At 41.2% G+C, this 72,089-nt stretch overlaps 1 protein-coding gene across 1 annotated transcript; it reads right to left on the bottom strand.

Annotated features, from left to right (window-relative positions):
- Positions 1–27,558: 27,558 nt before the first annotated feature.
- Positions 27,559–67,554, bottom strand: GPAM (glycerol-3-phosphate acyltransferase, mitochondrial). The gene is made up of 21 exons (XM_077823165.1): positions 67,454–67,554; positions 64,273–64,401; positions 62,212–62,334; positions 58,996–59,069; positions 55,930–56,043; positions 54,420–54,563; positions 53,697–53,793; positions 49,425–49,561; positions 48,409–48,508; positions 45,680–45,892; positions 45,158–45,271; positions 43,559–43,644; positions 42,314–42,429; positions 41,326–41,396; positions 39,448–39,712; positions 38,667–38,809; positions 37,063–37,140; positions 31,830–31,970; positions 30,649–30,838; positions 30,451–30,509; positions 27,559–28,536 (listed from the first exon to the last, which is right to left on the bottom strand). Exons 2-21 carry the CDS (start codon positions 64,396–64,398, stop codon positions 28,420–28,422), a joined length of 2,508 nt encoding a protein of 835 aa, XP_077679291.1. The 5' UTR covers positions 64,399–64,401; positions 67,454–67,554; the 3' UTR covers positions 27,559–28,419.
- Between the last annotated feature and the right edge of the window lie 4,535 nt (positions 67,555–72,089).

Below are 72,089 nucleotides of genomic sequence, written 5' to 3'. Positions count from 1 at the left end.
GAGAAGTGAGATACAGCTATAGCTAATAATTGTTACTGCACATGGAATAAAACCCTGGAAACCAACTGGGAAAGGCTGAACAGAATAGAATGAGCAATATTAAGTAACTGGGTGACGTACCATGATTTATTTCCCTTGCATGAGCAGTGTAGTTCCTGTAACTTATATCATTGATAAAAATTTGTGTATGTTGGAAATGAATTCTCTGTGCTTAGCTATTAACAGTGTCCACAACATTAAAAATCTGGTGTATATAAATACAAAAACTTTTGCCTGTACTGTACCTTTAAATTTCTAAGTAGACTGTCTTTGTAGCTGTCATTTTGTGAGACACCATAGATGCAGCAAAAAGACACACACTAGACACTCTCACGGAGACTTACATAGGGCAGGCCAGCTGGAAGAGTGATCAATCATGAGCACGGACTTCATGGGTGGCGCGTGACTCCTCCATTTGGGGAGGCTGGGCATGCCCCGACCATGGGCCTGCCCTGAGGCCCGCCCCATGGTCAGCCTCCTCTTCCCAAATCCCAACCCTCTCTTGGCCCTCCCCACCCATCACTCGCACCTCTTCCCCTGATGCCCCCCCCCCCATCATGCATGTGCCCACTGGCCGACCACTCCCGCGTGCCTCTTCACCCCCTTCTCGCCCGCCCCAGCCCCCCTGCCTGCCCACCCACCTTCCCGCCGCCCGTCCAGCTGCTCACCACTTGTCCACGCCTCTTCGCAGACTCCTCCTAGGCCCCCAGGCGGGTGAAGCAGGGATTGGAAGAGGCAAAGGGAGAGTGGGGCCTTAGGGGAAAGAGGATGAGCAGGAGTGGGGCCTCAGGGAGGAGGGTGAGCAGGACCACAGCCGGGGTGCCTTTTCAGCTGCCACGCACTCCAAAGGCAGCGGGCGGGTTGTTTGGGGAGGTTTAGCCTCCCATGGCCTCTTATACATGCTGCCCAAGATTTAAAATAGGAAACAAAAAGACACATTTAAGAGATGAAGAAGAGGAGTAAAGAATTTGTGCTTCTCTCCCTGTTTACTGTATGCAACTGACAGCATGTGGGGCATGGTCAGGGGGAGCAGAGTGGGCCAGGGCCAACAGGGGATCAAAAGCAGAGGGCATCAGACAAGCTGAGCAGGAAACCACTAGAAAACACTCTCTTCCAGAACCTGGAACTGATCTCAACATTCCTCCCCTCGGCAAATAGCGGGCAAGTCCAGTGGCAAGGTGTGTATCTCACCGCAGTGGCTGGCCAACATGACAGAGACCTCCGTCGCTGGTGACACCTCAGGCTCTCCTGTTCTCTTTCTGTGGTACACAACGGTTCAGAGTCCTGAGCACTGAAAAGTGCATAAGCTAGCTGGCTGTGATTTGGTCCAATGAAATCCATTTGGAAGTGAGTTGTCTGTTAGCTTTAGTTACTCCTATAGTGGGGCTCAGAGAGGGTCAGTGCTTTTACCCTGTGTCACTGGCAGAGATGGGCATGGCAGGGAATTGAATAAGCGAGATGTGCCCAGATGATCCTCGCAAGTGACCCCGCTCGATGCTGCAAGAGAAAATGAAAAACCCCCAAGGTCCCTGCCAATCGGTCCTGAGGGAGACTTCCTTCCCTCCCCCAGATCTGGTTATCACTTTGAGCATGTGAGCAAGATTCCCCAGCTAAGAATCTAGGAGCAGAGAATAAGCTATAGCACCTCCAAGCATAACTCCATTACATCTGGCATCCAGCCTCCAGGTGTGGACAATGTCTGGATTGCTTTTATCCAGAGGAAGCTGGATAAAACCAGAATATATCTAGCAATTATGCATCAGAAGGAAAAAAGTCATTCCTGACCTCTGGAGGCAACCGTCTGAAGCCGTGAAGCATGAGATTTGATTATAGTTATTGCGTTAGCATGGGGAGGGCAATGCAATGCTTCCTGTTGTCTCCATGGCCTAGAAGGGAGGGATGTGGTAGTCATCTTTCCCTGGTGCTAAAGCCAATGTTGCAGGGACAGGGCTGGGGTCAGTATAAATCATGGGGATAGTGCCTTGAACATACTCTGTCCTTACACAACACAAATACATCCCATTCCTGCCCCCAAAGAACTCACAGACAGAAGACGACAAGAGAAGCAGGCTGAAAAATTCCATCTGATCTTCTCTCCATTGTGCAAAAGCTCAACACTCCCTGCACTGTCCCTGTGGGGGCTGCTGAGTTTGGCAAATGGGCTCCCGTCATTCTCTCTGTCTTCCCCTTCTCTCTGTGTGAATACATAATGGCAAGGTGGTGCCACACCCAATGGGCTATCCCAGCATGGCTATCACCATGGTAGCAGCTTTTAAAATGGCTCCTGCTCAAGGACATTACTACATTTCACCTGATCTCTCACCCTAAGCCAATGGTTTCATCTTTTCAGCAGTCTCTCTCTCTCTCTCATCAGAACAGAGTGCTTTTATTCCCTTTACACCCAGTGCCCTGTTCTTCTCTTTGAGGGAACTTCTTAGTATCACAGGCAGTGGGGCCAGAAAGAGTCACTTGGGCCAGGAATTTATTCTTTACAGAAAAGCTTTGGGCCAAGACACAGTTACTGAAAAGGGGAAAGTGGCTCCTGAACCAAGGGGTGGTAGAACAAGGTCTCCTTCACCCCCTCACCTTCATCTTTGTCTCATTTTCTAGGTTTAGCTCCCTCAGACTTCCCTATGTCTCTTTTTTTTCCTCCAGCTTTCTAACCTCACTCTCAAGAGACCAGCTGGTCATCAACACTCCTGGGCCTTAACTCCCCTGAATTTAACAGTAGTTTTGAATCTGAACTGGATCTGCTACCAGATTTCCCCACAGACTCCAACTTAATAAAGAGCTGAACCAAAGCCCCAGAGCCACCCGCTTTTCCATTTGGGGAGTCAACAATCTGAATCCAGATCTGAATTCTGCACCTTGGCCTTATATGATAATGACCCATCAGATCAGAGGGGTCTTCAAGTCTCTTCTTTTCTTTTCCCCCCAGACAGAAAGGAAGTGAGTCCAGAAGAGCTGGAGAATGGACAGTCCCCTCCATTAACCACTTCTAAGTCCACTCAGAAGACTCTCCCTGCACTTACATTGTGGATCATTTGCTTCCCTAGTGGTCCCCACTGACCTGCTCTATCACGGTCTATCAACAGTGATACAGCAGGGGAAGCAGGGGCTGCTGGCTGCCCCCCTCCATGGCTCTGAGTGACACTCTGACCCTGAGGGGCATCTAGTGACTGGCCCTGAAAGAACATCCAAGTCAGATGATGGCATCAGAATTTTGCCACCACCCCATTGAAAAACCCAATCCTCTCTACACTGTTGTCCAATAAGGTGTTTCGCCTGACTTCACAATTCAAGTTCCAGCCCCTCTCCCTGCTTGTACCCAGCTCTAACCACCATTAGGCTCATTCATTCACCTTAGTTCTACCAGTTTCTTTACAGGGAATTTACTTTCTTCCCTGTAAACACAGGCCTTTCATTCCAGGTCCTCTATCCCTCCAGCTCCCTGGCTCAGAAAGTGTTGCCAAGCTCTTCTTCAAGAATCCATTGGGAGCAGGGTAGAAGTATAGGATTTTGAAAGCATTTCCACCTCACTTTTGGGAGGCAATCCACTGCCCCTAGAGAAGTATACACACAGCAAGAGAATATACACACAAGATATAGGGAGACAGAGTCCTGCACAATGTATGTGTCTTAAAGGTCCCATTCTACTTTTTGTAAGGCTAAGGGAGTAAATCCTGGTGCCATTCCAACCCAAGTATCGTCTGACCACTTAAATTCCTTCCCTTAAGTTTCAATTCGATGCTGTACTCTCATTCACTGAGCTAGAGTTGTTTAGTCCCGCTGTGCGGTGTTAAACAGCATCTGGTTCCACACCAGTGATGGAATTGATGTGAAGTGAAGTGCTAAACAGCGTCTGATTCCACACCAGTGAAGTGATTCTATATTGGCCTAATTCACAGGAACCTTGTGAGATTTTAATTAATATTTATACAGCATTTTAAGATTCTCAGTTCAAATGGATGCTGTTATAAAGCCTCCACAACAGAAATGCAAAATCTTAAGGGTCAATGATGTTTCAAGTGAGTCCAGGACCCATGTCCTTCCCTTATTTTTTCCACAATAATTCTGCCACCTGTGGGGTATAGGACAGTAACCAATGGCTTCATACTACTAGCACCATACACATTAGTACGGAGTGGGGAAATGCCAACTAAGGACTACAGGGGACACCTCTGACTCTTACAAACAGTGGATTTTTTAAGGAATCTGAATGACACCTACATAATAAACTGCATGGAATTTAATTGCGCACACCCTCCCTCCCCCCCACCCCCCCCCCACACACATCTCTTCTAACAGCACTGGATGCTAGCAAGGTGGGCAAGCGCTGCTCAGCTGATGTGGATGAGGCCTGTGCTTCTGAAGCCTGGAGAACTGATCCTGGGAAGTCCCAAATGGCCATGTTATGCATCACAGCAACAATAACAAAGACCTTTAGTGGTCACAGATTTGTTACAATTGGGAAATAAAAGCTATATTTAAAAGAACAGTATTTTACACAGTGGGGAAACATGGGAACTAGCATGTGTATATTTTTCAAGTCTCATCTACAACACAGAAAGAAAACACAGAAAAAGAGTGTGTGGGTGTGGTGTCCATTCATCCATGCTGGGAAAAAGAAGAAATCCTTCAGAGGGTAGATCTGATTAATGTGCAATGATCTAGTAGCATATGATATAATTCAGCAAACAGCCAGAGGCAAACACTGAGCACAGAAGCATGGCATTGCTTTATCATCATACCTCCATCATGTTCCGTAAAGACAAGGTTTTTCAAGTGTGATGCAGAGCTTCCCACAGCAGCCAGCTCCCTGTTGCATGGCTATAATGAATCTTCTACCCACCACGTGGAGTCAAGGGTCTGGAGAAGCTGCTTGTAAAACAATATTCTACCTCGCTATTTTTTACAGTTATTTTCTAAGTGCATTTGGGAAATGATAAGAAAGCTGGTCCCATTCGATAGTAAGTGCCACTTCAAGTATTCCTACAGTCTCAATGTACCCGAGCCAGTCCCAAACAAGTTTCAGAGTGGTAGCCGGGTTAGTCTGTATCAACAAAAACAACGGGTTTTAGCCCACGAAAGCTTATACCCAAATAAATTTGTTAGTCTCTAAAGTCCCAAACAAGGCTCAGCACAGGCTGCTCCACACTGAGCTGTCAGAGTGCCTCAAAGGATCACTGGGAGAGAACTCATCATTCTCAAGGGTCATTCAGTACTGGGTCGCTCTCCTGGGATGACCAATAACAGTGCCATTAGGACTAATGCTTTTGAGAACTCCTATTTACTTCAGCAAGCTTTGGATCAGGCCCTTGGTGATGTGGACACCTGTCCAAATAAGAACAGGCTGCTAAGCTTTCAGGGAGCCAGTGACCTAGCCCGCACTCCTGCAAACACAGATACACACCCTTAGCTTTACTCCTGTAGCAGCCCCAATGAAATGGGGACCCTAGAAGTTAAAGGCTCCGTAATTCATTGTCAGAACCCTGAGCCATCCAGTCCCTCAGAGCTGAGAAATTTGGGCTATTATATTGCAGCACATAGCCCAATAGGACCTAAAAGGAAAATCTGTTTGTAAAACAGACTTTTCTCCCTCCTGCTGTCTATGGAGAGCTAAAGTTATGTCAGAGGTCACAATGACTTGTTTTTAGTCTAACTCTCACTCGTATTGATTTGAAATAACCACCCGCAGCTCAATATTGAAACCAGCAAGAGACAGCCTCAAAGGAAGAAGTGTCCATGTGACAGCTTGTGCATCCAGATCAGATCAGAATCCTGGCAGAAAGACAAGCAGCTCGAACCCAGGCAGGTAGAGAAGACAAAAGGGCACGTGTGCTGCTCTAACATTAACTGGTTCAGTGCTGCCTTGCTGAAGGCTACACCTTAAAGTCATTTGGGATATGAAATTAGTACAGCAGCTGGCTGCCCACCGACTAGATGGCATCCCTCATAGGGAGCACATTGAACCTGCGGCTGCCAACTGATAACCTTAAAATCTGCTCTTCCTGTGTGCAATGTCTCTGCAGATGTAATCAACTCAGCTTCGTAAAATGCCAGCTCCCGCATTGAATGGGAGGGGCCTGGTGGCAGGACGCTGTCGGTTAACAACTCTGTACTCAGATGAGCTTCATGTCTTGGTCTGCCAGATCCCAGGTATAGTGATGATTAGGACATGCTGCAAGGCTCTTCTGGGTCTTTGCCTGTTTCTTGGGGATGGGATAGGCCAGGGAGGAGAGTGAATAGCATGTTGGAATGGAAAGGTTGATTTTGATGCCTTGGGAGTTCATTTAGATCTAGTTTGTTTTCTATGCATTTATGGATGACTTTAGAGGAGCCAGTGCTCCAGTAGACACTTACTAAACATTTACATAAACAAATTGGCTACTTGCACTAGGGAAAACATACACACCTGATGCTTCCCCTGACATCCCTACTGAAATGCCAATGTTTCAGCTGAATGCTGGTGCTAAAAAGATATTCCAGCATCTACAGAGAATGACTGCAAGGTTAATTTTTTCAGTCTTCCACTTCCCCACTCCTTTGGTACCTCCCCCTTTCTCAAAAATATTTTACTTGGAGTTTGGAGGATCATTAACATAATTCCTTAGGAAGTGGCCTAACACCCCTGCCACAGATTCTCTGCTCTTGTTTCCAGAAGAAGGGGAAAAGATTAGGAGCCTGCTCCAAAGCCCACTGAAGTCACCTGCCACCACAGGGAATCCACAGCCCTGAGCTGGGCACCCAGGTTCCTGCTACAATGCATGGGGAGAGTTAGACGTCTAAGGAAGGGATCCTCAGAAGTCAGCCAGCAGAATGCGAAGCAGCCCAAGCTAGCCAGCAGTGAAATGCCAAGAAGAGCAGCGAGAGGGGTAGGGAGAAGAAAGGGGTTTAGGCACCTAGGTGGCTGACCTGAGGTGCCTGGCTGATAGGCACTTCCCTTCGTTCAGGATCCTCAATCACAAATCCTTCCTGGAGATCGGTACCTAAGAGCTGACCTAACTTAGGCAGCCTGCACCCTAGGAAACGAAAGCATCTCTGTCTCCTGCTCCTGCCCGGTAGCTCTCTAACACATGCCTCCATTTCCTTGTGCCTCCAGCTGTCTTTTGTACGGATGCTGTGCTGCTCCCTACCCCCACCATCATCAGCTATCAGTAACCTGGATCTGGTCTGGTAATTCTGCTGCAGGGTTTGACAAGTGTCAGGCATTAGGGGTGCTCAGAGCATGGACTGGGACTGGGCCCCACTGATGATATCGGCATTCCACCGCCTATTTTGAGAATCCCCCTTCGGTTTGAGTGAGGGCTCCAATCTGCTGGTTAATCGTGGAATGGCATCAAAGTTAAGGCAGCTTTTTGACTGCCATGGGTAGAAACTTAAACAACTCAAGAGGTTAGGCAGCAGCTGAGTGGTGGTTTTGAAAATGGCACTGGTACCTAACTGGTGGACTCAGTGGCCTAAAGTGGTGGGGATAAGTACCTAGGTCTCAGCTCCCCATCTGTAAAATGGGGATAATAGCACAGAGGTGTTGAGGATAAATAAATTAAAGGATGTGAGACACTCAGATACTCCAGTGACAAATAGATGCAGCTCCAAGGGGTTTATGCTGGAGAAGCAAAGTAATGAATCAGGCCCCATGGCCAATAGGAGCTGTAGGAAGGGGCATAGGCTGTGGCTGCAGGGATGTGCTGGCCGCCGCTTCCCACAGCTCCCATTGGCTGGGAACGGTGAACCGCGACCACTGGGAGCTGCGGGGGGCCATGCCTGTGGGCGGTCAACATAAACAAAATGTCTTGCGGACCACCAGTGGATTACCTTAATGGACCACGTGCAAAAGGTTGCCGACCTCTGACTTAAGCCCTATTCTGAGAACTTAAGTGGTGCATAGGCCATAGCTACCTATCGGAGTGTTTTAGTCTGCCATTCATCATGGTAGTATCTGAGTTCCTTCCATGTACAATCAATGGCAACTGCAAAGTCCCCAGACTTCTTGAGTCTCTGAGACTTCTCCCTTTCTGGGATCAAAATTCTTTGGGGGGCAGGGTTTGCGTTGGTCATGAGTCAGGTGTAGAAGGGGGTTGTCAGCATCGCAAATATCTTTCTTACGGGGGAAAGGCTTTGCCTGCCCTCTGCATAGGAGTGAATTTAACTACGGATGCCTAATTTTAGGTATCAACATTTGGAAGCATTAGCCTTACTCGGTCTTCAACTTGGCTAGCCACTCTAAGCTGCGTCCAACAATACCTATCAGTCTTATAGGGAGTAGAAGTGCTGGGAAACTTACCTGCTGTTTGAAAGGGGATCCAAGTTGCTTGAATGAAAGGAATTATGCATGTTTAAAGAATCATTCTACTGGGAATAGCCTTTTTTTTTCCCCATGGAGATTCAACAGAAGAAACAGGCTGTGGCTGTTTAGAAAACAAGGAAGTAAAGTGTAAAGCGGTCACACATTATCACAGCAAAGAGATACTGTTGCTTGCAAAATTATTATTAGGATGCTGTTTAATGAAATAGTAGAATCTGGCCACACAGTCCAGCCATCTGCTCTTCCAGCACTTCATTAGAAAAACTCCAGTTACCTCCCAAACCTCTGCTTGTCAGAGCAGGAGCCTTTCTGCAGAGGATGCATTGTCTCGTCCACTCATTCATGCCTTTCTGGTTTCCGGGATGGATTACTTTAAGCCTTTACTATCAGCCATGCCTGGTTACCTGCTAAACTGGGTGCAGGTGGCATTCAGCATTGCCATCAGCCTTGTTAACAGGACTTGATTTACAGCTCATAATTTCCAAGTCTTGTTTTACAGCCTCTGCCTTGGCTGCTGCTCACAGGGAGGGAGGGAGAATTGGTTTCCAGAGTTCTTGCTGATTGGCACAGAGAGAGCTAGCCTTGGTTTTGTTTACAGCGCTGACCTTTGAACACCACAGGCCAAGCTTCTCAATCATCTAAGCGTGGCTACTGCCTAGCAGCTGGCACCCATGCTTTTGCTAGTTATTCTCCCAAGTCCTGAAATACTGTAGCATGCCAGTGCCCACAAGAGCAACAGAATCAGCAGCTGTGGTGTTAATGCAGTGCCCACACAGTAGCTGAGAGCAACGGTTTGAGGTAGAGTTGAGCCCACCGAATTTTAATCCAGGTCATTCAGGTTCAGACCTGATTTTTCTTTTAGCATTAAGGCTGATGCAAATGTAACCTGTTCCCCTCCAGTGGCTAGCGCATGTAGAAAGCTTTACAAGTCTACTGCTGATTGCGGCCTTTAACTCAGGCAGTAGAGGCTCATGCTCATTAAATCCAAGATGCTGGTAGTGACAGCCTCACCTTAAGTGACTTGCCCAAGGGTCGCGGTGGAAGGCCGTTGCGCAGCTGGGAATTGAACACATATTTCCTATGCCTTAACCACAAGAGCATTCTCATATATCCTGCCACCGCTGCATAATACTACAGAGCAAGAAAAATCCATAAGGTCCCTGACAGTGGAGATTTATTAGCCATGTTCTTCTGAACTACGAGAAAGCCTTTTCAAGTTTCTTAGGTTTAACAGCTACTTGTAGAAGACTGGAAGAAAGCTTGGTAGAGGGCAGAGAAACTGAATTCCCCCCCCCCCCCCGCCCTATTCTTTATCCAGCTCCCTGTTTTTGTGAGACTAGTGTTTTCTTGTAGAGACTTAAAGCACAAGACCACGAAAGCAGCTTTGGAAATCAAATGGTCTTTGTTTTATAATTTGATCTAATGCAAATAAAAATGATGTTTGTATCCTGCCACTGTTTATACTCTGGACTTCTTTCAAACTGCTCTCCTAGCAACTTTGCCAACAACAAGACACAAGTTTTCTCCTTCCCAGCAAAATACTGACTACTCCTTATCGCAGTAACTCCCACAGTGCACTAGATACTTTTCAAATGAGGATGAAGACAGAGTCCTTGCCCCAAATGTGTACAGCCTAAAGCCCTGATCCTCCAATGAACCCCACATGGGCAACCTCCTGTCCTTGCACAGAACCCCACTGAAGCCGGTGCCATGGAAGTCTATGACATAGAATAGATTTTAAGTCAGCCAATTTCACTGTAGTTGTGAGCATGTACCAGGGCCTGCCCACGCAGAGATCATTGCAGGCCAGGCCCCGGGATGAGGTTGGAACTCTTGCAGCATGATATATCTCTAATCATCTTGAACTTTTTCAGTACCACAAAAGGTTCCAGGGAACTCCCTTTCACTAATTTTTGCCCAATCACTGCATGGACACATTAGCTAAGGCTGTTGTGCCTTCTATAAGCAGGCAGCCCATTCAGCCACCGTTGGAAATATCGCTGTCCAAGTGCTATTCTCTTTCTCCACTCCTCTGAATCTCTTCAGTAAGTGGCAGTGGGTAGTCAATGAAGCACTTGTCATGCTGAGTCATTCAGTTCTACTTGCCTTTGGTTAATCATTTTATTCGTTTCACAGGAAGAATCTTTCTTTCCCCCTCACTCTGGGTTGGGATTTGAAGCACCTTTGTTGTAAATACAAATAGCCGGTTGGGTTTAATGCCACCGTTTGGTTTGCAGCACGCAGAGCTCTGTCTGTATTGCTGGAGAAAAGCTGGGGCAGCACATTCCCTAAAAGTAGGGCCAGTTGCACCACCATGGGGCTGAATGGAGTTGAGAAGGCTCTGATTCCCTGACACCCAAAGGGCTGTTGACATTGAGAATACTGGAAACAAGAGGGGGGAAACCTGAGATATCAAAAGGGAATGTTTGTTGCAACAGGAATAGAACTGCAGGAATAATTCTAGGAGGAATTAGCTGTTACAAAGTTAATTTGAGTGCATTATTATTGTGGTCACCCCGTCCCAGGGTATTAGAGAGACAAAGTGGGTGAGGTAATGTCTTTTTTATTAGACCAACTTCTGTTAGTGAGAGACACAAGCTTTGAGCTTACACAGAGCTCCTCTCAATTGAAAAAGGTGCCCTCTAGTGGCTAACTTAATAGCCCTAAATTTCCCCCAGAGGAAAATTAGCTTAGTGCAAAGTGGCTTTATACTTCAGATGCAGACGAAGTTCAAATCCTTTTACGGTTATTCTTGTATTAAAACTATTATTTCTCTTCCACAATCAATGTAATTGTCAAATCACTGATTGCCCATTATTTATTGAAAAGGAACAAAAATTCTGATCCCACACAATTTACAGTAGGGGAAAAAGCCCTATTTGGTCATAAATATGCATGTGGTCAGGTTAGACAAGACAATCACCAAGAGGGCTAATGTGGTTCCTTCCCAGCTCAGTAATCATATCTGGGTTTATGGACCCTGGAAGCAGAAGCTAAGGTTTCATGCGCTCTCTGTCAAGGCTTTTCTAATACAAGTTGTATAGTCATAGGTAAATAGAGTTAACCCACTTCTCACTTGGGGAATATGGAGATTAGTTTAATCACTTTCTTATCTTTTTTTTACCGCTACACCGCTGTCTGTAATATACAGGGACCAGCTCTGAAAGATTCTGACCTATATCACCTCTATATCCCACCTCCTGAATCTGGGGCCAGCTTGAGACTGGTTGAGGCCCCAAAAGTAAAGCTGCTCTAAGTTATGCCTGGCTGCCTGTCTATTACCAGAACTCAGCAGCCCCTGTCTATTACCAGAACTCAGCAGCACTCTGGCTATTCCCACTTCCCACACCTACTGACTGCAAAGAGAGATAAGATAGAGCCCTTGATGCTGATTCTACTGCACCGGAGGATTCCCCACCTCAAGGGGATCTCATTGCTGATCTCAGTCTGCTATGCACGCTTGCATTAGTAAGTGTCAGAAGAAACAGCACAGTGGGATGCTCCAGGCTGCCTGAAGAATATAGTTCACATTTGGAGAGTTCCTTCACAATGAGAGGGCTAGCACGAGGAAGTCCTTGTCTGTAACTGGTGCCCCTAGGCACTACACTAATATAAAGAGGTTTTTTTTCCTAGTGAAGTCTTATAATTTACAGAAAACTTTGGAGATCCCAAAACTCCATGGGGAAGTCCCTGAATCCATACGTCCAGAGCCCCTGCCATTTCCTACAATGTGGTAATGTTTGGATGAGGAGGTTTCATCTGAAAAGAATACGCCAGGGGATTTTGTCCTGAGGTGACAGCCTCTGTAAGGCTGTCAGTCTACCATAGGGCAAACAGCAACACTAGGACACTTTCACCCATGCTGCAAAAGAATGTGCAAGGATTTAACCGATGTGACTCTGCGTGTGGTTTTGGTGGCACAGCTTTCATGTGATGCAAAGGACCAAAATGGGTCTAAGCTACAAAATTCAGATCTTGGGTCTCAAACACCTTGCAGTTTGTGGGTGCTATGATCCAGGCTGTGGGTGTGGGATTAATCTCTGAAACATGTCTGTATATGGGGGCATGGGAAGAGGAAGAGAAGAAATGCCCCTAAGAGAGCCAGTTTCTGTTTGTATTACTTATTTCTTACCTCGTGGAGCAGTCAGAATGCAAATCCATATTTGCAGGAGCTGAAGTTATGGTCTCTTCCTTTCCTGGAAGTTGGTATTTCAAGGTGCCATTGCTCAAGCAGTTTCCATAAGGCAGCCTGGTTGTTGTGCTTCTAAAAATCAATAATGGCTACAGATAAAATCAGCCCCAAACCAAACGCTTTCCATGTTAAGCAAACGTATCTGGTTGTCGAGAATATAATAAATTGAGGGGATTTTTATTTTTTTAAATGAGTGGCCTTCAGCCTGACATGTACTGCTATTGTCCTTCCAGCTGATATGACTGCAACTGTAGATGAAACTGCAATGCCACCTAGTGGATGGAGCAAAATTGAGTGGTGTTATTTGGAATTAATTTAATCATGAAAAAGAAATAAAACTTTCCCTTTGAGAACTAGTTAATAGAGACGAAACCCATTTAAAAACCGCACGGGCTGAATCTTCATCCCATTTCAGTCCATATGAATTTTTCCAGGGACTAAAATGGCATCAAGATTTGGCTCTTGCCTGCGTTTTAGATTGTGTAGGGAGGGGCTGTGTACAACGCAGCGGGGAATTGGGGCTGCCAGCTGATAGAACCTGAGTGTACCACCCGTACAAGTGCTGCCGTGCTCTCTTCAATTATTGCTTGTGTCACAGTAGCGCCTATAGGCCGCAAGGGAGATTGGTGTCCCCTTATAATAGCGAGGGAGGGCCCCTGCCCTGAAGAGCTCATAGTCTAAATAGACAGAACAGACAAAGTGTGGGCGAAAGCAAGGATTACCGAGTAGAAATTTAAAACCCGAGTGACAAAGGAACCTAAGGACCAGGCTATCAAAAGTATTTTGGTGCCTAAAGATGCACACAGTCTCCCGCTGTAGAGAGGATGCAAGGGGACAGACACACGACATGTGTTAGTCACGTTGCTTAATGCACTACTAAAAGGCAGCATGGTAACCTATACAGAATAGTAGCATTTTCAAAAGTGCCTAAGCAGGATAGGTGTCTCACTTGCGTAGAAGCATTTGAAAAATCCCTATCTACATCTTTAGGTGCCTAAATACATTTGAAAATCTGGCCCTTAAGTACCTTTTGAAAATGATACCAAGGCACTTAAGAACTAAATCCCATTGGCTTACAATGACTCAAGGGCTCCTAACTGCCTGACACTTTTGACACTTAGGTGCTTTAGAGTCTTGTACCCACCATCTCCATTTTATAGATGGGAAATCAAGGCAACGAGAGATCAGGTGACTTGCCCTAGCTCACACAAGGAGTCTGTGGTGGAGCCAAAAATTGAACCCCATATCCTCTGAGTCCCAGGTGAGTGCCTCAGCTACAGGACCATCCTTTCAGCCCCTTCTTACATACACTTCTTCCAACAAAGCCTATGAACTCTAGATTTCCCCTCAGGGAGGCACATCCAATATCCGTTTAATAACAGCAGCAAAAATCATGGCACTAACAAGACATGTGCTATGTATCACTGCCATGCATACTGCTTTTTGTTGCATCCCTGCATTTGTGGGTGGCCTACATAGGTAATAAACCCCAGAGATAGGGACTATCTTTTTACACGTCCAGGAAGTGCCAGCATTCTTGGCACCACATACTATAACAACAATAACTACTTTGGCAGTTATCAACTTGAGCTAGATTTCAACCATGTACCTAACTGCAAAAGCCTCTGTGTTCTGATCCCCGATACCCATGCTGTACCTCAGAATTTCAACTCATTCCAAATGTATAACATTGACCCGCTTTCTAGTTTATCCTGAGTTTTCAGTAGTGCAGAATGCACTAGGATTATTGGAACAGCAATGTCCAAACCCTGTTGCATAGTTTTGATCAAATTCCTTAATAAAATAAAGAAGCAAGGCATTAATAAAAGATACAGGAACCACAGAGTGCATTGCTGAGACTAATCTTTTAATGGTTGGAATGGATGTACAAATTGCTCCAATTTCTAGCTAGCATTTCTCTTTTGCTCTTAAATATTAATAGCCAATTTGTACTTAATTTACTTAGTACAGGAGATGAACTACATGTGTCATGGATGAAGAGTTCAACATTGTTCAATTATATTGCCTACTGAACCAGCAAAGGGAACATTTATATAATCAATGCAAAATAAACTCAGCATTAACTCTTCAAATTCTGAGTAGATGGGTGTATCCAGAAACAGTAGTTTAGCCTCTAATTTAGCTATACTTCTTTGTTTCAGATTTATTTACCGAATATTTGGGTTACCTTTTATAGATGAATGAGGGTAAAATTTTAAAAATGCCAAAGTGATTTAGGACTAGAGCAGGTCAGAAACAAGAATTTCTGATCTGTGGAAAATTCCAATGTTCCAAAATTTATTTTTATTTGGAACGAAAAGCCAAAACTTGAAATTTTCCATGAAACCACAATTCTGAAAAATTTCAATTAGGAACTATCAAAATGTAAGATAAAATATTAGCTATACTTTCATGTAATATTAGACTATATATAGATGCTAAAATAAATATTTTAATATGTTCAAATATTTTAATATAAAAAGTCACAATGAAACATTTACCTCGCTAAAACAAAATGTTTCAACATTATCAAAATAGGAAACTTGCAATGATTCATTTAGACTTTTTCCTGTAGAAAATGTTGTCAAAACTGACACATTCCCATGAAATGTTTTAATTCCGATGAAACTGCATTTTCCCAGGAAAAACTATCCTATCAATTTTTTTTTTCAATCAGCTCTACTGAAGAGCTTAAGTCCCATTTCCAAAAAGGGTTCTAAAATGCTTCTAAAAATGTTACCCTTAAGGTCCTAAGTGCCTATGGTCACTTTTGAAAATGGGACTTAGGTTCATCGGTCACTAAGCTGGTTTTGAAAATTTTACCCCATGCCTCTTCTATTATTTAAGCAGGGACGTATCTGATAGTTAAAGAATAGGACTGTGAATCAAGGTTGAAATTCTATACCCATTGAAGTGAATGGCAAATCTCCCAATGACATCAGTGAGGCCACGACTTCACCCCAGGACTCTGGGAAGCCATAGATTTTAAAGCCAGACAGACCATGATGATAATTTAGCCCAACCTCCTGCATGACACAGGCCACAGAATTTCATCCAGTGAGTCTTATGGTGGAGGAAATTAGTCGCCCTACTATAGGTCTGCTTGGTCCTAGTTTTAAAGCTGGACCTGAACCCAACCAGTGCACAGCTCAGTCAAATCTGACCCAAGAGTATTGAGTCCTTTTCAGACCCAACCCAGACCTGACACTTCCCCAGCATTAGCACTGTCGCAACTACCTAGTCCTTCAGACTCAGCCTCGAAGGGGTTTCCCACAATCCATCTCCGGTCGTGTTCTGCCCATGGGGTCGCTGGGGAAGCACCTATGTGCCCCACGCTTGCTGGCTGCACTGTGTGTGTGGTGAAGTGACAGGCGTTGCAACTTGTCAGCACACTCACTGTACGGTACACAGAGCGTGCAACATTGCAGTGGGCACTCAGCTGCTGCTGCACCAACCCTGCGGGCAAGAGGACTTGATCAGAGACAACTTTACCCAAGCTTGAGAGGGTTGGGCTGATTTCAGACCTGACCCAAATCCAACACCTGTAGTCCAGTCCTGTTGGATTGCAAGGCTCTATTCCCTATTATGTGAGTGAATACTATCAAGTGCAGCTGAACTGTGAGATATGGACTAGAAAACATTCTGTACCCTGGCATTCTGAATCCATTCCTTAGAAGTATGATTTAGCATTTCTATTGCATTAGCCACCTGAGGACACCAGAGATTAGGACCCCATTGTACTAGGCACTGTATGAACAACACAGAAAGCACTCAATGTAAGATTTAGACAGTACACAACACGTGAATAAACTAACAAGTATGGGGTGGAATGAGGAGGGAAAAAGTAATAGAGATTGCGAAGATCAGCTGCCAAAGTGCTCTCAATAGTCAAGAGCCATTATGCGATATTCACAACAACAGAACTGCATTTTGAAACATTAGTGAATGTGCCAGATCATCTATCAATGACGATAAAGTTCGGGCAAGTCACTTCACCTCCCTGTGCCTCAACTTCCCCATCCGAAGAATATTTATTTCACCATGTGCTATTAATAGCTATCAGTTTTTTGAGATACTCCAAAGGTGTCATGCAAGTACGTACCATGCAATGTATCATTGCTTCCCCAAGCAACGCAGTCGGCATTACTTACTGTTATCTGTCTGATAAACACCGATGTAGTTTTCAGACTCCTTTCCTCTATCCATTTGTTAGATTTTAAAACTTAACATTTTATTCAGAAAAAAAAATATTACTAGATTAGTCTGGATCCTTCCACAAAAGAAAAACATATACTTGGGGTATGAATGCCATTTCACTTAGAATTGATCCAAAAAAATCCAATTTTATTTTTGGAAATAATTTTGAATGAAATCATTTTGTATGAATTTTTCATGGAACATACTGATTTTTTAAATGAAAAATTCAAAATGAAATAAACATTCGCTTCAGATTGAAATTTTTTTTTTTTGGTTTAGTTTTTAAAAATAACCATTAATTTAGTCTCTTTAGACCTGACTAAACCCTCAATCGTGAAATTTGGAGTTTTAAAACCCGAAACAAAAATGTTCTTTTCCTTTCAAAAATATTTGCCAGAAATTAAATAAAAATGTTATTTCACCCACTTCCCTGAAACTGCATTGTTGACAGAAAAATATTTAGATTTAAAAAAAATAAATCAACCAGCTCGAATCTCAGTGTCTGGATTTTGAAGTGAGTTTAGGTCCCCAAATTGCAATGATAAATTGCTGGGTAACTAAAGCAAAGAGCTACAACAGAGAGACAAGTATGTAACGAAAATGAGGAGCAGTTGGATAAATCATCGTGACAATGCTGAGGGACTAACCCTATGGCAAGAGGGAAGAGAAGATTTAGCTGTGGGAACTGGAGGCTATAAATGGTAGGACAGAATGAGAACAGCAGAGTTCCTGATGATTAACTGTAATTAAGAGGGAATATAAACATTAAAAAGGCTTTTAAAGACTTCTGACTGGTAGTTTAATTGGTCTTCCCCATCCTGCAGAGCTAAGATAGGAAGCCTGATTCCAGAAGGTGCCCAAGGACATTGCTACCCTAATTAGGCATCAGCTAAATTTAGGGAAACACATACTAATATATCCAGAAGATGAGGCTGCACAAACTTTCCACAAAGTACCACAAGCAAACTGCTTAGCTGAAAGAAAAAACTCACACCCAATGGCTTAGCAGCCCTTTCTCATTCCCATTTGAATCCTGCACACACAAAGGCAGGAAAATTAGCTCGGGTATGGCTAGCACTACTCTTCTTCTGTTTGGGTGACTAGAAAAGGGATGAGGAGAATCTGAGGGGAATAAGGTGGGTCCTGTTAGTTAGAAAAACTAATTTGAACCTGACAAGCACAATAGAGACGGGTCAATCACCAATAAAATTGATGCAGTTGAGGCTCAACTGTCGCTTAACAATTTTTTGCTGAATACTATTTGTATTGCAGCAGCACCAGTGAGCCCCAGCCATGGACCAGATTTTCAAAGGTAATTAGATGCCTAAAGATGCTGACAGATGCCAGGTTGGACTTTTAAATATGCCTAACTCCTAATGGGAGTTAGGTGCCCTAGGTAATTTTGAAAATCCCACCTATCTGCACCTTTAACTACCTAAATACCTTTAGAAATCTGGCCTTGGGGCCCCATTGTTCTAAGCACATTACGAACACAACCATCACAAGACCCAACACACTACAAACACAACCACTATGAACACATCCATCATAGGACCCAACCACATCAGCCACACCATCAGGGGCTCATTCACCTGCATATCCACTAATATGATATGTGCCAGCAATGCCCCTCTGCCATGTATATTGGCCAAACTAGACAGTGTCTATGTAAAAGAATAAATGGACACAAATCAGACATCAGGAATGGTAACATACAAAAGCCAGTAGGAGAACCCTTCAATCTCCCTGGACATTCAATAACAGATTTAAAAGTAGCCATCCTTCAACAAAAAAACTTCAAAAACAGAATTCAAAGAGAAACTGCAGAGCTACAATTCATTTGCAAATTTAACACCATTAATTTGGGCTTGAATAGGGACTGGGAGTGGCTGGCTCACTACAAAAGCAATTTTCCCTTTCTTGGTATTGACACCTCCTCATCAGTTATTGGGAGCGGACCACATCCACCCTGACTGAATTGGCCCTGTCAACACTGGCTCTCCACTTGTGAGGTAACTCCCTTCTCTACATGGGCCAATATATGTTTTATGCCTGTATCTGTACTTTTCACTCCATGTATCTGAAGAAGTGGGTTTTTTACCCACAAAAGCTTATGCCCAAATAAATGTCTTTAAGGTGCCACCGGACTCCTCGTTGTTTTTGTGGACACAGACTAACACAGCTACCCCCCTGATACAAATGCAAAGGCAGTCCCTGCCTCCAAAGACCTGACGGTTAGATACTAGTGCAATATACACTAGCACTCCTCTGATTAAGACTCAGGATACACCTATATCTTAAATGCCACAGTTGAACCACTGCAGCAGCACTGGGACAGGCGATGTTCTCCCGTTGGAATAGGTAATCCATCTCCCCGAGAAGCAGTAGCTAGGTCGATGGAAGAATCTGCATCAACCTGGCACTATCTACACCAGCTGGTAGATTAGCATTGATACATCTCTCAGAGGTGAGGATTTTTCACACCCGTGGAGACATAGCTATAACAGTGTAAACTGCTAGTGTAGTCCAGGCCTCAAATCCAAGAATAGGAGGAAGAACATTTCAAAGCACTCACACCCGCTACACCGGGCATATACCGCATTAACAAGCCAGCTGAAACTATGTTTATTTCTAAATTAGGAAGCAAAGATCATTTAAAAATATCTTTAAACTTCATACATGCATCAGAGAAAATGTGTGCACCTTTAAATGTCATGTCCCGATCTCCAGCTGTGCCATGAAATGGTTTCTCTCCTTATTCTTGCACTTTATAAATACAGCTATTTTTGTTTCATTTTCATCCTTCCCTCTTTTCTGAACAATTAAGAGAGGTTCAACCCCTTCCACCTCAAAGGATGAATTTAATAATTCACTGAAAAATGTCTATTACCTGTCTTTTAATAGATTGTAAATTCTTCAAAGCAGGGACAAAGCTGGCTACGGAATTTAGCCATACAACTCCCACTAATTTTGATGAGATTTCCATAGCTAAATCCACTCATTCACTGGGTATGAAAATCTCACCCATTGTCTTTTTATGATCTGTAAATTACCTACAAGACTTCTGGGTGCTGTTAATAAATCAAATGGCATTACTGGTATTTCCCCCACCTCTTAAAGCATTCTGCTCTCTACAGGTGGAAAGTGCTAAATATGATTAAGTTCCTGGGAGTATAAAAAGTCTTACGTGGTGTGGAAGAGGGTGATATTGTTTTCAGGTCCTGAAACTGGGATTTTTTTCCTATATTTATGCCTGGATTGAGAGATGTTACTCACCTTCCAGCAGCGAGAATTCTTATCGATGGAATGGAACCCTGGAGTTTCACAGGTGCCATGAGGTCATTCCTTTTCTTTCATTCTTTATGCTTGCTATAGAATGGCTGAATGCCTGGCTCAAAGAATTTATGCTAATAGGTAAATAAATAGTATTAGATAGGAAAATACTTATCACTGTATGCAGATGATCCAAGTAACGAATACATTGCGCCTTATAGTTTTAATCATCAGCTTTTTGGTACCCCTCTGTGGCTTCATTCTAAAAAAGGGACTGCCTAAAGGTTTTTTCTAAAGAGGACATGACAGACTATTCAACTTCTAGCAAATATTTTGGAGTACATGTCCAGGCAACCCTCAAACCTTCATAAACCACCCTTCTCTGGCGAAACATCTACAAAAAGCTTATTGAACAATCTCATCTTATCCTGATATTCTAGACTTGGTATCTTTTAAAAATGAATGTCCTCCCCTGTTTAAATGATCTTGTTCCAGGAATGGCTTTTGAGCAATCTTAAGAGATTGCAAAATAACTTCTCAGTTGGCATGGGAAGAGAACGGAGAAAAGAAACAGTGGAACTGTTACATCAAAAAAAAAAAAAAAAAAAAAAGCTAGTGAGAGTTTTAACCTTCCTGACTTATTTGTTTTACTGAATATTGTATTGGTACAAGAATGATAAACAACACTGAATCATTATGGATCAGGTCTACACTGTTAGAATATATTCCTTATTTACCATAGTTTAATTATATTAGATCTAAATTTACAAATCCACACGTGCATTACACTATCAGGCTGAAAGTAGCTAAAATTCTCAAATATGCTCCTATTTTCTCCCTTCTGCCACACTCCTTTGTGCAAAGACAAAGAGGCTGAAGTCTTGAGACAAAACAATCATGAAAGCAACAGCAGACTTGCAAAAAAGTTCATCTTGCGTTAAAAAAAAGCTCATTGGCAATTTGGAAACATCGCAGACTGACAAATATTTTATGTATAGGGACAGACAGATTGCAAGGTCTTTGGGTAAGGGGCTGTCTCTTTGTCATGGTTTTGTACAATGCCTGGAGAATAAGGGAGCCCTGGTCTCTAGGTGCTACCTCTGTACAAATAATAAACTACTCTATCAACCATCTTAATATGGGATAGCAAAGAACTTGTCTTATAAAAACAATATAGAATGGAAATCAATGCTACAGATTTTATGATTCTATGATTTATGCCAGAAATGTAACTGAGCAGTTGGCCCCCTTCAGTATATGGTAGGGCTGTTCAGTTCAGATCTCGTTGGAACAAACAGCCAAACAAAGCAGCCTAACCCTTCTAGGCTCTCTCGTACAAATCCATCTGTATATTGCTTTACCGGATGTAGCCAACAAGCATCCTTGCAGAAAGGTGAACCCTTTCATGTACTTAAAACTGCTCACGCACAGGCTTATCATTGCAGCCCAATTGTATAACCTTCCTATTCCCACTCTGGGTACCAGGTGATGGAAAACACATGAAGAAAGTGATCAAATATCTGGACACTCAGCTACTTCTCTTACAGAATCTGACACCCAAGTAGCAAGGTCATCTGAGTTATTGCTCTTCGCTCCTATGTCACATAGGAGACCATATGGAAGGGTAAGGCACTGGGCTAGCTATCATTAACCTTGGCAGGTATCCCCATCTGCAAAATGCTACTGCTTTTTAATGCATTTAGACCTACAGGTAAAAATATGCTAACGGTATAAGTGCTATAATTATTTATGCAAACTACTTGTAGCAATTATACCGTTCGCATTTGCTTGAAATCATGCATTGTATAATTATCTACACTCTGCTTTTCTTTCTGTAGCTTTCAGGAAAAAAAACCACAGATGGATTTAAAACCAGAAAGGACTTAGCGGACCCTCTAGTCCAACTGCCTGCATAACAGAGGCCACAGAATGTCACCCACTAATTCTTGCAAGGGAGAGGATTCTTCTTCTCAAGACAGAAATTTCTCTCTTCTTGGGCAAGTTACATATGTTTTTCTGGTGAGCTGCCCCATCCGTGAAATAGGAATAGTACTTTGCCTAGCAAGTGAGAGGCCTAATTAATGTTTGTAAAGCAATTTGAAGTCCTCTCTAAGTATCATCCAGGTCAATGCGTGAGATAGGATCTTTAACGTATTAAAAGCCAAGGGCTACTGAAACAAGGTCTTGTATACAAGAGAACACCACAGGACTCAAATCAAAAGATCTTTTTAAATCAGCATGACAAGATTTTATTACAAGCAAAACTGAATTTTTGCTTAATTCAGAGATAAAGGGTTTAATCTAACATCTTGGGTTTTAAAAGATTGGGAAGATGCAAGACATTTAAACAGAAAATAGCCTCTATATAAGGTTATCACTGATAAACATTATGTTTTACACAAGCCATTAACAATAATTGCATTTTAGTTTCCTATCTAAGCCTATTGTTCACAAATAATAGGCTTTTGCACCTTGCCTGCATGTGAATGTAGCTAGAGGCCTCTTACAAAATCAGTTGTGGATAAAAGTTCAATTGTTTTGCACTCAGAGTGAAAGAAATACCCTTTGGGTAAAAATTTGCTAGGTAGGTATATTACTTTAAAGTCCTACTCAGGCTTATTCATGTATTGGCTGGGTGCTGGCAGTATTACCATAAAACACAACATAAAATATTAATTTGTAAAACAGTTTGCAATTATTCCTATATAAAAGGCTGATCAGAAGGATCAGAAATGTGAGTCTAAACACAAGTATGTCTACCTTGACTAGCTTACCCCAAGCTAGCTTGAATCCAGCTAACATGGGTAACAATAGCAATAAAAATGGGACCATGAGCACTTGAGGGCAGGCTACCAAGTGGAATACATATCCAGGGACCACACCAAGCTTATACGACCCCTGCTGCTGTGTCTTCACTGCTATTGTTATCTGCATTCACTGGATTAAAGCCAGTTTGAGTAAGCTAGCCCATGCAGAGCTTTTACTATGTAGACATACTCTCAGACCAGTTTGGAGTGTGGCAGGGGAAAGCAACAGACTCAAACTGTAAAGAAGTGTAGTGGCCAGATTTGGTCAAGCAAGCAGAACTTACAGCCTCCGAAAGGGAGCAACAGAACTGTGAAACAGAGCCTTTGTGCACAGGGGAGAAAGAGACAAAATGGAAGCACTCTGCTCTGGGACACGATATGCAGCAGAAACTCAAGAGGATGTGTAGCCAACTCTGCAGCCTCTGAAACCATTCAGCTCCTGTAAACACCCCCACTACAGAAGAGGCCCCCTCATCTATGATCCAATTCAGCAACCAACCATCAATTGTTCTCCCTCTGCTCCAGCATGAGTCCCACCACCAACCCCAACCCACCTGAGGTCTCTTGTTCTAATGCACAATCCACAATCGTTTGTAGAAAATGGTGGGTTATGGGACGATTGACTTTTATGGGTCATGGACCAACCAATCAAAAAAAAAAAAAAAAGTAGAACCACTATATCTGAACCACTAGCTTTAGGTAAAAATTTTATTCTTATTTTAAAGCTGTTTCATCCATCCCTACAGAGCAAATGGCTACCTTCAACATATTATGATGTAAATACATTTACAGCAGAAACCCAAGGTGAGCTGCCTGTATATCAGAAGACACCTCAGATGGCTCTGATGTTTGAACAGAGATTATTTGTGGGTAAGCCTACATTTAGGTCCCAGAGGTTATGGAATCCGTGACTTTCAGAGACCCCCCCCCCCCCATGACATTTTCTGCTTCAGCCCTTGGGGCCGCGGGTCTGGAGCTGGCAGCTAGCGGAGCCCCAGCAGGGTTCCAGCGACGGTTGACAACCTCCTCAGGGTTCCAGCAATGGGTGACAGCCTCATGGGGGCTGGGGGAACCCCACAGCTCCCAGACATTATGGTGGTAGGAGAAACCATGGAGCTGCAGCAGCAAAAAATGGTCACAGACAGGTCACAGCTTCTATGAATTTTTGTTTATTGCCCGTAACCTGACTTACTAAAAATAACCATGACAAAATCTTAGCCTTATTTCTGGGTATGACAAAATGTGCAGGCGTATGCCCAGCACTCAGATGAAAACAGGCTGACCATAAAACTCCGAAGTCCGCAAGGCCCATGCAAGAGGAACAGAATGGCTGTTGGGTCCATTACACAGTGCCTCAACATTTGATAATACAGATTATTCATGGAATTTGCGTAAAGGGTCATTTAGTCTCTCTCTCTGCCAGCGTTGGGTTGCTCCCAAAGAACACAGTGTTTTGGCCCAGCCTAGTTTTACATATCTCTAGTGATAAGACTTGCACCATTTTCTTTGCAAAATTAATCCAAAGAAGAGATTTTTCTTGATGCTCTCAGCCTAAATATATCTTTTCTTATTGGTTTCTCATAATTCCTTGTACCATCCTACATTATTCTCCTCGTCATACAAATAAAGGAATGGCTACACTGGATCAGACGTTGGTCTATCTAGCCTAGTACTCCATTCTGATGATTGCTAGTACCTGCTGTTTCAGAGGAAGAAATCCTGCAGTAGGCAGTTAGGGAATAATCAGTGCCCAGGATGAGGATTAGTAATTTATATTCGGAATCTCCCCAGTCCCCCATCCAAATAAAGTGCTAAGTACGTTCGTTTCCATTAACTCACAATACTTACAAGAGCAGACTTCCATATGTTTAACTTAAGAAAATATTTGGTGGGGAAAGAAGTTATATAGAGAATTGTTTATTTTACCGCTTTTTTAAATCTACAAAAAGTTGTTCAGTGTCATACTAGCACAAAAAACGTTTTAATTCGTTTATTAAAATAAAACTACAGTATGTCTCTGTGCTTCTTACGACAGATACAATGTTACATGTAACATTAGCAGTTTCAAAGTACCACAGGCAGGACTCACAAATACAGACACACCGTAGCTATATTTTACAGCATCTTACAAGAGAAACAAGGTGGGTGAGGTAGTATCTTTTATTGGACCAACTTCTGTTGGTGAGAGAGAGACGCTTTCGAGCTACACAGAGCTCTTCTTCAGTCTGGGAAAGGTACTCAGTGTCACAGCTAAATACAAGATTGAACAGACAGGTTAGCACAAGCAGTTAGCACATATTCTAATCATTCAAGGTAAAGTGGCCAGTTAACACCCCTCTAGTCATAAGACAAAGAGGGGGGGGTTATTGGGTTACGGGTTGTTGTAATTAACCATAAATCTAGTATATTTATTAAGACAATGATTTGTAGTGTCTACACTACACCAACAGAATTTGGTCCAGTAAAAGAAATTACCTCACCCAATCTCTCTAAGATCCCGGAACCGACACTGAGTAGCATCTTCCAAGATCATTTTAGTTTTAAATGGTATGATTCTGACACTCCTTTACAGAGCAGGCAGTTAGTTAATGCTCAAATGCACTTTTGAGCTAAAGATATTAGAATAATGCCCATACTATCAAAGATAAGGGATGTAGGCTTAATATGCAGACACTGGTAGGATTCAATATGCTAACAAACATACAGCTCCTGAAAAAAAAAAAAAAAGGGGGTGGACAGGGGGGAGCTCTACACCCAACAAATAAAGTTCACAGGACATTATGTGGGAAGATTTCTTATCATGTTTATACTTTATTGATAGACCCTAATCCTGCAAAGACTTAAGCACCTGAGTAACTATGATCATGTGAGTAAAGTGATTTGCGTGAGTAAGTCTTTAAAGTATTGTGCCATTTCAGGTCCAAATGCTTATTTATATTGATAAAAAATGATGAACTCTGAATCCATTCTATACATCAGCCAAGGAGGCTTGAGAGTTTAAAGACTCTAGAGGCCCAAATCCAGTGTAAAAATTTTGTAGTGTTATGACCAGTCAAGTTTTTAATCTATGCACTATATTCAGGGAAAAGCATAACCACTGCATGCCCTAACTACACATGCCTATAGACATACGTATACATGTACGCTGCAGAAAGCAAAAACTTCTTGTGTCAGCAAATACATATGCTGAGGTTTTCAAATTGCAGCTTTTTACAGGTTTTAAAAGCATATTTTCCCCTCTGTTTACTGTAGGTATTAATGTTTATTCACAGGCATGTTATCTAACGCACTCAGCACTTTATACGAACCAGAATTTTAATAATCTAATGCAGAAATCATCTTTAATTGTGACACCTAGCAGTTACGTTCTGGTGACCATGCTGGTCCCTACACTCCATATCTATCTAAATTAAGCAGAACATTTTCATTAAAATTAGTCAAGTTTCAACTGCTTCATATTGCTTTTTTTTTTTCATTTAGTTAGCACACAGTCTTCAGTATAGAATATACTTCAGATTTACTGAAGTGCAGTAAACTGTGAGAAGTTATTTATTTATAAGCACCTCGTCTGTTTGACCTTAAATGGAAGCCAACAGCAATCTTAACAATTGCTAAGCAGAGACTATATCTAGTTAACAAATAGTGCATATTAACTAGGGTGAGATGAACCTGTACTTTAAGCAGCTGGTCAACTTTCCTAGGATGGCGTATATTTCAGCCACTATCCTGACAAACAAAATAGACGTACATAAAAACAAAAGCAATTTTATGGTCAGCTTTTATCTCTAAATCAATGTAACTCTGGTTCAGAATTTCTTCTTTTAAATGTTTTAAAGCACTGTTTAGTGACAGAAAACATGCATAATAGTTCCTGTCACAAAAAAGAAGCGCTAATACTAACAAACCATACTCTGAAATTTTCACTATTAATAGCATTTAATCAGTAGATGTATAGAACTTTTTTATTAAAAATGTGCAGTAAAAACAAGTTACTCCTAAAGCAGACTCAAACCGCATGCAGCAGTTCTATGCTGGAGTACTGTGCAATGCCTCTGTCATTCAAGTGAGCTTTTCCCATTGTTACAAACGATTACATTAAATCACAAATTTTGTAACCATAGTGCTTGTTTTACCTGCAAGGACAGGATGGAGGAGTTAAGTGAAACACTATACTGATTGAGATGTTTGATTTCTCACGTGAAAAAAAAGCAATCCAAACAAGAACACACATTTCACCAACAAACCAGCTCCACCTCCCATAGATTTATTGCTTCAGCTAGTATCAGCTGAGTGAGACTGCACTACAGGATTAGGGCTTGTAGTCCGACCTGCACCCATGGGGAATCAAACTGAAGTCCCCGGGGCCCCACATGGACACAAAGGGCCAATCCTAAGGATAAGGTTGCAAAATCAGGGCCCCCCACCTTTTTTTTTTGTTAAGATAGAACCCCCAATATTAATTTAAAACTCCCAATTGGAACAAAACCAAAAATAAAACATTACGACATTTTTCTATTTCCAGAGGTCAAAGCAATTTAAAACTGCTCACTTTATAACTCAGCAGGAAAAAACAGAATGGGAACATACTTTTCTTCAGTTTAAAAGGAATTAGAGAGTTCAGTTCTACAAGATTGCAGTGTTATTGCGGAAAATTTCAGAGACAAAATTAAAGTAACTTTACAAAATAAAATGCCAACCAACAGGTAACAGCACTGGGGGAAAAAACCTTCTGGTTTGCCAGCTACCCTTAAATTATATGTTTAAAACAAAAGACTGTCACTGTATTAGCTAAACAACTCTTTTTTATTAGATACAAAATGTAAGTGGTTAGAATACATTCATGTTTTAGGCAAATTAATTCCCTATTTCTATTAGGGGTAAGGGATAGCAAGCCCTAGTAAAACTGTGCTATCACATACTACCATGACAACAGCGTTTAGTGCAATTTACCATTGCATTATGCAGTCCCGATAGCACTAGTTTGCTACTCAATTGATTGTTATTCTCATTAAGATTTTGGCATTCATTCTAGATGCTAACAATTATGAAAAACTATGGCTTTTTCCATAAAGTATGCACTGTCCATGCATATCTTTATAAACCATTTATTTTAAACAATAAACCGGATAGGAATGAGATGACAAATTTTCTGAAGTAACAGCCTTCACGTTACCTTTTTTGTCACAAGCAGTGTTTTTCCTCTAAATTCAAGATCTCAGGGCTAGCTATAAATCACTAATATCTGCATTTGTGCACCTGTCACAGTCATTAGTCTTTAAAAGTAATTATGTAAAATGTAACTGATAAAATGTCAGTTTTCATTTTAATTCTAGTTTTAATATTTTTTTTGCTGCAAACACAACTGATCGCTTGCATCCAAAGTGTTACCTGTTGTATTACTGTATTATCACAGCATTGGGACCATCAGAAATCCACAAATGCATACATAAGAAGGCACTGTCTTCCAGTGGTTCAAGTCAGATAAGACCTTACCAAACAAACAAGGGCACCTTATACTCTGAAGGACTAGCAAATGCCCTCATGTTTTGAACCAAATCTCAGAACCTGGTTTCATCTCCCTGGCAAAAGGTACTAAACGTGGTCTATAGTACAATGAAACTCAGGATGAATTCCAGTAGTTTTTGCCGGTTGCGGTGAGGTAGGAAAGTACTGCTCAGTTCCAAAAAAGTCTCTTTCTTTTGTTTTGTCTCCTTGAAAACCTAAAGGGAAGGATGAAGACATGCCTCTTCATTAACAATTTCAAGCAGAGTTACTTATTTGTAATGAATAACGTACAGCAGTTTATGATCTATTCTAATTAAGACCCTGGGCCTAGCATAAACATTCAAGCATTGAAATCATGCGGTCGTTGAAAATTATAACAGGTGGGAGACAAAAGGCTAGAGTTAGTCATCTCTAAAATCCCTTCTTCACTCTAGTACACCATAAGGATATTATTCCATACAAACCCTGAAGAGAATTCTGTTTGCTGTGATTTCATGCATGTGATAAAGAACAAAAGACTGCTTACTAGAACCAATTGTAAAGATTTTTTTCTTTCTTTCTTTCTAGCACCATCATGGATGACAGAAATCTTAAGAATCTTTTAGATATCTTAAGAATCAAGGTATTGTTGGGATTTTAAGTAGCATGGAGGAGGAAAGAGTGATTATTCCAGAGATACAAGCTGTAATTTAGAAGAGAGGTCTGAAAAGACCAATCTTTTTGGGGGAGATTCTTTACAAGCTTATTCTTTAGCGTAGAAACATTAACATTTGTTAATGAAAACAGAAGCATTCAAAATGATGAGATGATTCAACAGAAAATGACAAATGGTCAGCTTTTAGTTAACACAACAGGACTACTTGTATCCATCTGCATACATCATATGTATGAAAAACTACATGAAAAAGTATGCTGTGTATGATAATCAGACAAATAGTAAGAGGAAACAATGTGATTCAAGAAAAGAAAACTCAAACCGTGCAATGTTTAGTTTCAAAAACAAGAATCAGAATTAATTATTACGAGCAGATGCAAGTAACAGATGTCAGCTAGTTCCACTACCCTAGCAGCACGGTATATTAGAATAAATATGCTGTATTTGATAAATGCATTCATAAGGCAGCATCCCAAAGTGCATTTAACAAACTGCAGAAATTTGCCTTCATTCTAATAGTCAGCTTAGTACTTAGGAAGTCATGGCCAAAGAACTGAAAGGCATTCAGTAACCCCTATCCAGAAACAGTCTTTGCTTTGTACCTTTCGACATAAAAGAGGCAATATTCAGTATGATCTTAACGTCATCCAGCTTTAAGAAAAATTGAGAGGTGCAATAAAAAAAAAAAAAACCAAAACAGTCAAGGTGCTAGTGACAGTATGGAAGCCCAGCTCCATCCAGCTACGTCAGGGAGCAGCATATCTATCTCCATGGTATCTCCTTGCATTTCAGGTTCACTGGGACACTGCTGCTATGACTGTTTGGCATACAGGAATGGCAGAAGAGCTCTCTCGGTCACTGTGACGGTCCTGGAGATGGTCAGCACCTGCCAGCATCTTTCTGTGCGTTCAGGATTTGGATGGAATGTTAATTTTATGGTTGTTAGTGCAGGCAAAAACTGCTGGAGGCCTTGGAAAGTGATGGAAAATAATGAGCCAAAATCTGATGACTAATATTTCTGTATGTTTTTAATACTATGGGGAAGTGCTTAATTACTATCGTGCTATGTAGGTCAGTAAATAGACATACAAATAGACAGCTAGCCTTCCCTCCTTCCCCTGGAGCACACTGATGAGTGGTAGCATCAGAGTCCAATACAGAAGTACTCAACCTATAAAAAGAAAAAGTGGCTGGCATCCTGCCATACTGGTCAATTTCTCTTAGCAGTAGGAAATGCAAAAGCAGAAGTGCAAGGTTACACTTCCTCTGCAGCCGTAAACTTCAAAGACAGGTACACACTTATAAAGCACAAGAGGAAGATATATGCAGAAGCATTTGCTTGAAAAACATTAGCAAAGGCTGATATTGCACAGCATTCATGCACTACCCAAAGTTTGCCTTTGAGTCACTCACGTTAAAAGGGCCCCAACAGTTTCAACTGAAGAGGAGAAAGCTTTGATTGCAAAACACTTACCCCAATATCTTTAAAGACCTTCACTGCATTTTTCACAAGACAATAGGTGGCACTCTCAGCTGCGAGGAGGGGGGGAAAAAAACACACGCATTTCAGGTCAAATATAAGACACTGGAAGACACTAGGAAGAATCAGAGTTATACATCAATAACTGAAATATTGGCTCTGTTTTATCCAGAGCCAAGCTGCATGACGTACCATACACTGCAACACTCTTCTCTGTCCTGGTTATTAGGTACTTGTGTAACTTATGAAGGTATTCTGTTTCTGACACAGGTCCACTGAAGTTGTGCATAAAGATAGCAGCTGAGCTGTAGGCTTCGAGTAAAGGTCCCAGTAACCTTTGCAGGAAGGTGATGTACTGCTGGTGTTCTTGGGATTGGTTCACCTAAGTTAAGGCAGCAGGAATGAAAGTGAATGAAGCTTGAAGAAGAAAGATGGCCAGCTACACAGTAAAAGCCAAAACACTGGATATGGACAATCACTCAGGAGAACAGGAGGAGGGGCACAAATTACAACAGTGCATTATTATAGCAAAGCCAAAAGTGGTCTGATGTATGAAAAACTGCTCCAGAAATCACACTTACACTGTTAATGTCCTGGGGAAAAACTAGTCAAGCATCTGTTTTCACCACTTTAAAAGGTCATGTTGCTTTGCAATAAATAGCACAATCACAGTTCATTCCTTCACAGAGATGAGCAGTTTCCAAATGAATATTCAAAAAAACCCAAAACAAGTGTCACCACTATAAAAACAAAGAAACCAAACAAACCAGCAACAAAACTCACAATTTGCTTTCCAAGAAGAAACAATATAACTGAATTTCTAGCAAGGAAACTATAGGCTGACCACAGAAGGGGACTACGTAGTAGCTTTTTGAATCAAGAAATCATATCTTCTGACATGTCTTGGTCACAAATTAAAAACGTACACACATGCACAAATATAAAACACTGTACACATAAGAAACAGTACACCACATTTGAGTCAGAAAAATATGCATGAGCAGTATATGCCCACCTTTGGTACACTGTGTTATTAGTAATACAGTACAAACTTTAGAACCCTGTAGGATACTAAAGCCTGTAGTAGTTTTCACCATAATGGCCACTCCACCCCAGTTATGTAGACTTTGCCAGCAGGCTATCTGAAGTTCCCTCACAGAGCTGGTCTTCTTTTTTTTTTTTTTTTTTTGGAGGGGGGGAGGGTGTGAAGAGAGAGAAAGAACGATTTACTGATTGTAGCAGACTATTGCAGACTTTAATGCTGGGAATGATCAGAAAAAGAAACCTTATTATTTTCCCCAACTGAACTTGTAAACTAAGATTTACTTAAACTTTAACATAATAGGCCTGACTGTTAGCTTTATATACAGTACCTTCAGGTAGCAATCCCTCTGTTCTTCTCCAAAGTCACTGTCTTCATCCTCCTCATCACTTCTCCAAGACAAGGGTTCAGGAAGCTTTTTACCCCATTGCTGCTCTGTAAGGCTAGGGCTAATATCCTCCTGATCATCTTGCTTAAATCAGAAGTGGGGAGGGGAGAAAAAGGTAACTATTCAGAAAAACAAATCCAGGTGACAACCAGCGCTATATTTTAATCTCAGGTGACCTGATATCACCCCTTAGTGATTTACCAGTACTTCACACACTGGGGCTCACAATGAGGATGTGCTGGCCGAGACCCAATCCACACAAGACTGAAGTAAGTGGATAGAAACAAATCAGAAGAATTGGTAAAGGTTGTTTCTTCTCCCTTGACTGGGAAAGTCTGCCCATCACATGAAAGAGAGGGGCTCAAGTTGGGGAGTCTTGCTGGATCCTCTCTCGAGACTGGCACTTCAGTAGGCAGCAGATGTCAAGAGAACTTTTTCTTCACCTGTGTTTCACTAGAAGGTAGGACTTTATTTTTTGGATGTGGATTTCACTACAGTGATCTATAACTTTGTCAACCCAAGGATGGATTACTGAATTTGCTTTACATGCTGCTATACTTGAAGACCAATTGAAAATTTCAAGCTAGTACAGAATTCAGCAGCAAGTTTGTTAAGTGCTACTTACCTCTTGTAATCATGTGCTTGCTGCATTTGTCTCCATACTCTCTCTATACTGGTTGAAAATTCAAAGAGTTGGTTTTAATCTAAAACGCTCTAAATGATTTGTTCTGAATCCCTGAGATACCACTTCTCTCCTAGTGTTGCATCAGATCAGCTGAGCTACCTTAGTTAACAGCACTCAGTTTACTTTAGGAGGGGACTGCTGGCAATGCATTTACAGAGAAGTGTCCTTCACTCAAACTCACTTCTCCATTTGCAGTAAGAGGCTCTGAGTCTGACCATCAGAACATGATGCAAAATATATGCTTCCTCAGGCTTTTGAGAGGGGCATGTGTTAGCAAGAGTGTCAGTGAGGTGGTGTTTACTACGCCATCACGAATGGCTCAGGAGAGTTCATTGATCTCTGGCTCATTTTCTTGTAAAATCTGTTAATGTTTGCAATATGCATATGTCCATGGGAAAGGATAGAGACATGGTTAGAAATCTAAAAGTGACGAAGAAAACACACACAAAAATTGTATATATGCTAAATCAGCTACCATAAGAAAGACACTGAAGTTTACAGGTAGCTAATTTCTGACAACATAGGTTTCATCTGGAAAACTCCATGTTCTACATGCTCTCATTTCCAGGCCTGTATCACTCCAAATGTCTTACATTTTCAGTAAGAGGAATGTACCATTCTCCAATGAGTATTTTATCTGCTCTGGGGAGGTCATCCTGGTTGAATAAGGGGGCTTATTTTTATATTCCTGTTATTTTTTTTCAAGTTCTCTTTTTAGCGGAACTGAACTGCTGTGGCTTACGTTTCAACATATTGTACCCTTAACTAATTTTACTTAGTTGGGGATAGACAGCGTTTGGCTAGAGGTTGACTCTTGTGTGTGACAGACAGGGAAATATCTACCTTCAACAGGAAGGGCATTCTGTTTCTTTTCAGACTAGAATGAGAGAAGGAAGCAACAAAACCTGACCATGACACTAAGAGTCTATTATTGCAACTGGGCTTGGCACTTTACAAAGACCTGTGAAAATTCTTAGGGGCTTGTGTGTGATCACTATAATATCAATATAATTAAGGAGACGACTATGGTCTTACGAAATGGATTAAAGGCATGAGAGTGCGTTAAGGTCAGACCAAGTTAATGGGTACTTAAAGAGTTTCAAGGCAAGACTGGGGATGGTCAGGATTAGATAGCGTAGAAGTATCTGTAGGAGGAATTCATCTGGTATGCTGAGGAACCCATCTCACCAGAAAGGAATTCTACCAAGCCGACACTCCCTATGCAGGTGCGTAAGGGACTAACCTGCAACAGAGAAGTGACAAGCCTCTATACCTACTTAGACAGTGATTTACTATTATCACATGGAGACTGAGATGTGTCAGAAATGCTCCACCTAACAGATCAATGTATGGAGGTAGGAGCCATTTTGGAGAAATGTTCCAAAAGGGACAAACTGGTGGTAAAAATATATCTTCAGAAGGATTATAATCAGTCAGAGAGACGGTTTATATTACAAAAGCTCCCTCAGATCTTGGTGAAAATAATCAAGGATGTGACTGCTTAGGAGTCTGAACACTGCTGTGTTAGATTCAAAGAAGGGACTTACAAAGAAGTCAAGTGGCAATCCTGTTCAGTAATCAGGCAGGTAGCACGGCTGACAAGATGAAGTGAAAATATGACTGACTCAGACGACCCACCCTTAACTAGGAAAGAGTATTAAAAAGGGGGACAGACACAAATGGACCTCTGACATCAGCTTTATTAGTCCGATGAACAAAATCACTGTAGTAGTAATATAGTAAATTAGAAATTACTTACATGTTCTCAGAAGCACGAAGCCCTAGAAATTTCAAGTAGATGCTCAAAAGTAAAAGGGGACTTGAGTCTCATTGACTCACAATCACATATAGGTAAGAAACATAGTAGAGAATTGCTTCAAGATCTCATGAATGTGAAGCAGCTGGACTAAGAGGCTACAAGAATTCTTATGCTGAGAGATGTGATTAAAATTAGATTAATCCTGTTCCTGCCTGGCAGGATTCAAACAATAGCATAACAGAGACCAAGTACAGAGTGTTCATCTTCATGCCATCTATGAGAGAGACAGACGGGTCTTTGTAGAAAATGAAGTAATATCTGTCCAATCTTACTGTAATTGAGGGTTTTATTTTAAACCAAGTAACAAAATCAATGACAAAGGAAAAATTAAATGAAGAGATGCGATGTGTTAGGAGAGTTTCAGCTCATAACGTTCAATAGAGTGGACAGTGGAGTCAAAGGGAAAAAGAGAAACCATGAAGAGCTACTGATGGCAAAAGTTCAAACTAATATGACAGTCAGATAGACCTAAATGTACAGGTATCAGCTGTAAAGAAATAAACTGGAAAAAAAAATAAAAATAAAAACAAGGTGATGCAGACGCCACAGACAACTGACAGGCTTCTGTTGATCACAGATATGTTTCTCAGAGGTTAAGTTGGAAAAGTACCCAAAAAACATACCCCAACTGTCCTAAACAGGGAAATGGTGATTATTCCCCACAGTTTGCCACTAATAATGTATACTTTTAAATTGTATTAAACATGAAGTCCCTAATTTTTCTCTTTCGCCTAGTATATAGAAGATATATATAATGGACTTGCTGTGTCTCTCAGGTAAAAAACAGACTAGATAGATAGTCCTCAGGATTACACAGAGAAATGAGTTAGAAGGATGCAAGGTGAAGCAAATGGGATTGATAGGATAGACAGCATCAAAGAAAAAAAGAGAAAACATTAGTATATAGACAACTGACAAGAGCAGTGGTACAGCCTGGAGACAATACTTGAAATAAATCTTGCAGAAAGTGATGGTGAGATTGTATTAGGAAAACTGTACAGAGAATCTGAGAAATTAGGAAATACTCCTGTTAGTCTGAACTGAATGGGCACATGGACTAAGAGCAACCCAACCTAATAATTCTGATCATGGAAAGTACTTGAAAATGAGTAAGGTATCTAGAATTTCAGCTAAGGCAGTAACAGAATCATGCAAGCCTGTGCAGAAGAAATAGGAAATAACTGCAACAGTATCATTTGATTCCTTAGTATCAGAGAACAGGATGGTGTTTTGTTTGTCTGGCATTCAGATACCACACTGGAGGGGCCTAATATAAGAACCAAGACAGATCATGTCTTGGTACTTATGAGTGTCGTGACTGTAAGAAAGTTTTACACAGCAAATAGATATGGATAAAAACATGCTGAGAAATCAGATATCAGACAATCAAGTCAAGAGAAGACAGACAAGCTTTATATATGACCTGTAAGCCACTTCTATCCCACTTATTGATGGTAATGACAGATGGGAGACAGACAATATAGGTTCATAACAAAGCCCCTAAGACAAGACACATGCTTTGAGAGGCAAAGACATAACAGACATTTATGCCATTATACACACCTATTTTTTTCCTGGAGCCTGGAACATTAAGTAAATAAGAATAGGATTCAGAGGATAAGAAATGCTTCATGTAGAGACTGCATTGTAATACATGATTATATGCCAACATTTTATGTATAAATGTAGGTAACACATCCAGAAAACAAGAGAGTTTTAGAGCCAGGAAAATCTGTCTCCAGAGAACAGGTGAAGTGAATTCTACCTCTGTAACTACACATTAAAAGGGAAACTTGGGATACCACAAGAGGTGCAACAGAGTGGAGCTGAACAAGGGTCATCAAAGCACAGGATGTAGTTTCCCTTCAAACAGGAGAACTGAAAGAAGGAAGCAGCCAAGTATATGTAACTGTCTTATTTTTTCCACTACTTTAATTTATAATTGTCACGGAGCTGTGGTATGATTCTGACATGGAAAAAATGCAACATGATACATTAATCTTTTTACTCACTTATAAAAAAAAATTGTGTTATGAGATTCCCTGAAGGACACAAATCTGGAAGACAGAAATTACTGCCTCCATTCTTAGTCCAGCCATGCTGCATTTGCTGCAGTGCTGTAGAATGTGGGAAGTAAAGATATCTTGACTTTGCAATTCCTGGATCCCTGAGACCACTAGGAGAACCTGGTGCAAACTAGAGCTGCCTTAGGGCTGCATCACCTGTGGATTCCCATGTATCGGGGAATCCTCAGTTACCCCTGGTCCCTTTGAGCTGCTGTACCAGAGCAAAGGGACCATACAGGAGCTAAGGTTGAGCTGTATTACACAGTGATTGAAATTTACAAGGACTTCAATATTAAAAGATAATCACCACAGCCCACTTTAAGAGCTGGTGTAATCATCATCATAAGCAGCACTAGCTTTATTAGGATCCTGCTCCCATATATGTTGTCATCCGTAACATCACAAAGTGATTCTGCCAGAATACCTTCTGCTTTAAAATAAAAGAATAAAGACATTTCAGTTTAGGATTGCCTTAGTTGTTATGCACTTCAAGAGAAAAAGTGCCAGTTTAGATACTTGGAATAAGTCATATAGTTAGTGAGAAGCAAAGGATTCCAAGACTGCAGGCAAATCGGAGAACAAAAAAAAAAAAACTAATCATCTTACCTCTGCCACCAAAAGAATGCCATATTGTATAAACCTTTCGACTGCCTCGTGGCAAACTTGATATAACATCTGACAAGGCTTAACAAAAATAAAAAAAAAAAAGTTAAAAAATTAATCTCTTATAGATTCTTTTTCCCTAGTCAACCAGCATATTTTTTTATATACAGCAATGTCCCTTTTAAGCAAGTTCCTCAATTCTTTATCAATGCTCCCACTCCATTAGTGCATGCTTTATTCTTCTCTTACACTCACGTACACTTCAAAAAAATCCACGAATGGGATGATTAAAATTAGACTGGACAAAGCATTTGAGATATGGAGACTCTTTCACTGGCAAGGAGCTGGACCAGGTGACATAAAAGAACTTTTACATCTTATACTATTATTTTGTTAAAATGAATAAGTGCTAATCATTGAGCAGTTTGGAACAAAATCTTCATAAAAGCTGCAAGACCTATTCCACAAATTCTCCTATAGTTTAAAGAAACTCCTTGAAAAATCTTAGAATCAAAATTCCCCACCAGATTATAACCACTGAAAAGTAGGGCAACGTCTACCAGATTAAGAAAAAACAAACAATCATTACCCTCAAAGGTAGAATAAGGAGTATAAAATGTAATAATCAGCTCTCTTCCTCAAATTGCATTGCACAAGAAATCAAACATAATTTATGCTCCATTCAAACAACAAGAAAGAAGAGGGGGCTGGGAAACTGCAGCAAAGTTTCCCAATATCAGAACTAAATCTATAAGAGGAGAACATGTATTTCTAAGATTCTAGGTGGACACTTATTAAAAAGAACAGGAGACACATTGTTTTTAAAAGATAATCAGTATTTATAAAGTTAAAACTGCGGTATTTGCCACTGTTCCTTTATTGGTTTACCGTAAGTCATGGGTAAAATCACTGATAAATATTTGATGATGTGCAATATGACTACTGAGGTAATCTATAAGTTGGGAAAATGCCTTTAAAATCTGGAGACCCGATTTCAATTTGACTGCAGTCACACGTGCAAAGAGTTTGGTAGTCTTGATTTCACAGTTTAAGTTTGTTTAGATCAAAGTCACTGTATAGTCTGACAAGCAGTCTCTTCGCAGGAGAGACCTAGTACTAGAATAGCAGAAATATTCCAAGCTCATTGCCAGTACTATCAGTTGCTCACTTGCATGGCCAACAGGTATTCACTACACACACAGCAAACATCTAAACCATATCATGAGCACCATGTTGATTGATGTCGTCTCCCCTGGCTCAGAAAATCTCAGCTAATGAATTGACTTGTCAAGCTCATATCATTCATGTTATTTGTCTAGAAATGGTTTCAAGTGAGCTAGACTAATTCAGCTACACAACTGAGAAGTAGAGACATTTTGCTGAAACAAATTAAAACAATGGTATTTCCCTCTTAGCATTGCTGGGGATGGGACATCCACGTAATGGATCATATACGTTTTATTTAAAGTAAATATATTAAGACCAAACAACTACATTAGAAACAGAGTGCAGTTTAAAAAAAATCCATTCTATTTAGAATAATGAAGACAGACACTAACAGAATGGAGTTGGAGTTATGGACAAGCACTATGATGAACTTTGCTTACCAAGGATATAGCGCCTTCATTGGAAAGCAGGTGGCACAAGCTGGCGGCTTTGCGGACCAGTTGTTCTTGGCTAATCATGTTGGGAGGAACGCTATTGATGCCATTTCTATACCTTTTACTCTGCACTGCATGAAGACTGCAGGCTAGCGTAGAAATGTGAATACAAGGGTGGTTAGTTTTCCTACAGAGTTTTTTAATATGGGAGACTTAGGTTTATTAACAGGAAAGTTATACAAGCTTAAAAACTGACAACCATTACACATATAACTGAAAACTATCAATTGACTAAAGCAAAATCATCCTATATACATGAACTACAATGGTGCACAACTGAAGGAAACATTTTAAAAGATAACAAAGCTACTAAACAATAAAAGATTATACCACTGTGTGTAAAAGTTAAATAATGATTCAGATCCAACCATTAACTAATCTTATTAAAATATTCCCAAGATAGGAACATCTACCATGCTGGATCAGATCACTGGTCCATAAAGTTAGGTCCCTGTTTCTGGCAGTGGCCAATACATGGAGACTGCCAAGGAGAATGAAAAAAACACAATGCATTCATTCAGCTATATGTTTAATGGTGAATATGGGTTGAGGGCAGGTGGAATAATTTTCTGACCCTAGATAATTTAATTGTTTGGAAACTGGTTATTTCTGTGCCGATGGTTTTACTTCATGTATTACTTTTGGGGGGGAGAGGCCGCGGGGGAAGGATTAAAAGAAAAATAAAGCCTTCATACAAACAAATCTTCTGCTAAAAACCAGTACATACCAATAATGGCCTCTTTGATGAAGACATGCAGTACACCATTGCTGTAGAAGTTGAGTTCAAAGACAGCAGGAATAGTTGTGCTGGGAGTGATGAAGAACTCATTGTTTTGGCTGGTGTTTGTTATATTTACACAGTTCCCCAATAGGTGGATGGCATGCATGACAACATCTTCAGAATTTCCTGAAAATCCCAAGTCAAAGTCACGGGCCAAGACCTCCTCCTTCATAGAGAAGAAGTCTTCCACCAGCTTGGAAAGGTCAATTCCCTGAAGAACCAGAGTCACAAGATTAAATAACAAACTCTAACCCTAACCCAAGACAAAATGTTAAGAGGACAGGTTAAATTTATCTGTAATCTCCAAACACAGTAAATAAATCAAATGCATAATAAACCTGTAATAACCCAAAGCACAACTTATCACATGAACAAATCTTTTCTTCGAAAGCAGACTTTACCAAAGTAATCCATGACTGTGCTCCAATTGGACGGCTACAAAATGCTTTACATGGGGCTACGCCTTAAAACCACCCAGAAACTACAGCTAGTGCAAGATGTGACTGCTTTGTTTGTTTAGTAGTGCATCTCACAGGCTATAAAGCCCTAGGAGGGTCAGAACCGGTGTTCCTTAGAGATCACATCTCCCTCACCTGCCATTGTATCATATGATCACCTGAGATATTTTTGCTAACAGACCTTTTTTTTAATTGATAGGAGGCTTGAGGAAGAACATTTTCTCAACTCTGGAACTTACTTCCTTTCTCAGTTTACCAAAAGCCATATTTGCTGAGCTTCAGATCCTGTTGCAAAGCACATCTGTTTTCCCAGATTCTCTCTATAGGAAAGGGGAACGATTGGATTGAACTGGAAAGTGATAATACCCTAGTTTTGGGGGGAGTCTATATTTTGACCTTTTCTTCTAATTTGTATGTTTTATTTTAGTTTCTGAACATGTACCTAGAGCTCTGGATTGGTGGGGTGGTGAGGAATTTTAAATAAAATGGAAAAGAGAGAGTGTAGCAATGAATAATTGTATCTTTCTTTAGGAGCCACACATTAAAATTCAGTTACACATTAGTATCATTCCATTATAAAATATAAATTGAAAACAAACATAATAATAGTTCAGCAATTTGTCCAGCTACAACGATTTGAAATAACAGATTTTAAACAAACAAAACAAAACAAAAAACAAAACAAAGCACCACCACCACCCATTAACAATAAAAAGGAACAAAATTATTGCTTTTAAGAATCACAGGTAAATCCTAAAATTAACATGGGATGACAGGGTTTTTTGTTAAATTTTTAGGAAAAGGTTCCTTTTTCTTCAATGATAACTAGGATTGGAAAGACTTGATTTCTATCAGGAAAAGTCGGTAAACAGATTTCATCATACATATGCAAGCTGACAAAAATATATTTCCACTGATAATCAAAATTTAAGTTTGATTTAAGGATATTTACTTTGTATACTTTGACATTTAATGTTGACAATTTGAGTTTTACTGGTTATACCGTTTTAACTTTTAATCTCAGCATCTACGGTCATTAAATAATTAGTCTTCCCCCCCTCCACCATTAACATGTCATAATTTTCCACAACTATGAACATTTTGATAAAAACCTACAAAATGCTTTTAAAAACCATCAATATTATCTGTCAAAATTATAAAAAAAAATAAAAATTGAATTTTGCCAAGCCTAACGATAACTGAAATCAAAGTAGCACAATATCTTTAAGTACCCACCATTAACTGGAACACCCATTATAATAAGCTAGCTGAAATCTCTTCAATATTACATTAAAATAATTTGAAAGTGCACACTTTTCTCACCACTGGATAGCATATGGCTATTTCAGCAGCAATATAGCCTTACCTTCCTATGTCGGTAGAGCAGCAAACAGGCAACTATGTGTGTTGACATCACAGCACATGACTTGTTAGCAGCTAGAAGCAAACAAAACAAAGCTATGCTGACCTGTTAAGCATCTGAAATGCTTAACAAGTCATTAATATGGCATAAAATGACAGATAGCACGAATCAACTAATAATTATAGATGGCCCTTACACATTTCTATAGGGCTTTACATTTTCAACAAGCTGTAGTGTACTTTAAGGGACTAATCAAAGAGCAAGAAGCCAGAGGAACTCTAGAGAACTCTGTCACTAACTTGCCATGCAGCCTTTGGCAAATCACCCCAACTCTCAGAACCTCATTTTCTTCATGTGTAACATGGGGTGATTACACATACCTAGCTAGGAAAGGGGCTGAGATGATTATTCAACATTTTTGTAGTACTTTAGAAATGTAAAACATTAACTGACCAAAGTGGTTTTAATTAATAAGCATGAGAGAAGTAGTCTGTCTCAAACATTTGCTAAAATATATAACTAAGTACCATTATTTATAGCTATGTCTTTGTTCACGTATCTGACCTGGTGTCCAAACAGCATATTATAGAACCTACAAAGCTGGACAATGGTTGGATAAGCAGATACACAAACTCAAGTAATTCTTTAAAGACATGGTGATTTCAACAGCTCTACCTCTGGGGGCAATTTCCTACTTCTTGCCAAAAGGAATGTAAATGCACAACAGTTGACTCAAACACTTATAGCAAGTCAGCAGCAACCCAGGATACAGGCCTAAAGAACGTAAATGTATCAGAGCAAATGAAATAAGAATGCCGTAGAGAGACAATTTCATTTAAAAAGGGATGAGATTTTAAGTGTTTAAGTAAACAAAATTCTTACCTGAAAAATCACCCTCAGCCAAGTAAAAATGCTATCAAATGGTAAATTAGTAAATGCAGTCAGAGGACCAAGATATACAGTCAATACATATGACTGATTCTATACTTACTGAACAATATATGCTCAGCCAAGTTGGCTATCAACTGTCTTCTAAAGGGCTCACTGGATAAATCCCTGGAATCACCCAGCGCAGCCTCTGTACCTTCATCCACAACATCATTAGGCCTGAAGATAGCATACAAATAATTTATGGTGTGAAAACATCCAAGTCTTGTCAAATTCTAACCTACATCATCATCATTTACAAACATTAAATGAATTATAATGCCCAAATAAAATCAGACATTCTAACAAGAATACAAAAATGTCTTTAAGCATTACAAGTCCCACAAAGTTCTCATTAACTACTTTTCTCAACATATTCCAGACTCTTTCTTCATGTTATAACACATATTCCTAAACCTTCTAAGAAAAGCAACATAGAGTATTCACTTTGTTCTTTGGCCATTCAGACTTCTCCATTACATCAGACATGTCCCACAATCCCTTCCTTTAATGAATTTGAGCAACAACAAACATATTATGCAAACCTTTTTAGAAGAGAGTTTTCAGTCCAGCTGTTTTGCATATCAAAACAAGGGTATGGCATGGCATGACAATGCTTTAAAGACAAATGACTTACTCAACTTCTCTTTACAGGCACCAAGTATCAGAGTAGCCAAGTAGTACCACACAGGCTTAAACAAGCCATGAAAATTACTAAAAATTAAATATAAAATAGTCTAAAATTCAGGAATATCTCCACAACACAGTTTTACATTTTGAGCAAAGTTATTAACAGATGGGAGCTCACTGACAACAGCCCTGGCAATCATTGTGTAGTGCTGAATCAGAAATCATTAGTGAGTGAATGAATACATGCCTTTCATCTTAGAGTAACTAGAAATAATATCTAGATTATGTGGGAGATTTTAAAAAAGATATGTTTCAAAATGTGTCATTTTCTTTCCTTGTACAACACTCCTATAGAATTTAAAATTTATTAAACCAATAAAGTTCACTTGAAATTATTCTAAAACTACACAGAATTTAACAGAGAATGATAACATTCCCATAGTTTATTTGAACAGGAGTTCTACAGCAGGAATATATTCTTCAATTTATTAGAATTGTATAGGATAGTTTAAAAATCCTAGAGTAAAATTTTCATGTTTGTGTTCTATTTTATAGGATTTTTCCATAAGGGTTACATGGGAAACAGTTTAATTATTCGTAGGATATAACTACCAGGCACTACTTGAAATATACATTAATCCAAAAATACTACCAAAAAGGTTCCAGAAAAACATCCTACCGTGAAGGAAGTATAGCTGGTAAGAGAGCTTGCTCCAAAGATAGCATGGCAGGCATAGGTTTTTGACTTTGGCTGTCTAGGTATTCCTGTAAATATAATACTTATTTGTACATTTTTCCATTAATTGTAACATCTAACAGCAAATTTTGCACTCTTATTTGTACAAATCCCCCCCCAAAAAAAAAAAAAGCAACCATGAAATAGTAAGTACAAAAAAATAGAGGCGAGATTGTGTGAAGATCACTACAGTTTCTTCACTGGTGCATTGGTGGTTCTGTCTGGAGTTAGCATCAGGCAGAGGAGAAGCTTTCCCTCTGAACAGAATTGTTAGTTTGGGGAAAATACTGCAATTTAAAAAAAAAAACCCAAGGGAAAGATTCCCCTGCACCACTTTGGCAGAAACTCCCTTGGGGATAGATCCTGCACCATTCAAGTGAATGGGAGGTTTCCCATTGATTTGAATGGGAGCAATATCAAGTCCCCAGTGGAGGAGCAGCATATGGATGACATTAATGGTCTTATACTGCCTCCTCACCGGCTCTAGCATTCAGGGCATCTCCACAGATGAACACCACTACAGAAATTCTGGCAGTAACAAATTTCAGGCAACCATGGGGAGACTGTTGTAAATTACACTTCCCAGAACGTAGGCAGCAGGAAGGTGTCTAAAACCACCTTTGCCCCCCCATCCTCTCAGCTGTATCTTCTGTGCTGTGTTTCTCAGGAGGTACAGCACATGACTGGACCTCAAGAATTCTATGCTTTTAACAAACAACTAAAACTTCTGTCTTTAAAGGTTACCACTTAAGTTACTCTGTCTTCAGGATATTATGTTCTTCTGGTTCCTATAATAAAGACTGTTTCCGCAGTCCATATACCCACTCTGCCTGCTGGTCGGGAAAACATTTACCTTCAAGCAAAGCTACTTAAATAATTAGGGGTAAATTTTCAAAGACAGCTCTCTACTCAGCTTGCACCGCTTGTTCACAAATGCCTTACAGCAGTATATGTATATTACATCAACATTATTTCCATTATCAAACTCAATCTCAGCTAAAAGATATTAAATTAATTTGACTGTCTACTTTCTATAAACCCAGGTTGACTGGCATTAATTTTGTTTGGGTTGCCAAAATTAGCTTTGTTTTTCAAACTGAAATTCTGTACATTTTAATACATATTGCTGAGTAAGACCTAAAGATAAAAAACTATTTGACAGTCAACTACTGTACAGGAAATATATTTCCCCATTTTTTTGTACAGCAATACACAATTGATCAGATGCATCATGGGGAATTTTTACTTTCCTCTATTATTGATCACTCATGGAAGAAAAATACTGGCTTTATGTCCAATGACTCAGTCTGGTCTGACATTATGTTATAACACTTGTACCTGTACTGGACTTCATACCATGGACCAACACCCTATGAATCTTCTCAGGGGTATCAAATAGTGAATTTTTGGAAAAACAGCTTCATTGCATTGATAGGCTGAAAACAATACTTCTGCACCAACAGTTTAGCTTGTGGTTTCCCGCATTTTAAAGCGGCTAAGAATTCATAAGAACTTAAGTGTTTCTATGAATATGAAACTTACTTTTAAGGAAAATGGTTGTGCAAAGTCTACTCTGACACAACCGTAATTCTTCCGCAGCATTCTGAAGACTCCTCTGGCTATGCTCCAAAGGCTTTCGTTCTTCTTAGGCTTCCCCTGCAAAACATTGAAAAGCAAAAACCAACGTTCATTTACAATTAAAAGTTCATTGATATTTTACGGAAGCATAACCACAGTTACAATAAATCCAGGTCTTTTGACATGTAGCTTTAAAAGTCAAAGAGTAGAGCCATGACAAAAGCCTAGGAATCATATGGCTTTTATCCTTATTATTATTTGTATTTGTTAAGTGGTGAATTTGTATCTAGTAATATACAAGACTCAAATATCAAGATAGTACTTGACCTAGAAAGCTTTCATGATTCACATTACGTTGCATTTTTAATTCTGACACAAAAAGTTAAAGCACTCATGGCATACCAGTGCTAGCACAAAAATTAGATACATTTTTACTTAAGCAGAAAATCCCCTAGGCAAGACAATAAGTCTTCAGTTGCTTCTTACCAGCTGTTCATTGTTATAGTGACCTTCAATGATGCGATCATAGGAGATTCCCACAGGTATAATTAGTATGTCAGGGGTGGCATTTGTGAAGAGAGCATCTACCACCACAGATAAGAGACCTGCTCTGGCACAGGATGTTTTTCCACTCCGAGAACGCGTCCCTTCCAGGAATATCTCTAAGAACTGCTGCTGTCTAAGCAACTCCTCTATGTGCTAAAGGGACAGTGAGTAAAAACAAAAAAAACTAATGATACAGACATAGAAATTCCATATCAGCAATAGAATCCTCTTTACAAAACTGGAGCTGAAATAAATACAAATCTGCAAGAATAATCAAGAATTATAAGAGGAAATTAGACTTTTATACAACCAAATTCTGATCCCAGTTACACTAATCTATATCCAAAGTAATACCATGGACTTTAAAACATCACTTCAGCTGCAAAACCAAAAAGAAGCAACCTAGCAATAATTAAATATTTTAAAGACACCTAAATTATTCTCTTCTCTGGATTTCAACAAAGTCAGTAGGGTAGGAGTTCCCAAATTTTTGTACATGTATGGCAGGGTGGCATGAGAGCTTGCTGGAAATGATGCACCAAAATTCTTTTAAAAATATTTTGGTTTCAAATAAAAAGTCATTCCATGCACTTCAGTACATCCTACAATGCCTGAGAAGCAAAACACCCTCCTGGACACTTTCAGCAATTTCGATGAGTAACTCTGTACGACCATGTCATCATAGTAGCTTTATTTAGCAGTGTATTGAATGCTGTGGGAACTGCACTCTCAAGTTGTGCACAGTTGCCTAGCTTTTTGCTGGGCCTAGCCTTCAGCTTGCACCAAATCACACAGCTCCAGCTACTGGGGCGATTTTGCAAAGTTCCATATCACAGTGCCAGAGCCTCTCTCATCTGAAAAGACACATGAGTTCAGGCCAGTTCAGAGCCACTGCAAAACCTACAGTTGCAGGGAGCATGAGATAAAAGGGCCCCACACAGGGAGCTGCTGCAAGAGGTAGAGAGGGAAGGATTGTTGGCCAGAACCAGTGGATAAAAGCCTGGCTACAGGACTAAGGAGAACTGACTGGCTGTTCACCAGGACAGCAGCCAGCTGGCTATAATTTGAGCTTCTTCTCAGCAGGGGGAGCCACCGTGCAGCATGCCCAGCATTCTGCTGAAGAGCAAGATGCTTCGTGGAGCTGAAGCCCCTCCAATTCCAGCCAAGCGTCCCCCCCCATCTCTCTATATCTGCCCTCTGAGCCCCTGCCCTGCTGCACATGTGCACCGTTCTTTGTAATGGCACTTCTCTTATTCTCTCCCAGAGCTTTCTCAAAATATTTCATAATTTTCTTGATTTAAATTTTGTCAGACAGGAAGCTAAATGAATTCTGGCTACTGTTCAGTAATAATTCCGATAAAATTAGCAGGAATTTAAAACTTAGACTAGATAAGTTAAAAAGAGACAATCCACTGAGTGTAGTTAATGGCATACCATAGCATATCAAGAAAGCATTTATGACATTTAATTGTTTCTTATAATTTGAGTAAGATGAAAGAAATAACGGCTGCCTCATTATGTTTCTTTTTGATGGACTGTCTAAAAACTTGAGATGTTTACAAAGGATGTTATAATTACAGCTGGTTGGGAACTTTTCAATTAAACTTTTTATGGAAAATGCTGATTTGACAAAACCAAAACTTTTCATGGAAACAGAGCAGTTTCAATTCAACTTTCATCAGGAAGGTTTTCCATCATGAAGTTTCTGATAAATATGAGAGACCATAGAACAGCATAATCCAGTATTAGGGCACTCTGCCTTTTAGGCTAGGAACTTGAACCTAGATGTCCAATATCCCAGATGTGTGGTCTAACCGCAGGGCTACTGGCTATTCTAGAGTGGTCTCTTTTTTCACTACACATTTTTGAAATGTCTTGATTTCGTGCCACATCGGAATGTAAACAAATGGCAAAACCTCAACATTTTTCACAAAATGGAATTCTTGCTTTCCTGCCAGCCCTAATTATAACTGAACATTTTTGGCTTCTTTAGGGATATATTTTACCACAGAGTCCAGAAATACTTAAATTAAACCTACTGAGGCCTAAAATAAATGTGCAAAAGAAAGAAGTGTGCATGTGGTACTTCAAACGCCCATTAAATACGTGAACAAATACAATTTGGGAACTGCTGCTCTACATTTACCTTAGTGTAAGTGAAATCAGAAGCTGTCCCAGTAGGCCTAATGTTACTGTTAATTTACACTGAAGGCAATCCCATATCCCCGTTACAGACTCACACAGGGGAAAAATTTGATCCTGACGGGTGCTGAACACCCTCGACTCTCATGCACTTCATAGATTCAGGACCTCACTCAGCACAGAATTTACAGTTTCTCTAGTTTCAGATTAACAGCCATGTTAGTCTGTATTCACAAAAAGAAAAGGAGTACTAGTGGCACCTTAGAGACTAACCAATTTATTTGAGCATAAACTTTCGTAAGCTACAGCTCACTTCATCGGATGTTTATCTCTAATGTACCAAAACACACACACATGCTAAAATCAAGATAATAATAAACAATTTCACTTTCTCATCAGGCAATGCTGTTCAAATTAATGAAGTTAAAGAGAACCAACCTACGTTTTTCTAACATACATGGGTGCTCTTTCCCCCTTCTCTGTGACTAATCAAATTTTATATTTGCAAATTAAGAAAAGATACATACCACATACAGCAAAGCTCTATAAAGGACATCTTTACGTCCATGAGGGTTCTCATCCAACCTCCTCCGAATGAAAAAGCCTCCCAGCTTGCGGATCAATGTGCTACAAAGCAAGAAATGATTTTATTCACCAATTTTAGTCAAATATGAAAAGAGTGGAATGTATAAACCAGCCAACAGCTTCAGGAAAAAATTAGATGAGGCAGAACAATGTGCATATCTCAGCCATTCTCCCTCAAATGAAAGAGAGGAAGAATGTTCTAGTGGTTAGGGCACTAGTCTAGGACCCTGCTCTGCCAGACTCCCTTTGTGACCCTGTAAAATGGGACTAAGAGCACTGCCCTCCCTCACAGAGATGTTGGGAGGATAAATACATTACAAATTTTAAGGTGTTCAAATTCTATAATGATGGGGGCCATATAAATACTGAAGATAGATAGCGAGTGATCTGCAAGAATTCTAGTCCCTACATTACTGCCAAATTTCAAAAGCTTATGCGAGTGTTCTCAATCCTTCAACACTTGACATAACTTACAAAGATAAGTGCTGCAGTATTTGACTTAAACAGCCCTCAGTGTTCAAAGTTCTATGTTGCCTGCCACTAACTGAATACACTTAATTTCCCCTAAATCCCAATGAGTCTCCAAAGATGAAGAGGAACAGATGCTCTTAAACTTGTGCTATCCCACATTTATCAGGATTTCTTCATACACCCCTTCCTCAAAGCGACTCAGTAACTAAGTCTCAACTAAGTCTTCTTCCTTTTCCAACTTCCTTAAAGAATCTCTCTTTCAAGACTCTCTCTCGAATAAGACCAAAGTAAAGCTAGATAAGCTAGATAGGACCAAAGTAAATTCCAAAGTATGACCACAAGACTAAATTCCCTTATCACAAATCCTGAACAATTTGGGGCAGATCCTCAGCTGGCGTGGAGCTATGACAATATACACCAACTGAGCATATGCCCCTTTGGCTTTATTGAGAGTAAGTTAAAGTTTAGCTCAGCATATTATCCTTACCTGAAGATGGGAATGTTGAGGTTATTCCCTGCAGCAATGTACGGTGCTTTGATGTTATGGCAGAAAAGAATGAATGTAAGGAGCAGATAGTCAATGTGAGATTTGTGAACAGGCAAGAAGATAAGAGGCAAATTCATCTATTTGGGGGAGGGAGAAAAAAAGATAAAACAAAATTAATAGGATACTGTGGAGTGAAAAGAAGGTTACTCACCTTGTGCAGTAACTGAGGTTCTTCGAGATGAGTCTCCCTGTGATTGTTCCACTCCAGGTGTAGGTGCATCCCCATGCCTTCACTCGGAGAGTTTTACTGCAGTGCCCATACAGGTTGCGCATACATGGTGGTGCCTGCCTCACGCGCTGTTGTCTGTTGAAGCGTTGCGTGTGCAATCCGGACTCCTCAGTTCCTTCTCTACTCAGAACCTGTATCCAGCTCCGAAGAAGAGGGAGGAGGGTGCGTAATGGAGCACCCACAGGGACACTCATCTGAAAGAACCTCAGTTACTGCACAAAGTGAGTAACCTTCTTCTTCTTCGAGAGGTGTCCCTGTGGGTGCTCCACTCCAGGTGATTGTACAGCAGTGCCCTTTAGGATGGTAGGGGCTTTGCAGTAGGAAATAAAACAGTGGAAAGTACTGCTCGGCCAAGTTGAGTATCTGTTTTAGGGCCTTGCGTGATAGCGTAAATGTTTGGCAAAGGTGTGTCTGGATGCCCAGATGGCAGCCTTGCAAATGTCTATCTATGGGACATTGTTTAGAAATGCCGTGGACATCAATGTAGACCTCGTGGAATGCGCACTAATGGTTGCTGGAAGCTGAGTGCCTTTTAGCTGATAGCATAGTCGAATGCATCCAGATATCCATTTAGAGAGCCTCTGTTTGGTATGTGCACTCCTTTGGACCGTTCTGCTACTGATACGAAGAGTTTAGGAGAAGCCCGAAATGGTTTAATTCTGTCTAGATAAAAGGTCAAAGCCCTTCTAACTTCCAGCGTGTGCACGGTCACCTCTAACGAATTTGCGTTTGGCTTGGGGAAGAAAGTTGGGAGCTGCAGAGGTTCGTTAATGTGGAAGTATGAGTGCACCTCAGCTAAGAATTTGGGATGAGTGCATAACATAACTTTATCCTTACGAAAGATAGTATGGGGGGGGGGGGTCAGCCATAAGTGCCTCTATCTCCCCCATGTCTCATGGATGTGATGGCAACCGAAAAGGATACTTTCATGGACAAGTGTAACAAGGAGCAAGTTGCCAAAGGTTTGAACGGTTGACGAGTCAGGACGGTTGGCCCAAGATTTAAGTCCCAAGGTACAGTATGTGGCCTCACATCCAGAGAGAGGGTGTGGATGCCTCGGAGGAATTTTTTGGTGATAGGGTGAGCAAAGATTGAGGTCTCATCAATCTTTTGGTGGAAAGCAGTGATCACCGCTAAGTGAACCTTCAGTGAGCTAATGGAAAGCCCCAACCATTTAAGCCCTAAGAGATAGTCTCGTATCATCATGAGAGGAGCAGATACAGCATATGCTCGTTTTGTGGTACACCATGTTATGAATCTCTTCCACCTGTGTACGTAAGTGGAGCATGTAGATAGCTTCCTATTGTTGAACCTGTTCTGAGCAGGTTAGCTCATCATGAGAGAGCCATAAAGCAGCCATGCCTTGAGCTGTAGCATTTGCAAGTTGGGGTGCTGTAATTGTCCCTCCTGTTGTGTAAGTAGGTCTGGGTGCAGGGGAAGAGTGATCGGGGCTGTGCTGACATGCGTTTCAAGAAGGGGTACCACTGCTGTCTCGGTCACGTAGGGGCTATTAGGATGACTCTGGCTCTATCGGTTCTTATTTTCTGTATGACCCTGGGGAGCAGTGGTATCAGTGGAAACACATATAGGAGATCTGCGATCCAGCTGATTAAGAATGCATCTCTCCAAGAGTGTTTCCCCAGGGCTGCTCTGGAACAGAATAGGGGACTTTTGCTGTTGCGGACTGTGGCAAAAAGGTCTATACGTGGGTGATCCCACTGTCGTAATATATGTTGAAGTACTGGGTTGCTTTGTTCCCATTTGTGGTCCTGAGGAAACCATCTGCTGAGTTCGTCTGTCGTGGTGTTCTGGCAGCCAGGTAGAAATGCAGCTGAAATGTGGATGTTGTGACGGATGCGTAGATTCCGGAGCTTGATAGCCTCGGAGCAGAGTGAAAGGGATCTGGCTCCCCCCTGCCTGTTTATATAAAACATACAAGTGATGTTGTCGGTCATCACTCGTACATGTTAATTTTGTATGAATGGTAGGAAGTGGAGGCAGGCATTGCGCATAGCGCGAAGTTCCAGGAAATTTATATGTAACCTGGTCTCTGTTGTGGACCATAGCCTCTGTGCTGAGCGATGTTCCTTGTTTGCTCCCCTACCCCACGAGGAAGGCATCTGTCGTGAGCAATTGTGACGGTGGGGGGCGGGGGGGGGGGAGGAATCTGTGTGAACGGGATCCCCAAGCACAGGTTGGGTGGGTGAGTCCACCAGGTTAATGATTCCTTGCTCTTGTGGGACATTGTTAAGCGGATGTTCATGTTGTGCTTGTTTGGTTTGTACACTGTTGATAGCCATCCCTGCAGGCAGTGCATGTGCAAACACGTATAATTGACTACAAATGTGCATGCTGCCACGTGGCTCAAAAGTTGTATGCATTCGTGGGCCATAAGCTGAATACCAACTGTTGGGTAGGTTCTATCATTGATTTCTTTGTAGGCTGAGGCTGTGGAAACAGCTTATTGCCGTTTGCATGGAGTGAACAGCTTCCAATAGAGTGTACACCTTGAGGAGACAATCGGCCAGATAAGGAAATATAATTATTCCTGGCTTCCTCAGATGCCCCGTTGCCACTGCGAGGATCTTGGAAAAGAAAAAAAACTTGGCACTAAAATACAAATGGTATAAACTGGCTAACACTAAATAACTATTTCCTAAACTAAAAACTAGGTATGAACGGCACTGCAGCGCTCCGTCTCAGGCCGGGGACAGCTGAGAAGGAACTGAGGAGTCCGGATTGTGCACGCGACACTTGAACAGACAACGGCGCATGAGGCAGGCAACGTTCATGCACAACCCATATGGGCCCTGCGGTAAAACTCTCTGAGCAAAGACGCACCTAAATCTGGAGTGGAGCACTCACAGGGACACATCTCGAAGAAGAATTTTGTCTTCTAAATTTTCTTTACCGAGTAACACCTTAGATTAGTAGAACTGACAGAATTTCAGTTTACACTTCTCCACTTATTTGCTTTAGCAGCGAGAACAGACTAGGCAATTGCACTACCAGTGTTTGTACTGTAGGCACTGCAGGGAGCAGTAGAATGACATTAGCAGGTTTTTCAGACTTACAGTATCAATGCAAGATGACGACAATTATTTGAGATGTGCCAAAATTTTCCACTGTAAACAGGTTGTTGACTTGTTTTGTAAAAAAGTAACTTAACTTTATCAGCAGCAATGTTCCCAGGCCATTGTACTCCAAAATGCTAACACGGTAACTGATTACATAAGGAAAAAACCTGCCATTTTATTCTCACTGCATACTATCTATCTAAGCAATATTGCACAATGTCTCCAAATGCTCCCGGTAAAGTTCCTTAGAAATCAATGGTGCCTCTCTCTCTCATTTCAGTGCAATTATTTATTCCTTGATAGTGTATGGGTCATATAGCACCTTTCTGTGGTAAATTCTGCATAAAAGGCGTAGAAAATTCAGGATATTGATATTGTGAAATGGGAGGGGTAAGGACTGGTAGAACTTGAAAGGATGCTTATAATAAATTTAAATAAATAAGCAAGCAGTAGGTGAGGCACTTTGCAGACAAGTATGAAGACCAGGTTATTCCTTGAAGTCTAAATATATGTATAAGTAGTTTTAAAAAGTTTAGTAATTTATTAGCCTGCAGCTGTATCAGCATTGGGGGGGGTGGGGGGGCAGAGAACATTCTACAGTGGGTCACATCAGACATTACACTCAAAAACGATCCTGAAACTTGAGATAAAACCTTTTAGGGTGCTGTGAACACACAGCTGAAAGAGCACAGTATCTCTAGTACCTAGGATTATCTAAAAAAGACAGGTCTGCTGAATGGTATGTTCACAGAACTGGATAGCACAGGATCTGAACTGGGGCCTGATTCTGATCTCATTTAGACTGGTATAACTTCACTGACTTCAATGGAGTCACTCCTGATTTACACCAGTGAAAGTAACATCAGAAGTTTCCCCATGTTTTAAGAGTTTATGTAATTTTCTTACCTTGGTGGCTGCTTTGACCATCTCCAATTGGCCTTTGTGGATCTGAATGTTCCAAAAGAAGCTGTTAAATAATTTCAGTAACACCCAACCAGTCAACCTAAGGGTGAAAAATGTTAAACCCAAGAGAATTTTAAGTTTAATTCAAAGTGGCCTTCCTGTTGTATTGCTTTTATAACCAATATGGTCACATAGAGATGTAGAGTTTCAACACCAACTGGTCAGTGGAGTTGTTGGGGGCATAATCAGGGAGAATTCCTTCCTAACATCTCTCGTGATCAGCTTGCACACTGAAGCATGAAATTTGATTCCTATCTTAAGAGTCACAACTAAAGAAAAATATTGTTAAATGGACTATTGATCATAAGTTACTGCAGCAAGATGCTTAAGCTGATTTAGGCAGTAACAATAGAGGGTACCCTGGGGCTGACAGCAAGGAGCTTAATTCAGGGGGGGAAAGTGTATTTATTTAAATTTTATCATACTATTTGTAAGTTGGAAAGCCCACAGATTCCTTGTGTTCCAATATGAGAGTATGATTACACTTCATTTTTTAAGGCTAAAACCTATAATCCTCATGTTTTGAGGTAGCATTAGGGTTAGCTATAAAATAGGAATTTTTAGGCAGGAAGTGACTGCTGTGCTCATGTACAAGGGCAAAGACTGGAGATCCTTCCCCTGATGCTAGGCAAGCATAAAAATAGTTCACCAAACTATGGTTATTACCTGATCAAAGCAGGTGAGATGTTTGCTACCATTTCTTGGAGAATTCTTCTAGCTTTTTTCTTCACTTTGCTGATGGCCTTGAGGTCTGTCCAAGTACCTGCAGCACTTAATACAGAAGCCTCCTCTACAATGGCCTTCTGCACTCTGATTTTAAAAATAAAACACAAGACAGTTCTGTAACAAATGAGTTAAGCTATAGACTGTTTCTAGAAGGAATGAACTAGGGCAGTTCTATGGTATAATTATTGCAGTAAGTTGGAAGATGAAAGAAATGCCCATCAACATGCTTTGCGTTTCATTTGCCATAAACTGAAATTCAATGGTCATCTAAGTTTCGATTAAATACTTGTAAAATGAAATGGACCAATCCATGGGTAAACTGGTATCAGCTGGTCAATGATTTGCAGAAACATATTGAAAGTTATAAATACAGTACAGAGGCAAAAATATCATTCACTGGCTATCAAAGTTAACCCTTGACAGAGTATGGCAAGTGCTGGCCTTTAATAAGTTTCTCCATTCTAAGAACACATCTATAGAATATAAAATTTTAAAAGCAAGGGTCTGAGAGCTCTCAGATCAATGGCTGATGTTCAAAGCATTCCTTAAATTTGTGCAAGTATTCCTGGATATTATGAAAGTCGGCTCAGAAACTGAGTGAATTAGGAATCCAACTATAAGCACTAGCTCAAAACGTTACTACAGAATGAGAGCATAGACTATAGATCCACTGCTTAGAAGGAGTAGGGCCTATGATGGTTGCCCCTGGCTAGGGCACTTCCAGCAGCACGGGGGAGATCAGACCCATCTCCACTCCGGGAACCTTCTGCGGCTGCAGGAAGCTCCATGGTTGCTGACTTCAGAGTCCAGCTCTGAAGGCAGCACAGAAGTGAGGGTTGCAATCCCATGAGTCTTCTACAACAGGTTTGTGACCCCCCCACCCCCCCACACACACACAAATATCCCCTTTTGGGTTGCACCCCCACCATTATAACACCATGAAATTTCAGATTTAAACATCTGAAAACGTAAAATGACATTGACCATAATGGACCGTGAATTTGGTAGGGCCCTAGCTATATAGATCTACTATGAACTTGGTAACAAAAGCTGCAAAGGGCTCCATAGTAGTTTATTATACTTAGGACTTTTCCACATGGGACGTTAACGTGAACCTATAGCACACCTGCTTGCCATGCACTAATGTCCCATGTTAACAAGCCCTTAATATTAAGTTTATTGTATCTGTAGCAGCAGTCTCTCCAAAGATACGGAGGCTGATGTGTAAAAACCCCACTCACCCATAACTATTCTATACAAAAGTTATGTGGCTTAAATTTGAGGGATGAGCTGTCATACAGACACTGTACCTTCTATTATTCTAAATATTCTAGCTTTCAGAATTTGCTGTGTTGTCATTCTGTAACAATCTTTGATTAAATGTAATATTATGCATGAAATTGGAAACAGACACAAAAAAAACAATGTTGGCTTATTTAGCACATCTTACCTGCTGCAGTTCAACACATTTTCTGTCACATTGTTGGCAAACATACTCTTATGCACATCTCGTTCTTGCACAAAAAGAACATAACAGAGCCGTCTTGCCAGCCACCCTCTGTACCTACATCATAAGAAAGATAATCATCAAAATGTGTCCCAAAAATGTGTCCCATTGTCAGCTTTTAAAAGAATAATTTTATTGTCAAAATTCACATACATCCAATAAAAGGTTACAAAAGTAGGTAAAATTCTTTGAACAGCTACCTCATAGCTTCTGTATTTTCTACTATATCAGAAAATTAACAGTGTTACAGACAGAACAGATATATATCACAAGATACGTGGGAAGAAACCCAAACTGAAGCAACAAACTTATGGGAGGCTGGTGTCATAACATTTTCGCTCAATCATAAAAAAATTGCCACAAAAGAACATATCTGCGGTATTTTCCTTGGTTACATCTCAGAACTTACATACATTTCGGCTGTCTGCCAGGTCAGAATACACAATTCACCCAGTGCCAAGTTTTAAGCAAATCAGTGACCTTGCTGTGAGCAGCATAAATCCAGCTAACATTCGTCAACATTTTTATAAAAAGATCGAGGCTGACATTTTTCAAAGCTGCCTGAGTCACGTGTCAATCCTCAACCTAAAGACAGGGGTTCCTGCCACCTCTTCCTATAATTATTAAAAAGATATTTTGTTTTAATGCACATATATGCCTGTTTGCATTGTAACAATTCTAGGAATTTGCAAACAGTTATTTTGGAGATAAAAGCCTTGCTAAACTGTGGACAAGGAAGAAAAGAAAATAGGTTAAAGGTTTTTTTAATATTTTAAAGCACTTTTTCTCAGTTGTTTGGCAACTGCATTTTCATTGCTTTTCCTTTCTAAAAAAAAAATTCTTTGAGAGGTTTTTATAAAAAAATTCGTATTAGGCTTGACAAAATGGTCAACCGACCACATATTTCACTATGGTCAAATATTCACCCAAGAATGCCCTGATCAGCAGCCTACATTTCTGATTGCATCATGGAGCCATTCTTTAATTTTTTAGAACTTCATTTCATTGAGTTATTTTCACTCCGAAAAATGTGAAACAAGTAACTTTTTTTTTTAAAAAATTAGGCATAGAGTGAGCGCGCGTGTGTATATATATTATATATATAAATAAAATGCTATGCCTACTGTAGACCATAAAGTCTTACTCTTTTGTCTTACTGTTCTAATAAATTAGCACTTTAAAATATTTGACAATATTTGACAATATTCGACCAGTCAATTGACCAATTATTTTTGGACCAGTCATATGCCCAATCCGAATTAATTTTAAGGGAAAAGTTGAGAAGGGACGTTTGTTGCTATCAAACAGCTTGGTTATTGTGAGTAAGTCATCAGATCAGCATAGAAATATCACAAAAGCCTGTCAAATATTAGCACATTCACTATGAGGCTTAGAAATAAATAATCATGCAAATCTCTACTCTCTAAATGGCTGTCAGACAGAGAAAATTGCATACTGTATACATAGTGAGAAACTGTATATTATGTAAATTAGGTATCTGCAACCAATCAGAGCACAAGGATTTACTGCGGGAAAAAACTGAAGTTAGGAATCAATAACTGTCTAGCACCCTTCGAATCAGACTGGCTGAGAATTCCATTTCAGTACAATACTAAACTCAAGGGAAATGCTACACTGTCAAAAGGAAGAGGGGCTGAAACAAAATGATAAATAAATAAGTTGTTACTGGATGGTATTCATTCAAGAGTTCCAAAGGAACTTAAAGTGGTAGGCTAAACTACAAACAAAATATGCATTCATTAAAATCCGTGAATATAGTCACTGTTCACTAGCAGTTAGAAAAATCACTTTTTTAATTTTGAAAATGAGCAAATGTGGTAAGAAAGTTACTGAGAGATTAAATATGGAACTTCAAAAAATCATTTACACGTTCACTACAACTGCACTGTGAGTTAAGCACATTTTGTGGTTTAAGGAAAAATGGTTCGATGAATCAACTGATTTTACATTCCTATTTTACAAAACCATGAGCTATCAAGACCGTTCAAGGATTTGACCTATTTTTTTTATTTTATTTTAAACAGCATTTCAAAAGGTTTTCAGTATTCTAGACCACTGATGACACACACAAAAAATAATCAATTAAATCAATAGACAGTAATCTCCAGTATTAACCTCCAGGCCTTCCCTCTCTCTCAAGTACAACACAACACTGTCTTTCTTTCACTCAGACATTTTGGCTCGTTTCCTCCAGTCTATTAGCCTGTCTCTGTTTGTTCTGAATCTACAATGAATACTACAGAATCTTACGTTAATTATGATATCAGGAGAATCAACTTTGCAGGCAGGCAGAACACAGAAACATTTTCATTTATTACCCCAGGACAAAACTATAAAAACAGCACAAAAATGCATTATCCAGTTAAATACCTTAAACACACATATCAAAGAGCTGTACTTTGCTATCATGGAAGGACAGGCTCAACCTATAACTGCTATTATCCTATGTATACCAACAGTGGCCAAAGTGTAGGCTGTGGGCCAAATTGACAAATTCAACAATGCAGCCTTCAGTCACACAGTCAACCCAAGGATGCAGAGGCCACTTTCATCTTTAATCTATTGCTGCTTTCATCTTTAATACAGGGATACATGCTTACCCATTCAAATCAATATCTGTGGGACATGCACATTGTGACTCACACCCCAATGCATTAAAGTCAATGGCGATTGAAATCTGCTTTACTTTATGCAGACTAGGTGCCATCTTCACACTCCTTATATGCAGTCAAAGTAAGTAGACAACCTTGGGACTGCTCTGAAATATACAAGCAGTTTGCACACACTGTCTGTAGTTAGCAGCGTGCCAAGACAGACTATAGGTTTTATTGCCGCTGTAAATTCAGCACAGATTCAAGCGTACCAAGAAAGCATTCTAGCCCTCATGAGGTTGTTAAATCTTTCTTGGTGGTTTCTCTGCCAAGAGATCCAGTAAGTTAGAAAGACAAAGAAAATGTCATTAATTATGCTGGAAATAGTTTAACTTACCTTGTGTGCGTTTCATTGATATAGATGACATTGCGTAGGCCCAAAGAAGGGATACTAGCATTGAAAAGTTTATCCTACCAAAACAAAATGAGAGAAAAGAAATAATTGGAAGACTTTTTCCTTATAAAAAAATGGTCGTTTCTTCACATTAACAATAACGTAAATTCTTTTTCCTCTTCAAATATGAAGATAAAGAAACAGAGGCAGAAGTGTTATGTGACTTGTTGATGAGTACAAAATAAACCAGTACCAGAGCTGGGATTTAAACTCAGGAGGCCCTATCTCCCAGACCTTTACTCAGGCCACATTTAGCGCCCATTCAGTTCATCCATGATACTTTACTGCATCTAGAAAACTCAACAGTGCCTCCCACTTGGAAGTGGATGAAGATCAGGATACGTAATGAGCGGGGGTATAAGTAAATGCACGTTCCTATACAGAAGGGAAATAACCCTCACTTTTTTAGCATGGGTAACACTGCCAGCCAGTGAAAACCACAGAAAAACAAAATAAAGGTTAGTTTAATCCAAACTTGTCTAACCAGTCTAATCACTTAAATGGGAAAGCAATGGGTGTTATAGAATACCAGAAGATAGATGCAGGTCATGAGCTGTTCAAAAACAGTCAGAGTTTAGGCCCAGGGTCCATCTACAAAGCCAGAATATTGTATTATGAGCAAACTACATAAACGAGCACTTGTGCAAAGACAAATAATGAAGTGATGCTTCAGACTGGAGCTTGAGGTCAGATTCACACCTGGTGTAAGCAGGAGATACACCATATAAACCTTACCCCAGTCAAACCCTCTGGCTCAAGCACAGCATCTGCATGAGAAGGTTTATAGTTAGTACTGTAGCCCATTTTGACAGTCACGAACTGAAGGTGATCCTCTCTCAAATCTAGACATTTGCTGTAACAAGTACAAAACCTGCATTCCTGTGATTTGCTATGTAAAAATAAATACGTGTATATGAATCATTCAGGTCCTGGGAAGTGAGAACTCATTCAAGAAGAGATTCACAGCACACTCAAGTCACTTATCACCTCCCACCCTAAACAGAAGATGCCAATAAAGCAAATCATCACACAGATAACAAGTTGCCTTTTGTTGTTGTTGTATTGCCAACCCAGACAAACAATTTATGAGTTCAGAGAAAGATTCATGAATGTAGCTGACACAGGGATGGGAAACAACTCAATGAGGAACACCACCAGGGAAGGGAGTGTTATTGTATTTGGGTGGCAATGTTGCTTTTTGGATAGAGCACTGGACTGGGACTCAGGATACCTGGGTTCTCTTTCCAGCTATGCCAATGGCCTGTTGGAGAAGTCATTTCACCTCTCTATGCCACGTCATTTCACCTCTCTATGCTCATCTATAAAATGGGGATAATGATACTGACCTCCTTTGTAAAGCACAAGAGCTACTGATGAAAATGCTATAAAAGATAATATAAAAATATCTATTTATTTCCCTTCTAGAACATTAAGCAACAAGTGTATTGTACAATTATGCTCTGAGGTTAACAAAAGGGTGTCTGATACCACAGCCACCTTTCAATGCATTGCTACAATACAATTTGCAAAGGACACAAAACACTCTGCTGCAGGTATTCCCCTCAAATCATATGTAGCATGAAAAGCCAACCTCAAAAAAAAAAATCACTGGATTTGTGTCAACAGATCTAGTATTTACCCCTTCCTTTTCAAATTTAACTTTAAACTGAGATTCTCATCAGAAAAGGGACTATAAAAACAGCACTGAGGTGTTCCATATGTATTCCATCACATTAGGTATGACTAAGGAGATCATGGCTATGTAACCCCCCCCGGCAGAGTCCTTGAATTTTGCCCTCATTTACACCTAAGCAACCGCAGTAGTTTTAGTGGGGCAGCACAGGTATAACTAAGGGCATAATTCAAAGAAAATGGGATTAAGTGGCCCTACAAATGGATCATCAACAACAAGTTTGATGCTTGAGCCAGAAAAGAAATCAGTTCACTCTCAGAACTAAACTGGCTCCACAGACTAAACAAAATCCAAAAATATTTTTGATATGGCAAGTTACAGAAGCGTTACAAAAGCATATGAGGCACAAAACCCTTACGTGTACACAAGAGGTGGAATCAATTTATCTAGGTCCTTATATTGTTCCCCATATCCTACCAAGGATAGTTCTTTACAACGCATTTGGGGTTTTATCCCCTGTATCCATTTGTCGTTATTGACCATTCCTACTCTGGTGGCAGGAGTTAACAGAAGCAAAAGTGTTCTTTTGTCACTGAACTCAACAAATACTTACTATAGCCAAACACAAGTTACTGGCCTCACTACAGGGGTAACTGGGTAAAATTTAGGGACCTGTAACACAGAGGAGGTCAGAGTAGAATCAGATAATCTAATGGTCCCTTCTGGCCTTAAACTCTGTGAATCTATGAAATATAATTGAATGAAAGAGAGTACATATCTGACAAGTAAAAATGTGCCATTTCACACAATCACACCTTCAAAGGAAGCTCATTCACTATAGTTTAAAAGTTTGGCAAAACACTTTTTAAAGTCATCTTGCAGATCATCTGTTACTTGAGCATCTTGATACTGCTCCCAAGGGACAAATCACCACAAAAACTACTACAACTGGCACTTGTTGTCGCCAGGCTCAGCAGACGAGCCAAGAATTGTCTGGGTCTGAAAACTCAATTGTCTTCTCAAACCTACTTGTGGTTCCTTCAAGTCAGTGGTGAAACATATTGGAGAATACGAGAAGCTTTCAAGACCAATGGTCAGACTGTAGTTATTCTATGGATTCAGAGTGAACGTTAAGATTTCATTTTTGGAGATTAATACCTTTCATGAGCATTAAATTTACATCAGTAACATGTATTTTAAATAACCTTGCACAGCAAATGAGTTTTTCACAAAATTCAAACACTAGTTCTCAAACAGAATTTAGTGCAGGGAATTCTGCACTGGAAGACAGACAGACAAGACATCACAAAAGGTCTTTTCCACCTCCAAATTTTATGACAATGTTTTAGGAAAGGTAATCTTAACTACCAAGCAAACAAAAGAGAAGTAACAATCAACCTCCCTGTATAGATTAACAACACTGTGATCTTAATTCTGAAAGTGAGGAAACTACTGAAACTCCAATACACTGTAATCACATTTCAACTTCTTATTGTCAAACATAATCCAGTTCATAATCTTCTTACCCGGCTTTGGGGAGTACACATGTAGCAACAGCGTCCCACAAATGGCCTTTTTCTGCTCAGTAGTGTCTCTTTCCATTTTAAAGTCGCAGATCGGAAGACAGTAGGCCTCGAATTGCACTCTCCCTAGCACAAAAATGACAATTATCCACTACTGAGAATTTAAAGACTTTAGGGATACTACCAGGCCCAACTTATTTTTTTAAACCTAAGGCCAATAGAAATGTTTCCGTAATTTTTTTTCTAAAATTCCAACTGATACCAAAAAAACCCCTACATTCTGCTGCACTATTTACATCCCTAACACTGCATTATTGTACTGATGCCTGCAAAGCTGAAAATGAAATTGACATAAGCTAACTAGAAACAGATGAGAAATTAACCAGTATATTTTCATTTTCAGAAATGAGAGAAGAGTAAAAAGTTAACAAAGTATAGTGAACAGTAATTCAGATGTCATTTTAATAATTTAGAGTCGTTCATAATGTAATCAAGGAAATCTGAATTTTAATTCATTGCCGGACAATGTCATTTTAAAATTGTAAGATGACTGAATGTATAAGAACTTCACCAATTTTACAGTCCTTATAGGTTATGTTTCAACAGCCATATGAAAAGTAATAAGCAAAAATAACTACTGTACGAAAGCCTAATTCCTCAGGCTGATTTTTAAAGATTCCCAAGTACAGGGAATCAGCAACAAGAAAGCTGGAGTTTTCTTTTATTTGATTAATTAGAAAAACAAACCATGCCATTCTTAACTACAGTAGCATGCATAATTAAACATGCATAATTCCCACTGAAATCAATGGGAATATTACTTGCCTGTGGATGCTGGTTCAGGACCATTGTACTCAATGGAATTACAAAGTCATCTGTTATAATATTGATATAAAGAGCAACCATATAACCAAAAGAGAGAAAACAAAATAAGCCCATATATGTTAAAAATGACACATGAAAAGGAAGCAAAGCAGATTGCAGCCAGTACCTTCAATGCAGCATACCTGTTAGAAATCCTAAACGTGGGTTATCATATACTCAACTAGAAAACCACATCATTCAGAAACAACCAGAAAGTCAAAAGCAAGGCAAAAATTCATATTAAAAATTGAAATGTTCAACAGGTAATAGCCTGAATTGGCTAATGTTCCTACCCTAAAGAGTTTTTTTCAGAAACGAAATAAGCACCAAAATGCTGTCCCTTCACCAGCCCCATCTATTACCAATACCACCAACCAAACGGTCACCATCCAAGCTCAAAACCTTTATGTCAAAACCCTCACATTTAGGCCCTTGCTAAAACCTGCTACTACTTTCTCTACAAAAACTCTTCCTTCCCATCTCGTGCATGCCATTATCCCCACTCTCATAATCTTTTCTCATTTACTGTAGCCTGTTCCCTCCTATCTCCTCCACCTCTAGTTGGATCCAAAACACACAGCTGCCAAAATCAACATCCTTTCTCTCAACTCTGACCATGTTTCCAACTCTTCTTTCGTATCAAGTTCCAAGTTCAAACTTCTCATCTTTAGAGCACTGCACAATTCCACCCTGCCTGCATTGCTACATCATCTCCTCCTACACCCATGCTGCTCCTTATGCTCCTCCCAACCTACTCTGTTCACTGCCCACTTTGTATATTCCAAATCCTGAATCCTTTTCCACAACAGCCTGCACAACTACAAAAGCCTCCCCATTAATGCCCACCAAGCTCCCTCCAGCACTTCTAAGAAACCATTTCAAGAGCTATATAAAACTATTAATAAATATACCATGAGGCTCTAAGGACGTTAACACCATTTCTTTCTATGCCTGACAAAATGAAGGCATTCTACTGCCTAGCAATACCGGTCTCTGCAACAGCATTATACTCTTGGTTCATCACCAATTTCTAAGCCAAGTACTGGAAGAAATTGTGTAATGTACATAGGAGATAACATTCTTATCCTCACTCCTCATGAAAAGAAAAAGAAAAAAAGAAAAGAAAAAAGAAAATTCTATCTTATACTTTAAGGAAAAATAAAGCAAATCTTAAGGACTTACATCCATATTTTTACTTACCCATTCTTCACTGGAGTGCTTACATCTAGTGACAGCATATTCTGCTGAAGAGGCCAAATAGGAAACATCTATTGTTCCAAGGGACAAAGCAGCCTCATCCATGACACAGGACAAATTTAAGACCATGGGCTAAAAGGCAAAATGCGTATTTTTGTGAAGGGTAATTTACAATTCTAAATAATTCATCATAAATTGGTTTCCTGTATCAATGCATATCCTGCAAAGTTCCAGATTGACTCTCTCAGGTTTTGGTACAAGCAGCTGTACCAACACAGTAAATGGACAAAATAGCATACTCAATATGTCTAGATGAAGAGACCTATTAACACCTTGCCCATACTGCCTTGTACTGACCGAAAGGATACCTTTGCTCAAGAAGTTACTCACACTCCTCTTATACTATACAACATTCCTCTTTTATAAATTGTCTCCTGGGAACATCTTTCTTCTATAAAGTCTTTCAGAAATGTTTTCTCCTTGCACCACCAGCCAGTGTATTGCATGTGTCTGAGGTAGACTAAGTGTTGAAACCAGATTTAAAACTCCTTGGGGCAAGGTTCATGCTATATGTGCATGTATAATTCCAAACTCATTACTGGCACGCAATAAAAAAAATATTAAAAATCCAACACAAGCCCACATTGCATGTGGAGAAGCCTGCATTAAGATAATCCTTTTTAAATAAAATATTTCATCATCAATCTAATAAATTTAGTTCATATCACTCCATGAAAGATTAATAAGCCAATAAGTCAAAAGCATTAAGAGAGTGTTACAATGAGCATTTGCACAACTCGGACATTCTGAAATCAAGTAGTAGTATTCACTACAAATTGTGAGATATATTTCATAAAATATCAATTTATATTCAATATGTATACAGTATTAAGAGAGGATGCTAATTCTTTCATTTATTACCACAGAGAAATATTTCAAAGCCCAGATCATGCAAATACCTGTAGGAGTACTCTCCACTGAACTCAATGGGCATATTCTGGTATATAAATGTTTGCAGAGACTAAAATCACTAACCCAAAATTTTACTTCATTTAATCCCAGGCAATCAACCAGCCTCAGCATAGGGAAATGAACTAGATGAAGTCTGGTGGTCCCTTTAAACCCTACATTTCTATGATTCTAAACAACAGTCAACCCTGGATCCATCCTGCAAGCACTCCACGCACAAAATTCTCAATTTAAATTAAAATTTTAAATTCTGGCATTTTACAGGATTAGGCCCTTTGGCTTAACTTTACACATTGTGAGTACAAAAAGGTACACGTGAATAGATCTTTGCAGGTTCAGGACCTTTATTTGCTTTACTGGGTCTTAAACACACTAATACTCTAAGTAACCCATAAATACAAATACAATGCTCATACATATTCAGAAAGATATGTCCCCTAATTCACTTCTCGGTCACCTTGGTCACATTTGTGTGTATACACAATCACTTGAAGACAAACACTAGAAATAAAAAGCTATTGAAGCAATGGCAATTTCATACATAAATCTACAGAGAAAAAAATTCTTCCAGCACCTAAACCCCATTAAACAGCTTATGCTCTAAACCAGCTACAATAAATATGTCAATCTAAAGTGAATCAGCATGGAGTAAAAATACAAAAGATCTGCTAAAAATAAAACTACAAACACTGAGCACAAATATGTGGTGTAGAATGTCCCTGAGCAATAGAGGGGCATATTGCCAAGCGGACTGCGCTGAGGCAATGTTGGAGGAGGAGCAGACCATAATGGCAATGAAACTGCACTGTCCTCTGAAGCTCACGTGGAACTGAGGAACGGATATGACAAAATCAGCAAGGTGCAATAAAGGTTTGTGGCTCCATTGGTCTGGAAGGGAGTGAGCATAAAGGTGCGTGAGAAGGCAAAGAAAAACCAATCTTAATAGGGCTCCCAGCCTCTAATTCCAATCTTCCAATTCAGAGTACAGCCTGAATCTCTGCAGCTCAGTGAATGCTTTATCCTATTCCAGGCCTACAGAAAAGACAGAAGTGACCCATAACCAACCCCCCCCACCAACACACACTATCTTCCCCTGCACCCTCCACACTATACCCCCATGCCTCTACCCCCTGCACACATCCCCCACACCCACTAGATACACTATCCCCCGTACCCCACCCACGCTAGTCCCTTGCGCCACACCGCCCCCACCCACGCTAGTCCCTTGCGCCACACCGCTCCCACCCACGCTAGTCCCTTGCGCCACACCGCCCCCACCCACCTCTGCAACCCCCCCACGCTATTCCCCTGCCTCTGCAACCCCCCCACGCTATTCCCCTGTGCCACACCGCCCCCACCCATCTCTGCACTGCCCCCACCCACGCTAGTCCCTTGCGCCACACCGCCCCCACCCATCTCTGCACTGCCCCCACCCACGCTATTCCCCTGTGCCACACCGCCCCCACCCACCTCTGCAACCCCCCCCACACTATTCCCCTGTGCCACACCGCCCCCACCCACCTCTGCAACCCCCCCCACACTATTCCCCTGTGCCACACCGCCCCCACCCACCTCTGCAACCCCCCCCACACTATTCCCCTGTGCCACACCGCCCCCACCCACCTCTGCAACCCCCCCCACACTATTCCCCTGTGCCACACCGCCCCCACCCACCTCTGCAACCCCCCCCCACACTATTCCCCTGTGCCACACCGCCCCCACCCACCTCTGCAACCCCCCCCCCACACTATTCCCCTGTGCCACACCGCCCCCACCCACCTCTGCAACCCCCCCCACACTATTCCCCTGTGCCACAGGACCCCCACCCTCCTCTGCACCGCCCCCCACACTATTCCCCTGTGCCACACCGCCCCCACCCTCCTCTGCAACCCCCCCACCCACACTATTCCCTTGTGCCACACGACTCCTACCTACCTCTGCAACGCCCCCCCCCCCCAACACACACTATCCCTCTGCACCCTCCCCCCACCTCCGCCCGCCATCTGCCCTGGGACCCCCACACTAGTACCGCCCCACCCACCCGTGCGCCATCCCCAACACTGTACCCCCTTCGCCCTGGGCCCCCACGTTATTACCCGTGCAGCCTCCCGCTCCTTCCTGCCAGTTAGGAAACCCTCCTACTCACCCTGCACCGGGAAGCCTGCCCCAGACGCGTCTCTCCGCCCCTGCGGCTCCCCGCACCCCGACTACTCACGGGTCCCGCGCACGCTCCCGGCGGCGGCCGCGCCAGAGACTCTGTCAGAGCCTGGCTCAAGGACTCGCGGCGGCGCGGGCCTGACGCGAATCCTGCGCGCCCGTCTCCATGGTGCGGAGCGCACGCCGCCCCTCCTGCTGTGCAACCGCCACCCCGTCCCCCTCCCCCTCCCCCTCCGCCGAAAGCACCCCCAGCCCTCCACACACACACTCAGAGTGACACCCCATTCTAACCCCGCCCCCGACCACCAAGTCCCCCCACAGTGACACCCCATTCTAACCCCGCCCCCCCGACCACCAAGCCCCCCCACAGTGACGCCCCATTCTAACCCCGCCCCCCGACCACCAAGCCCCCCCACAGAGACGCCCCATTCTAACCCCGCCCCCCGACCACCAAGCCCCCCCACAGTGACGCCCCATTCTAACCCCGCCCCCCGACCACCAAGCCCCCCCACAGTGACGCCCCATTCTAACCCCGCCCCCCCGACCACCAAGCCCCCCCACAGTGACGCCCCATTCTAACCCCGCCCCCCGACCACCAAGCCCCCCCACAGTGACGCCCCATTCTAACCCCGCCCCCCCGACCACCAAGCCCCCCCACAGTGACGCCCCATTCTAACCCCGTCCCCGACCACCAAGACCCCCACAGTGACGCCCCATTCTAACCCCTCCCCCCGACCACCAAGCCCCCCCACAGTGACGCCCCATTCTAACCCCGCCCCCCAGCACCTTCACCCCCCCAGCACCAAGCCCCCCCCCCATAGTGACACCTGACCTCTAACCCCACCCCCAGGCAGCCCCAGCACCTGCACCCCTTGTGCATCCCCAGCCCCGCACTGAACCCGCCTGTCACTGCACTTCCAACCTCCCTCCTCACCCCAACACCTTCCACCCTCCAGCCCCGCACTGACCCCTACCTGTCACTGCACTTCCAACCCCACCCCAAACACTAGCACCTCCAACCTCCCCACCCCAACACCTTAAACCCCCCAGCTCCACACTCACCCCGCCTGTCACTGCACTTCCACCACCCTATACACACCTCAGCTCCTCCAATCCTCTAGTCCCGCATTGACCCATCACTGCACCTCCAATCTCACACACACACACAACAGCATCTCCAACACCCCATTCCAACACTAATACACCCACACACACACACCCCTGTAGCCCCTTCAAAGCATCTCCATCCAACTATACCAACTCCCCCCCCCGCAAAAAAAAAAAACACCTCCAATCCTGCACCATATCAGCAAGTAATCCCCCCATACAACAGTATATCCAGCCCTCTTAGAAACATATAATCATAGAATATTAGGGTTGGAAGAGACCTCAGGAGGTCATCTAGTCCAACCCCCTGCTCAAAGCAGGACCAATCCCAACTAAATCATCTCAGCCAAGGCTTTGTCAAGCTGGGCCTTAAAAACCCCTAAGGATGGAGATTCCACCACCTCCCTAGGTAACCCATTCCAGTGCTTCACCACCCTCCGAGGAAATAATGTTTCCTGATATCCAACCTAGACTTCCCCCACTGCAACTTGAGACCATTACTCCTCATTCTGTCATCTGCTATCACGGAGAACAGCCTAGCTCCATCCCCTTTGGAACCACCTTTCAGGTAGTTGAAGGCTGCTATCAAATCCCCCTTCACTCTTCCCTTCTGCAGACTAAATAACCCCAGTTCCCTCAGCATCATCTTGTAAGTCATGTGCCCCAGGCCCCTAATAATTTTCGTTCCCCTCCACTGGACTCTCTCCAATTTGTCCACATCTCTTCTGTAGTGGGGGACCAAAACTGGACACAGTACTCCGGGTGTGGCCTCACCAGTGCCGAATAGAGGGGAATAATCATTTCTCTCGATCTGCTGGCAATGCTCTTACTAATACAGCCCAATATGCCGTTAGCCTTCTTGGCAACAAGAGCACACTGCTGACTCATATCTAGCTTCTCGTCCACTGTAATCTCCAAGTCCTTTTCTGCAGAACTGCTGCTTAGCCAGTTGGTCCCCAGCCTGTAGCGGTGCATGAGATTCTTCCTTCCTAAGTGCAGGACTCTGCACTTGTCCTTGTCGAACCTCATAAGATTTCTTTTGACCCAGTCCTCCAGACTCTAGGTCACTCTGGACCCTATCCCTACCCTCCAGTGTATTTACCTCTCCCCTCAGTTTAGTGTCATCTGCGAACTTGCTGAGGGTGCAATTCATCCCATCATCCAGATCATTAATAAAGAAGTTGAACAAAACCAGCCCCAGGACTAACCCCTGGGGCACTCCGCTTGATACCGGATGCCAACGAGACATCGAGCCGTTGATCACTACCCGTTGAGCCCGACAATCTAGCCAGCTTTCTATCCCCCTTATAGTCCATTCATCCAATCCACACTACTTTAACTTGCTGCTACCCCAGCATTAACTCCCATATTTTATCATAACACCTTCTCACATACACCATAGTATCTCCAGTCCCGGCAGCTGCTCACCACCTCATCATTCAGGCTGCTTAACACCAATTTCCTCCTGCATACTGAGTATCGACTCCCCACCTACTTCTCACCCTATCCACCATCCTGTTATTCAAGCTGCTCAGCACTAACCCTCCATCCTCCTAATCACAATCCAGCACCAACCCCAACCTCCATCATCTCTACTACCTTAAAGCAACCACCACAAACTCCATACGCAGCACCAACCCCCTTCCTCAGCATCCCAATGCCCAGCACTAACCTCTCCTGCTCAGCACTAAAACCCACAGGCTCCCACCTTGTCTATTTAGTTTGTAAGATCTTTGTGGCAGGCACTGCCTCTTACTCTGTGTGTGTACAGTGCCTACCACAATAGGGTCCTAATCTCATTTGTGACCTCTAGGTGACTCTGTAATAAGAATAAATAATAATAATTAACAGTAATACTAATTATAATATTGCTGGCTCCAAAATGGTCAGCTGTTTCTTCATTGTGCTCCACAGTATATGTAAAATAACACTCCTAATTTACAGTAAGTATAAGTTTTTGTGTGTCCTTTCCAAATAAGGTAGCTTCTCCCACCCCACTTCAATTCCCCCTTTCTTAGAAATCATAGGATCATAGGACTGGAAGGGACCTCGAGAGGTCATCTAGTCCAGTCCCCTGCACTCATGGCAGGACTAAGTATTAGACCATCCCTGGCAGGTGTTTGTCTAACCTGGTATTAAAAACTTCTAATGATGGAGATTCCACAACCTCCCTAGGCAATTTATTCCAATGCTTAACCACCCTGACAGTTAGGAAGTTTTTCCTAATATCCAAACTAAACCTCCCTTGCTGCAATTTAAACCCCTTGCTTCTTGTCCTATCCTCAGAGGTTAAGAAGAACATTTTTTCTCCTCCTTGTGTACTTGAAAACTGTTATCATGACTCCACAGTCTTCTCTTTTCCAGACTAAATCCATATCTGATTCGTCAATAGGCGATTTCCAAAAGGAAATAGAAGTTTAATGGCAGTCAAGAAATAAATAGTTTATGTTTATTATTAGTAGTTTTACAGTAATGGTTTGAGGTCTAACCAAGATCAGGACCAGCTCCATCATGCTTGGTTTTGTTACAAATATATAGCAAGAGACAATTTATAGCCCAATTTTCACAGATGTTGAGCACTCAGAGCTCCCACTGATTTGCTTAACACTTCTGAAAATAAGGCCATTCATGACACACCAGCTATAGTAGACAATTATTGATGAGGTAACAAATTAAAAATAATCATTTAGTGTGTTCACTATTTTAGAGAAAAATGCATTGCGAATGGTCATATTTTTAATAGAATGGCATAACTGCTTACTGATGCATTTATATATTTGTGGAACCATGAGAAATCTGGCATCACCTGGATGGGTGATATCACCCATGTGCTAATTTTAATCATAATTTTTTACTTGAGGCAGTGATATAGTTGTTTAATCCCTAAAGCAAATATTGCTGAAACATTGGCTGGTTTATGGAAATTTCGCTTCCAAGTCAGAATTGCATAGAAAAGGTATGTGGTATGATGTTTATATTTGTGTATAATGACTTAATAGTCCCGAAAGCTAGATTTATACTGAAAATGGAACAATCACATGAAATTCAAGACAAATGGCAGCAAGGAGAAAGAACTCAGGTGAATGTTTATCGAGGTTGCTAGGCACAAATAGACCCTGTGCCGGTAATTCTTCCTGGATTTGTAGGTCCTGGATTAGAGAGACAGCCTCTTTTTGTCCTAGTCTGAGCTAAGTATCCATGGATGGGATTGCTACTACATTACCATCTGAAGGTCAGAGTCTCCACTGCCTTGCACTGTGAAAAATGGGTATAAAGTGCTACCAAATCAGAACAACAGTGTTTTTTGCCCACTTTGCACAGGTTTAAAAAACTACACGGTGCAAGAGAACCAGACCCTGGTTGTTTCTGCTAGCTTCCAAAAATAGTCCTAAATTTCTGTCAGATTTACTTTAGCAAAAATATCCACGGATAATACCAGCACCTGCATACTTGAATAGCCTTGCTCTCCAACAGCTGGAAGCCTGCTGGAGAATATCAGTGTTGTGTTACAGTTTATATCTAATGGAGAATCTCCTTTAGCTCAGGTGACAAAGATGCTACTTTTGGATCCAAGTTTCCCTTAATTT

Source organism: Eretmochelys imbricata, chromosome 7 (genome assembly GCF_965152235.1).
Source record: "Eretmochelys imbricata isolate rEreImb1 chromosome 7, rEreImb1.hap1, whole genome shotgun sequence".
NCBI lineage: Eukaryota > Metazoa > Chordata > Testudines > Cheloniidae > Eretmochelys > Eretmochelys imbricata.
This window is presented reverse-complemented; position numbering and strand designations above follow the sequence as displayed.

What these genes read in the sequence shown, in the direction of transcription:
- GPAM (XM_077823165.1), bottom strand. Translation starts at nt 64,398, where the DNA reads ATGGTCTTAAATTTGTCCTGTGTCATGGATGAGGCTGCTTTGTCCCTT. An exon ending in ATAGAGCTTTGCTGTATGTG is followed by an intron (nt 45,893 to 48,408) that starts GTATGTATCTTT and finishes CTGTCCCTTTAG; the next exon opens with CACATAGAGGAGTTGCTTAG. An exon ending in GAAGAGTGTTGCAGTGTATG is followed by an intron (nt 30,510 to 30,648) that starts GTACGTCATGCA and finishes CCCTCCTCGCAG; the next exon opens with CTGAGAGTGCCACCTATTGT.